The sequence below is a fragment of the Hyaena hyaena genome, unplaced genomic scaffold, assembly GCF_003009895.1.
Source record: "Hyaena hyaena isolate Hyena2069 unplaced genomic scaffold, ASM300989v1 scaffold_845, whole genome shotgun sequence".
Classification (NCBI taxonomy): domain Eukaryota; kingdom Metazoa; phylum Chordata; class Mammalia; order Carnivora; family Hyaenidae; genus Hyaena; species Hyaena hyaena.
This window is the reverse complement of record NW_024081477.1, coordinates 191,445-263,533: the sequence shown is the minus strand read 5'-3', so window position 1 is coordinate 263,533 and position 72,089 is coordinate 191,445. Positions and strand designations below refer to the sequence as shown.

Genomic DNA, 72,089 nt, shown 5'->3' with positions numbered 1-72,089 from the left:
GGAACTGACTGCAGGCAGAATCCGTTTCAGCAATCTGCCGCTGCCTTGCTCAAGCTGGTGGGCCGCGGGTTTCCTTCCTCGTCTCCTCTCCCTCCCTCCTCCATCACCACCACCGAGGGGCCATCTTTACATTCCCCACCAACTTGCACCGCCTTTGGGACAGACCCCAACTTTGCCCTCTTGCTCTGCTTTGCTAAAGTCGGCAAGCCAAAAAGGAGGACTTTTCTATCCAGGTATAGGAACAGAATTACCCTTTCTTTCTGCTAGGTGTTGAGGATATGACGCTGATAAAGACTTGTCTTGAAGTCAAATGGGTATGCAGTGACTTAAATAATCACAAAAACTAAACACATAATTATGAAAAGGGACCAGTGCCATAAACAGTGGGGGGCGGGGGGAGGGAGCGCCTGGGTGGCTCGGTTAAGTGTCGGATTTTTTATTTTAGGTCAGATCATGATTTCACGTATGTGAGATCAAGCCCGGCGTGGGGCTCCAGGCTGAGTGTGGAGCCTGCTTTAGATTCTCTCTCTGTCTCCCTCTGTTCCTTTTTCTGTTGGCACAATCCCTTGTGCATGCTCTCACGCTAGCTCTCTTGCAGACGCGCTCTCTCTAGAAAAAAGAAAAGGTATGCAGTACTTATAATCACATATAAAATGTAAACAGGACGTTCTGTGTGGTTACTGGCATTATCTTATAATGAGATATTGGACAAAAAGTTTGATCCAGGTTTGTGCCGGTGTGGTAGGCAAAATTCTGGAGCTGGCTTTCCAAGACTTCTATTCCTGGTTGTCCAGAGAAGTACTAAGATAGTAATAGTATTGCTGTGAAGAGATTTTAAATATCTAATTAAAGTCTCAAGTCCATTGATCTGAATATATAAATGATCTGAATGGTTCTAACATAGTCAGGTAAGCCCTTTAGATGCAGAGAGTTTTTTTCTGGCCAGCACCAGAAGAGTCTGACACACTGTTGTTGGCTTTGAAAATGGAAGGGGACATGTGAGAAAATGCAGTCAGTTTCTAGAAGGTGAAAGCAGCCTCAGGCTAAGACCCAGCAAACAGGGTCTTTGGTCTTATAACCACTAGGAGCTGAATCCTGCTGACCTTCTGAATGAGCTTGAAAGTGGATTCTTCCAAAAAGCCTCCAGATAAAAGCCCAGCCAGATGACTCCTTGATTTTCGCTTTATTAGACCCTCAGCAGAGAGCTCAGTTAAACCAAACTGGACTTCGAATCTATGGAAGCTGTGAGATAATAAATATGTTTTGTTTTAAACCACTAAATTTGTGATAATTTGTTATTTGACAATAGAAAAGTAATACAGCAGTGATTGGAGAGGAAGTGAATCATGAGTAGCTAATTTAAAGAATTAATATGTTGGGATATCTTTAGGAATTGATTTACAGCAACAGCCCTCAATAAGATCCCCAACAAAAGGTCTTGAAGTCTCTGCTTCATTCTTGGAAAATCACTACAAACCAAAGCTCATTGATTTTAAGATGACACAACTACAGATTTCTTCCTTAGAGTGAGTTGACACCTACCTCCCTGTAGTTTTCAGCCCCGGATCTTTGATCTAAGCTGGAGGATACTGAAAGATATAATGCTCAAAGAAGTTATGGAGCTGACGTGACCTACTTCTAGCAAAAAAATAAGTTTAATTCTATCTGGAAACTATGGCAGCAGTGATTGTGAAACTGGCATTGGCTAAACTACTTTATGCAAGTTACTTTCCATAAAAAAGCTATTTGGTCCTCACAACATTATTATGTCCATTTTACACATCAGGAAAGCAGCTGTAACCCTGAGAAGGGTTAAGTAAGCTACCCAACATCAAACTCCTTTTAAGTGGTAGAAAGAGAATGTAGTGTTCTTTGAATTGCCTTTTGCTATACTTGTCCTTCTAGAAAAGGTTAGAGTTTCCTGGTTGAGTAGTCTTCAGGGAACTAGATAAAGTGGTCCGTTTAATCATTGATCAGAACTCTTACATACAAGGATCAATGCTTAAAAGGGTTTTGTTATGTTATTAGTATTTTCATCCTGTCAAAATTTTTATTGTTATCCTAGGATGTTATGTATATTTCAGTAAAGGTTAGGTCATGTTATTGAGGTCCGCTGAATGGAACATTCCCCAGTCATAGGAAGTCAGCAGTTCCAAAACAGAGAGACATCTGGGAGCCATTTACTAAATTGATTTTTTTCAAGTGAAGAATATAATAATGCTTTCAATTTTCTACATAGTGCTAATCCCCTAATTACTCTCTAAATTGCTCAGGCATCAGTAGTGAGAACCTGACTGAACCTTTTGATAGCTGGGGGCCATACTTTTGGCAGGTGTACTATTCTCCTTCATAATTATTATTGTTTTCTTTTTTTCACACTGTTTAAATAGTGTATGCCACTCACCATGGAGAGCACACCTTGTTGTTTTATCAGTTCCATCTTACGTAGGTATTGTTGGCATATTCATTCATGTTTTCTGTGTTTTAATTCCTTAGTTAGAATAATTTTGCCATTTTTAACCAACCTGAAGAATTGTTATTTACCCAGGGATTGTGCATTTTGAAAAACTAACATTAATTCCTCATATGGAGGGATTTTGGTGATCTTCTCAGTGGAGCAGATATAAAATGCATGCTTATTTGCTTTGAAATATGTTCAGAAAATGTATGCATGTGATATGTTAATTTATTTAGTTATGGTGAAGCTAAAAGGAAAGGAAGCATTGGCTTTGTTGAGATTATAGGATCCTTTTCATTCTTCTTTACAAATAAAGCTTATGTGTATTTGGAACTTCTAGTTATGGTTACGTCTATAATAAAGGGCAGAATCATGCACTTAATATTTACTGTACATTGGAATGAAACTTATTGCATATTTAAACATATATTTCTTTGTAAATGTTTCTCTTCTCTCTTTCTCTAGCCAAGAGATAGAAAACAATTTTTATTTTGTATGTACCTTTAATCTGTTGATTAATAGTGACTCCCTGAATGCAGATCTGAGAATCTGAATGCAAATTAAGTCTCAGAACAAGGCCCTGTTCCAAGGTAAAGAATATCATAGTTCATTATCAGGAGTTACACAGAAACAGAACAAAGTATTGGTATACATGGTGTGTAACTTTGACCTCATCTTTTTCCTCTCACTTTCTGGAGGAGAAAGTTGGGTGTGGATATTGTGGAAAGTCCCAGCTCATCTCATGTTCCAAGAGTCCTAGGTGGAGCTAGAGGGGTCCCTGCCACATTAAAATCTTAACAAAAGCAGCCAATATACTGAGTGCTTTACATGTACTGATGATACTGAGTCGTATGCCCTCAGGCACTCCACTAAACTGAAATCATTCAATTTCTCAGTAAAATCTTTAAAATCTTATCATTTGAAAATGTAAAAAAATAGGTCACTTTGGCTTAAAATGTACTTTTGGTGTGGGCAACACGTATACTGCTACCTTATTTCAAAACAATACCAAATGTTTCACAAAACATTCGGTGCAGTATGGCTACAGGGATCAAATCCACACATAGCTTTCTTCTGCTTATTAAGATCACCGTTACACTATTGTTGAGCTTGAAGGATTAACTTCACCCTACATCCACAACTGTGGTATCTTTCTCATGATAAGAGATATCAATTTGCTTTGGTTTATACTATATGGTTTTATGATCATCATCAAATACTGCTTACTAAGGGCCTCTTGTTCTTGACAACTTTATAAAGTCATCAAGGGAAATAGACAGGGTTCTTATCTTTTTGAACCCATGGATGTTTTGGTTTATTTAATTTTCACTTGAAATTCTATAAAATTACATTTAAAAACTTCAAAAATGTATTAAAATGTAATGAAATTTTTCTTTCTTAATTTAAGAACTCTATACAAAAAAAGTAGCAGCTGTGTGTTCCACTGGACGGGGGTTTACAGTTCACAATACCTGTTATTACTTAGCATTTTAACTATTCCTCAGATTTCTACCCAAAGATGCTATTAAAGTTTTGCCACAGTCCAGGGAAGAGTGATAAGAATAGGTTCTCCACCTGTTTCAGTAATCCTGATGCTGTATCTAACCTGTGCTATCATTCTTGTTAGCTAAAAAAGGCCAAGAGCAAGGTCCGCCTTTAACGTCTTTCAACTCCATCTTCTATTGACTTATGCAGACAGTTATACCTCCCAAGAATAAGACTATCCAGTTTCCAAATGGTAAAGAGAGAATTCATGCTTATTTTCTTCTTTCTCTATCCTATTAGTGAAGGCATGGCGAAGGCTCTAGGCTTTGGAACATTCTTAAAGCTATGCATGTCAGACTTTATTGGATTATGGGTTTAGATACCCATTCCTGAAAAGTTAAGTGTGAGCAGCCCCTCCCACCACTACTACCACCACTGGTGATAATAATATCAATACTGATTTATTGAGTAGCTAGTGTGCCAAGGATTTTACAATAATCACCTCATCCTGTCACCCAAGAAATAGGAGATAGATAATAATATTTTCTCTGTGTAATTTTTAGTTGAAGAAATTGAATGATAGAGGCATAAAATAACTGACTCAGAATCAAATAGCTAGTGATGTTGAAGCCAATATTCAGACATAGTTTTTTTTTAATATTTTTATTTATTTCTAGGAGAGAGAGAGACAGCGTGAGCAAGGGAGGGTCAGAGAGAGAGGGAGTCACAGACTGAAACAGGCTCCAGGCTCTGAGCTGGCAGTCAGCACAGAGGCCGACATGGGGCTCGAACCCACGAACCGCGAGATCATGACCTAAGCGAAAGTCGGACGTTCAACCGACTAAGCCACCCAGGCGCCCCTCTGACATAGTTTTATTCAAAAATTCAAACTCTAAACTACTATCCTGTATTCTGTCTTCACCTCCATACTTTATTCCTCTGCTTCCAACAGAATGTTTAGGCAGAAGTGCTTAAATATCTGGCACAAGGACTAGTAACAAAATTGGACAGAGCAAAGGAAGTCTAGAAGTAGACAAGAGAGGTTGGATATCCAGAAAATGTCAAGGCTGCTGGCAAGGAAATCAGTCTGGGATAGAATGGGAAGTGACTGCAAGTTTTTGATGCAGCCATTTACATATGGGACTTTATTTTATTTAATGTTTTATTTATTACTAAGAGAGAGAGAGAGAGCATGAGCAGGGGAGGGTCAGAGAGAGGGAGACACAGAATCTGAAGCAGGCTCCAGGCTTTGAGCTGTCAGCAGAGCCTGACGTGGGGCTTGAACCCACGAACCGTGAGATCATGACCTGAGCCAAAGTCGGACGCTTAACTGACTGAGCCACCCAGGCACCCGTGTGGGACTTTAGATACAAGAGAGCATGGACAAGAGCATATAGCATAAGCATCAAATGGACAGGAGATGATTGTGTTACTAAAGTATAAGTTGATCTTGGCCACCAGGGTTTTTTTTGTTTTTTTTTTTAAGGGATTATTTAGAGAAGTAAAGCTGGAGGGGGTAAAGTCTGTGTAGGCAGGAGCCTACATGGAAAACACAAAGACTTATGAAAAATTCAGTTGAGATCAGAATTTGTTTATAGACCATTGAAAGGAATGTGGAGTCAGCCATAAAATGAGGGAGCTGTAAGGGGAAAGTCAAGAGCTTTGCTTGATCTGTAGTAGATCTTTTCCTCCATGGCTAGCTGATGAGAAAATGTTTAGAAAAAATTACCCACAATTGATGGCCATATTTTCAGGATGCAAAATAGACCTGATTCTGCTCATGAAGCTCTTTGCCCAGACTCTTCTTTGTCTAATCAACATACTACCCTCTCAAGAGGAGTTTCTTAATCAGGCTTCTTCATTATCTGTTGTTTTGCACGATTCTTAGATTGCTTTTGATTTTCACAATGCTTTCTAGACAAGCAAACTTAAAACTAGCCAAGTATATACATGCAATAATATAAAACACCTTTAAATGTATGTTAAAATGTTTCCTTCAGTGTCATATTTGGTAACATTTGAATAATATATTTGAGATATAGTAGTTTGTATTAACAATGGTAACATTTTACCTATAGTACATATTTTACATGTAATATTTTATGTATACCATCCACCATTATAGTGGTGGATATATTTATATATGTACCATATATTTAGCATTATATAAAATATATCTGACTCATTATCTGTGTTAGAAAAAGGGCAAAGACCTAATTTCCAATAGGTTTCTTAACATACTTTTAACTATTTTTAAGGAAAATGAAACGATTTTGAAATCCATTCTCTTCCCTCTCTAATACATTTATCTATGTAGTGTTTAATTGCTTTTTATGTGGATTTATAAAATATTGAGAAATATATAAACACTTAGTATCTGACTAGTTTATGATCATACAGTCAAGATAAATACATCTTTGAAGTCTCTGAGGGAAGGTTCCTGTTAATATAATTGTCAATATCGTAGCATAACGTTGAAAAGAAAATGCAGTGCTGTGGTGAGAGAGAGGGAGAAACAGTATTATGTACTTTTTCTGAAATGCAATCGATTAATATAAGCAGTTTACTCAAGTATTATTCTTATTTAAAAAACAAGTTTGTAACAGACATTCTTGTTCATTTAAAAATTAAATTCAAAAGAAGAAGGAAATGAGCAATAAAAATGTCGCAAGGGAAAGAAAATGGAAAAGTCATTTATTAGGAAGATAATAATGCTTAAAACTTTTATGGTGAATTACACCTGGGAATTTCAAAGCTCTTCATTAAATGTTAGCTCAAAGGACTTGACACATGTTTCATTTAGTCCTTTTCTTCTGGGACAATTATAGAGAGGCATAAAATGCAATAGAAATCACCACTACAGGGGGCAAAAGCACTATGGGTATATTATATGCCAGGCCATGTTCCCAAATGCAGGATTTGATTGTGGGATGTGTACACCAGGTTGGCTCTCCCCTGAGTTTAGCCGGGCAGTGATGATCCCCCCACTAGATACGGGGTTGAAGATGGGAAAAAATTCCATGATGAAGAAAAAATAATCATAGCTAAGCATTTAAAGATGATAGATGGATGAATCTGTAGAGCATCACTTCGTACTGTACATCAATTAAATATGAATAAGCAAGGTGATTTAGAGTGGGTCTCTGAATTCTTTCTCTGAACACAGGTACAAAAGAGGAGCTGAGGGAGGAGTACTTCTTCTAGAGATCATTAACTCCCGCTTCAGAGGCTGGAAGAAAAGATGTAGATTTGGACTCCAAAGAGAATTAAAAAGTACATCCAATTTCCAGCTCCTCTTGGGGTCATTTTCGGTGATGAAAAACTGTGGAGTTTTATAATGTTAATAAGCGTTAAGTTTAAATGTTCACTAAACTTAAGAAAAATCAGGGTTCTACAGAGTAGAGCTTAGACCAGTGTAATTGGAGTACCTACTACAGTTCATTTAGGAAGGAACCTTACTAATGAAGAAACCGCAAGGCTAACAAACAAATACCACACGCTAACCAAAATAATTTAGGAAAAGGTGCAGGATGCCCAACTGATAATATTTCTGGGACACTTCTTCTAAGAAACTTAAACCTTCAATGCTTCAACTCAATTCTTAGTCAAGACAATCAACCATAAAAGAGAAGGAAATTCTGCTGTTTGTAACAATGTGGATAGACTGTGAGTGGGGGAATTTTGCTAAGTGGCCTAAGACAGAGAATGGCAAATACTGTATGATCTCACGTATCTGTGGAATCTGAAAACAAAACAAAACTAATCACAGAAATAGCAGACAGGTTGGTTAGCAGAGGTTGGGGTTGGAAAAATGACAGAAGCTGGTCAAAAGGTATAAACTTCAGGGCTTCTGGCTGGCTCAGTCATTAAGCATCTGAGTTCGACTCAAGTCATGATGTCTCGGTTCCTGTCACTGACAGCACGGTTTCTACGCAGAGGCGGCTTCGAATTGTCTGTCCCCTCTGTTTCTCTCTCCCTCCCCTGCTGGCATGCTCTGTCTTTCGTTATCAAAGACAAATAAATATTTAAAAAGAAAAGAATGTTTTATGTCAATTATACCTCAATGGAATTGGGGGTGGGGGGGAGAACATTTTGAAACCTTGAAATTGACTGACTTTAAATCATCTCCACTTAACCCCTCCCTTAAGTCACTGCATCATCCATTCCCTTTATGCATTTGTATGTGTGGCATCTCCTCTGAACTTAGGAGAGGAGCAGGGATGCCTGGGTGGCTCAGTTGGTTAAGCGTCCAACTTCAGCTCAGGTCATGATCTCACACCTTGTGAGTTCCAGCCCCATGTGGGGCTCTGTGCTGACAGCTCAGAGCCTGGAGCCTGGTTTGGATTCTGTGTCTCCTTCTCTCTCTCTGCCCCTCCCCTGCTTGCTGTCTCTCTGTCTCTCTCTCACTCAAAAACAAATAAATGTTAAAAAAAATTTTTTAGAAGAGGGACAGTTCTTCATCATTTATAATTATATGCAATCATTTTTTTCTTTTAATCATTTGGCAGAATGTAATCATTTTATGCTTTAATAGCTGTAACATTGTTTAAAGGCAGGAAAGTTTATTGCAATCACTCAGTTTTCTATTTCTACCCTTGTTCCTCTACAGTCCATTCTCAGTCCATCAGCCAGAGGTACTTTCCTAAAGGCTGTATCATATCCCTCTGCTCAGAACCCATCAGCAGAGTATCATTTCACTCAGTATCAAAGCCTAGGTCTGCAAGGGGTCTTTCAGAGTTCTATAAATCACTATTTGATTGGGATCCCAGGTACCTTTATAAGCTCCTCCTTTTCTGTTCTTTTCTCCCATTTGCTGCAGCCACGCTGACTTTCTTATTGTTGCTTGAATGTTTAGGTATGTAGTGCCTTGGGTCCTTTGCTCCAGCTCCTGTTTTCTGGGAAGTTCTTTCCCCAGATATTTGTTTGACTAACTCCTTCTCTCCTTTTCGTCTTGGCTTAAGCATTTTATTCCCAAAGAAGCTTACAGTGACCACCCTGTTTAATATTTGCAATCTATATTCCAGCACTCCTAATCCTCTTCCTCTGCTCTACTCTTTCTTTTTTCCCATGGTACTTATCATCTTCTAACAGATAATTTACTTAGTATTATGTTTTCTTTGTATTTTCTGCCTCTCCAGTAGAATGTAAGGTCCTCAAAGGCAAATCCTTGTCTCTTTTGTTCACGGATACATCCTAAGCTCCTGGAGCAGTTCCAGGAACATAGATATGTACTAATCCACGCTTGATAAATACTCACTGAGTGAGTAAGCGATGAGAGAGGAAATGCTGGAATTACTTTGTCACAGTTTAGCTTCTACTTTATCCTTTAATTGCAAAAGTTACCCCCCCTCCCCACCACCACCAGGAATGACCTCTCTAAGTGGCTTTAGGAATGATCATCAGATGGTCTCAGTCTTCTAGGTTTCCATTTTGCATGCCAGCAAGCATTGATAGGACACATTCCATGTAAGTGGCTGAAGGAGTTTGGATTTGTGAGCGATACCGATGTTACAGAATTCATTGTTTCTGATACCTTTGAGATTATGTGATAATCCTGCCATCTTGTCTACTTGTTGGCATTCATATTTATTTTATTTGTGTTTTCTTACACTTATGTTTTTGTTTAAAACAAAAATAATAAGATAAGGAAAGCTATCAGGTAGCAAAGGCATAATTAATTAATTTCAAAGGTCCACAAAACATGGTTCAGATGGTGAGATACCTAAAGACTATGCTGCTTATGTAATTGTAATTAGGCTATAATTGTGCTTAATTTTTCTGTCAATCTATAAAGCAAAAAGAAGCATGTACCTGAGACTCCCCACTCGCGATTGCTACTGGACACCAACTTGAAACCATTGATATTATGTGATCAAGCATAGATTTTATCATATCACATCATAGTTAGGTCACACACACATATTCATCTATATACCTTTATCTCTAATCTACATATAGTCAATCTTCATTATTAACAAATTTCATATTTGTGAATTCATCTATGTGCTAGGGTTTATTTTAATCCCCAAATCAATACTTACTGGGCTTTCATGATTATTTACAGATATGCACAAATGGGTGAAAAACTTGTGTCACCCAACATGTACATCCCCAGCTGAGGGAGAATAACGCATTACTATGCTCTCTTGTTTTAGTTCTCATCCTATGAACAAATGTGCCTCTCAGAATATATTTAGTGCCCATTTTTCACATTTCTGTGATTTTTCTTGATTATTTTACTATTTAAAATGTCCCTCAAGTTTAGGGCTGAAGTGATATCTAATATCACTAAGCACAGGAATGCTGTGCTGCGCTTTACAGAGAAAATGTAGGTTTTAGATAAGCTGTGTTTGGGTGTGAGTTACAATGCCATTGCTATGATTCAAAGTTGTTTTAAATGGTTTTATTTATTGTTGAGAAAGAGAGAGCAAGTGAGCGAGCACAAGCAGGGAAGGGCAGAGAGAGAGGGAGACAGGCTCTGAGCTGTCAGCACAGAACCCAATGCAGGGCTCCAACCCACAAACCATGAAATCATGAGATGAGCCAAAATCAGACATATAACCAGCCGAGCCACCCAGCTGCCCCTCAACTTTTAATGAATAAATAATATTTATTAAATGATGTTTAATAATAAGGTGTGTTTGTGGTAACTTGAGAAAACAGAATTATGACAAAAATCAACTGTATGTATATGTATATATCTTTTAACAGCAATTGAGCCTCACTGTTTATTTCTAGGACCAAGCACAGTGCCTGATGCATAGCAGTTACTAGATAAATATTTCAGAATTAAATGAACAAAGACAAATAGGACTAGAAGACATTTTAGTTGCAAGTGAGCAGCATTGCCCTGGTTGATTTAAGCAGAAGTCATGTTTATTGGAAGATTACTTGACAGCTCAGAGGAGACCTAGTAAGGACTTGAAATGAGGCATGGATGTGGTGCCTGGGTGGCTCAGTCAGTTAAGTGTCTGGCTTTGGGTCTGGTCATGATCTCATGATTCATGAGTTCAAGCCCTGAGTCAGGCTCTATGCTGACAACTCAGAAGCTTTTGTGTCTTCCTCTCTCTCTGTCCCTCCCCACTTGCGCACTTTCTCTCTCTCAAAATAAATAAACATTTTTTAAAAAGTTTCTTTTTAAAAAAGAAATAAGGCATGGAAAACTAGCAGGAGAAAATGGAGGAGAGACAGACCAAAGTCGACCAAAATAGTGCCCCAGAAGCAGTCCACCTAGGATACTGTGTTACAACCACCTTTGAATATGGAACTCCACAAGTGTACCCCTTCTGTCACCAGAATTTAATGCTATCACTTACATCTTCCCTGTCCCCCAGAAGCGAGATTTGGCACAATTTCTCCTGCTTTCTTTATTTCGAGATTTAAATTACCAGTTGAGGGGTGCCTGGGTGGCTCAGTCAGTTAAGTGTCCAACTTTTGGCAACGTCATGATAATCTCGCCAGTCTGGAATTCAATCCCTGCGTCAGGCTCTATGCTAACAGCTCAGAGCCTGGAGTCTATTTCAAATTCTGTCTCCCTCTTTTTCTGCCTCTCCCCCACTCATGCTCTGTCTCTCTCTCTCTCAAAACTAAACATTAAAAAAATTATCTGTTGAATATGATTGAGTGCTGAGCCTGCATACATGCCCATACCCCAGCTGGCCATTTTCATTTCAATAGTAGGAACTAGGGTGCCTTCCCCTAGAATTCATTCAGGCATTCCAGAAACATTAGGAAGGTATGGAGTGTTTCACATGCTGTTCAGTGAAAAGAATAATCAATATGTAACACAGAATATTTTTATATAAATGCAGCTGTATTAGTTGTTTGTTGTTGATTTTTGTTGATTGTTGGTTTTTGTTTACCTAATAATACTAAATTACAAACGTCAGCACGTAGAGGCTTACTTAATAAGCACACACTTCTCACAGCTCTGTGAATCAACTGAGACTGCAGGACTTGAGCAGGATGGGCTGGGGATTGAGTTCAGATCTGTTCTGTGAATCCCATTCTGGTGCCAGTCACTACCTGGGGCAACATCTTCTCAGAATTGATGGCCGAAGCACAAAAGGCCTGTGTGAACACCACACCTGCACATAAGGCCTCAGCAACATGCAGCACCAACACTAGTAGCAGGCAGGATGTACTCGTTGTCTACTCTCATGGAGGTGCTAGAAATCCACAGGGCAAAGGTCTTGAATGTTTAATTCTATTTTAGGGAGAAAATTAATTGCAAAGGCTAAGCCAGTCTACCACTGTAGTAGGAGAAGTGTTAGGATTTAGTCTAAAACAGTTGGAACATTGTTATTGTTAATATTATTGATATTATTTTTGGTTTCTAACATTGTTATATTAACATCTATTTTCCCAAGTGGCTTCCTTTTCCGTCCTAATTATAACATGTTTTTAATGACTCTCCTCTTTTCCAGTTTCCCTCCTTGCTAAAAGTCAAATCCAATATTAAGGACAAGGAGACTGTGTACTTTGTAATTCGTAATGGCCTAATTCTGAATGCTTTTTCTAAAGGGTAAGGGAGGTAGAAAAAGAACTTAGCCATCCAGCCTCCAAGTAAGAGTTTTAAACAGGGCTGCACGTTAGAATCATCTGGGAGAGATTTTTTTTTAATGCTAATAGTAGAAGGCTACCCCATACCAATTCTATCAGACTCTCTGAGGTGAGGTTCATGTATTTTAACAGGAATCTTCAAGGATTTGTATGTACATTAAAGTTTGAGAAGTACTGCTTTAAAGTCAAATGGCATGAGGCTGGTTGGACCACTTCTGTGGGCCACACATCGTGTTTCTTAGAATTTCTAAGCTATTTTGTCATTCACAAAACTAGAATAATCATAACACATAACTCACATACTTGTTCAGTGATTATCAAATGCAATGATGATCGTAAATCACGTGGGATCTCCCACATAAGAGCTCAGTTAATGATATGTCTTCCTAGTACTATTATCTCAATTTTGACGTTGTCTATGACCTTGGCAATTTGAGTTTCCCCCCAGGGGAATTTTCTCATGTAAAATGATGAGTGAGTAACTCTCTGATTTTCCTTTCAACTGTAACATTCAGAGATTTTTTTTTGTTGTCACCTCAAAATTATTATTTCATCATTACAGAAATAGGTTATCTCTTTGCACACTCTCTGTTAAGAATTTAAAATAATAAGGAAGTATATGGCATCTCTTTCATTTGAGGTATCTTTTGTGATTGTTTTGGTTTGTTTTGGAATATGTGTATATAGATTTGCATTGTTTAAATGTGGTTTAACAGAATGTCAAAGAGAAAGGAGCCGTTTCTATATTCTGGGTGTATCAGTATGGGCTCTCTAGAGAAACAGACTCAATAGCATGTCAGCAAGCAAGGAGAGCCAGTTGTATAAGTTCCAGTTCTTGTACAAGTCCGAAGGCTGGAAATGATCAGTGTCCCAGCTTCATGGTCATAAGGCAGAGAGAAAGAATTCTCCCTTACCCTACCTTTTTGTTTATTCAGGCCTTGAACAGATTGGATAGTGACCACCCACAATGTGGAGGACAATCTGCTTACTCAGCCTACTGATTCAAAGGTTAATCTCATCCATAAACATCCTCCACAGACACACCCAGAATAATAGTAAACCATATATCTGGGCCCCCTACAAACAGTCAAGATGATACACGAAACTAGCCATCACGCTATGTGATGTCAATAAATCAACTTCTTTAAGTTTCTCACTCTTCAAAAACCCGTAAAGTAACATTTGCTAAATTCAAGACCTATATGTTTCATAATGTTGCAGGTTTTTTTTCACAAATTATTCATTTCTGAACCAGTTACTTTTTGAAAATTTTTGTTTAAGAAGGTACGTGTTAGGTAACCTATTTTTATGCCGTACTATGATTTCCATTTTAGGTTTGACATTCTCCATTACATCAACATGGAACAGAATTACATTAATTAGTATTACATTTTTTACATAGTCATTACTTCAGTATTTATTACTATGCTTCCCATGTTAGGAATACGTTAAGAACGCCATGTTCGGAATATTTAAATATGCACATTACTTATAAAATACAATTTTCCTAATGGCAGGGACTTTATCTTTCTTATCCCCTAAGCTTGTACCAAAGGCTCTCATGACTAGTAGGCATTTATTTATTATTCCTTAAATGAATGAGTGCTCTTTTTGTTTTTTCCAAAAACTCTGACTAAAAGGCCATCTTAATTCTCCCTTCCAAGTACTAACCAGACCTGACCCTGCTTAGCTTCTGAGATCAGACGACATCAAACATGTTCAGGGTGGCATGGCTGTAGACAAGGCCATCTTAATTCTCATTTCATCAGTAAGAGAATTGTATCAATTTCCTATTACTACAGTAATGCTGTATAACACAATATCTCCGTGGTATAAAGTATGTATTTATTATTCATGTGCTTGCACATCATCTGGGATAGTTGATCTAGGCTAGATGGGGTAGGGACAGCTCTACTCGTCACATGGTGGTCATGAAACTCAGGATCAAAGGGAAGCAGCTGCCAGGATAAAATTTTCTCTTGGTGATGACAGAATGCAAGACAGTAATCAGAAACACAAGGCCTCTTCCCACCTAAGTTTAGAAGAGGCACATTGACCACCCCACCCACATTTCTTTGGCAAGAGAACAACTTCAAGCTCAAAGTCAAGGGCAGGAGTGATACTTTCCATCCACAATTAGGCCCTGACAATGGTGTGGCTACAGGGAATACACGGGGCGGGGACTTGGAGCCAGTAATTCAGCCTCCCTAAGAAACCAAGACTAAGTGAAATCATTTGATTTGTCCATGGTCACAGAGTTAGTAGGCCCTGGAGTCAAGATTTGACTCTAAATTGCTGACTACAGTGTTTTAAAACACTTCATTCACTATGTTGTGATCCAGAAGTCATAGTGAGTCCATTCTTGGAACTTGCTAAATATAATATACACACACTCACTCCCTTTCTCTGTCTCTGTTTGTCTCTGTCTCTCTTTTTTGCATTGAGTTTAGTACAAAAAAATAACTAAATTAGAATACAATACATTTATCACCTTGTTGAGGATGGGGATCCTACAGCTGCAAAGGATTTAATTAAAAGTTGATGATTTAATAGGCAGCTTCCATCTATTGTTTACTCTGGAGGGTGAGATTCAATTTAAAATTGGGCTCCAAATTTCATTTTGGAACAGCATCCTTGTCTTCGGCAGGCAGAAGGTCCCGAAGGAAGCAGACACGTCCCTGAATAGGGAACACTGAATCAGACAGCCAAGAGCAGCTCAGAAGTTAAAACACAAAGATTTTTGCGCAGTTTAGTTCTATGAAGAGCTAGGTATTCAGTTGTAGATTTATAGTTGCACGTTTTTCAAACGTTTGTCCCATGACAGTTGTCCTCTCTTCCTTTTCTCGATAGATAGATAGATAGATACATAGATACATAGATACATAGATACATAGATACATAGATGATAGATAGATACACAGTATATATATATTTCTTGTGTGTACACACACACACTGTGTGTATGTATACATATATATATTTCTTCAATAGGACAAAGTTTATATTCATAATATAAAATGACTTCATGTCTGCTTAATACAATAAATCACTGGTTAATATTGCAAAGCCAAAATCCTTTGTAATTTTTTTTGTCAACTACAGGTTGAGAATGAGAAGGAAAGGCTGGACCATTATTTAGGGTGAAAATCTCAAAATAGCATGTTAGGACCTTGAGTTGATGTGGGAAATGTTCTTGCTTTAGAAGATGCTATGATTATTTCATTTAGTGTTACCTATACTTTATGGCCAATGCCCTCTGATTGTCTACGTGACATTGGTGCACATTCATGGAATTGTTATTTCAGCTGACTGAAACTAGAGACCGTTAACACCTCCTGTTAGATGCTTCTGGGCCCCCTTTCTCATCATGAATGTCCTTAAATTATAGAGGGTTTGAGTTTGGGGATAGAAATTTATCAACATAAACTTCTCAAAAAGCAAAAACCACATTAAATATACAAAATTTATATGTTTTATTTGTAGATATGTGTTTATATACACAGCTGCATTTGGAGGTATATGCCTAGAGTACTGACTGTCACCATTTAAAATGAGGACTCTATTGTCCCTGCAATTTAGTTTCAACATGTATTAAAATCAATAGGAAAAATGTTGATTTTCTACAAACATGAAACATCTTTGTTTTATTGCCAGAGAAACGTAATATTGTATTAGATGCAAAAGATAAAGACCATCAGTGTCTTTTGAAAACAAGCCAACCGAGGGCGCCTAGGTGTTTCAGTCGATTAGGCGTCCAACCTCTGCTGAGGTCATGCTCTCACAGTTTGTGAGTTTGAGCCCTGTGTTGGGCTCTGTGCTGATAGCTCAGAGCTTGGAACCTGCTTCAGATTCTATGTCTCCCTCCCTCTCTCTCTCTGCCCCTCTCTTGCTTGCACTCTGCCTCTGTCTCTTTCTTAAGTAAGTAATAAGTAAATAACTTAATTAATTAAATAAGCCAACTAGTTTTTCATGCCAGGTTATGTTCATTTCTGAAAGCTATGCAACCACTCATGATGACCATGATTTGCCCCTGCTGACCAACATCTACCATAATGAAAACTGCTCTTGGGGCCTGATCATTGTTGGCAAAGCTCAAAATCATGTTTTAGTCTTTCTATTAAGGTTTCAAGTCTCCAAATTTCCGTGATTAGAATGAGCACTTTGAAATCTCTCTAAATAAAATATCTCCAAGTGCATAAAATCATAGAATCAGAAAGAACTCTGTGATGTTGTCATTACTGAACTGGGTTTAAATGGACCGGACACTGCTCTTAAGCTTCTGTGATTGCTTCAGGTGTTGGAGTCTAGAATTTGAGTTTGACATGCAAGCATCAAGGCCTCCTATTGTGACCATATTTCAAAATAACTGAAGGAACCTTTCACAGCAGCCAATTTTGCTTTCTCTTAAAAAAATGAAAAAGGCTTTTACTTTCTCGAATAGAATATTAATCAAACCAATTGCTATAAAAATGTCCAGCAAGAGCATATAATTAGCAGTGTAGAGGGGTAACTGGGTGGCTCAGTTGGTTAAGCATTTGACTTCAGCTCAGGTCATGATCTCACCGTTCGTGAGTTTGAGCCCTGCGTAAGGCTGTGCTGAGAGCTGGGGACCTGGAGCCTGCCTCAAATTCTATGTCTCCCTCTCTTTTTGCCTTTCCCCTGCTCACACACACTCTCTCTCTTGAAAATAAACAACAAAATTTAAAAAAATAGGAATGCAGAATGATCAGTTAGGTTAAATAATCCTGGATTCAAAACTTGATCCTGACATTTATAAGCTGTGGACCCTTGGGCATTGTCAGTGCTTAGTTCTTCTATTGAATACATTGTGAATTTGGGAAATTCACATTTATTGCACACTTTCTGTGCAGAGTAAATCGTAGGCATTTTTAAAATAATTCCATGCAATAATCTTGTAAGGCAGGCATCACTACTTTTCTCACTGTTTCTAAGAAGGACCTAGCTTACAGAAGTTATGTAAGCTAGGCTATAGCAGAGCAGTAAAACATGACAGTGCCTACTATAATAATGGCTTCCTGGTAGCCCAATATATAGTATTTTTGGAGATTAACTCTATTGTTCCACTCCTTAAAATTCTTTCTAATCACCTCATATTAATGTCATTTAGTTTGGTCTTGTAAAACCATTAATTCTTCCATAGTTAACTCATTTGGGCTTGCAGTCCTTACTATTCCAGCTACTTTCAGTTCTAAAGTATCAGATACTTTAGAAAAATTGCAACACTAGCCATCCTGCATATTCTATTATCTCAAAATATTTATTGATCCTCTAGGTATGCTATGTAAGGAAAAGTGGAGCAAAAATTTAATGAGCTCTTTGCTTTCATAGAAATTAATTCTAGCAGGGAAAATAAAAAATCAGGAAAAATAAGTGATGAGTAAAGTAAGACCAAGTGATAGTAAAGGGGAGAGGGCTACTATAGATACTTGGTCAAGGAATACCTCTCTCAGGTGGTGTATTAATTTGCTAGAGTTGCATAACAAAGCACAAATTAATGGTAAAATTCACAAATGGCAATTTGTTGTCTCACAGTTCTGCAGGCTAGCAGTCCAACATCAAGGTGTCAGAGGGTTGGTTTCTTTTCAGGAATGTAAGGGAGAATCTTTGCCATTGCTCTCACCTAGCTTCCAGTCACCTCAGGCTTGTAGATAGCATTATTCCTTTATCTTAATATTGTCTTCCCTCTCTGCTTATCCCTGGTTCATATTTCCCCTTTTTAGTAAAGATGCAATCATATTATATTAGGACTCACCCTAATGACCTCATCTTAATTTGGTCATCCATCCACAAAGACTTCATTTTCAAATAAGGTCACATTCACAGTACTGGAGGTTAGTACTTTGGGGGACACAATCTGACCCCATAATAGGGGGTGAGATTTAAAGTATATGCTAAAGGATAAATACCTGAACAGTAAGTGGGGGACACGGAAAGTAGAGGAGGCATAAAAAGGGAGTTAGAAATATTCACCAAAAATATGTACTGAAATGTTCCCAGAACATTAATAATAACCAAAACTAGCAATTTTCCACATGGCCATCAACAGTAGAATGAATAGACTGGTTTAGTCATACAGTGGAATATTAAACAGCAGGAATTGGCAAACTACAGAGCATGGACCAGGTATAGCCCACTGCCTGCTTTTATAAATAAAGTTTTATTGGAACAGAGCTACTACATCTATTCATTTACGCATTCAGTATGGTTATTTTGATTCCACAATGGCAGAGTTAAGTAGTTGTGAAAGAGACCACATGGCCCCCAAAGCTGAAAATACTTGTGATCTGTCTCTTAAAAATATGTGTCTATGTATGTATGTGTATACATACATGTATGTCTATGTCTATATGTATGCACATACACATATACTTATATACATGTATATACACGCTGGCTCCTGCTTTACAGCAATGAAAATTGGCCATTTACAAATATACAGCATAATATGAATGAACCCCGCAGGCATAATCTAGTGCAAAAAAAGCCAAACACAGAAGACTACATAATATATGATCCCTCTTATATAAAATAAAATAAGTAAAGTAATTGCTATTGGTAAGTCACAATAGTGATTATCTTGTGGAGGCAGTGAAAAGGAGGCAGGGGGACTTCTAGAATGCCGATAGTAAATTCTATTTCTTTATTCAGGTGCTGGTTACAAGGGTGGACTCAGTTTCAGTTTGTGAAAATTCATGGAAATTGACAGCTTTACTCAGCTTTTTGTCTATATATTTAGCAAAACATATTGAAAAATGAATCCATGTTAAAATAAAGATTGCAAACTTTGCATATTCCTGGAACTAAAAAGAGTCAGGCTGCTAAGGTTATTTGAAACATTAGGCATATTAAATTGAAACACTAATTTGTGATTGCTTTATTCTACCCAAGGCTGAATTAAAGGATTTTCTGCATTGATCAATGTGCTGTATCCTGTGCTGTCCAATTCAGTAGCCAGTAGCCATGTGTGTCTATTAAACAACTGAAATGTCATTAAAGTGACTGAGCAAATGAAGTTTTTACCTTATTTTAATTAGTCAATTCTTTTAATTAGTTTAATTTTACTTAGTTTATATTTAATTGGTTTAATTTCACTGTGGGTGGACAGTGGCTACAGTGCCGAAGGGCATAGCTGTGTCTACTATATGACACAACTCTGTCACCAATATTTTTCCTCTCCACGCTGATCTACCCCTACATCCTTACTCAGGTTCATGCTGTATAGCATCTAGAAAAGTAAAAACCTCAGTTTCCCTCTTAGTCCAAATACGTGTTCATCTAATATTTGAAGCCTAAAATTGCTTTTCTTATTTTGACAAGTTTTATTTTGGGAGGGTGTTAACTGAATGGCTGGTAAAGAGTGTAGATTTAATAGTTCTGCAGGTTTATTAGCTAACGCACTTGACTTTGAGATTGTCTTGCCTATTATGACTTTATGAAGCTTTTTAATAGGATATTGTTTTAATGTTGTGTGCCTGAAAAGATATAGGAAATAGAAAAAAAAATTACTTTCCCAATCATTTGTGCCCCCAATCGCTGTAGTGTTAATTTGAGGCATCTTTTCTCTGGCACTAAGAAAATAATCGACTGTGTATATTGAAAATAAAGTCATGGTGTTCAGAAAGGCAAAATCAATTGAAAATTCTAAGCTTTAAGTGGGTAATATACCTCAAATCCACCTTTCAGGGACATATTTTAAGTAATTTAATGACATTTTTAGATGTTTCATATTTTTAAAACACAGTAATCATAAAAATAGTTCATTCAAACATCATTTCTTATATAGACACAAACACATTTATAAAACCAAAGAAACATAACTGTTCAAATTTGGAAGAGCTATATTAATCAGGTTATTGTGAGAGTTTACTGTTTTTGCCAGAGTCTAGCTCTGGCCAGGTCCAGGGGTCCCTGAAGGATGGACGGTGTCGGCGAGAGAGAGAGTGAGAGAGCCCCGAGATCCTTTCTGATCACCAGGCAGGCATCTCTGTCCTGTCAGTTTTGGTGTCTTTATTTATAGGTCAGATGTTAACATGGCATCAGAAAATGGAATTTTTACAATGGATAGTTCTCTGTGATAAGATGTTTTTGGAAAATGTACAGTAACAGGTTTTACAGAAGTATTCTTGCAGAACTGCCCCAATTATAGTGAGGTTGAGTAATTAAGAAAATAACAGGGTGTTCACATTTTAATAACACTAATATTAAATCATAGGTTTGTGGATACTCTTATCCATCCTCATCACAGCTGCCAGTGTAAGGGAAGGTGTTTGTGGAATGTAGGCCTTAGGGAAGGGGCTGCTATACACCACCAGTTAGCAAAGGTATGTGTAGTAACTTATGTTCTGCTCTTATCTGTTCTTTCTCTCCAAGTTAGGCTGTCTCTGGACAAGACGTGATTTTCCAGTTATATGCTTTATGGCATCAGAGGGCCAGTCATACCTTTAAAGAGATTAGCTCATTTCCAATATGTAGAATAGCCTCCTCTAGTGTATTTACCTTTGTGTCTGGTTTTATGATTTCTTGAATAGCTAGAGCATGAGAGACATTTTTGGTTAGCTGATTTACACGTTGAGCTGTATGAATCTCTTGTACTAACACAACCGTAGAAACAGAATTGTACATATAAAGTCAATCTTTTATGAGTAAGGGTCATTAGCCTGTTCATAGTTCATAGCTCAAGGGAAAGTATGGAGGGAAACAGGACCTGCTGGAGACACGATGTCTGTTCCCATAATCGAAAGAAGAAGTTTCCACAATAAGTTCCTTCACAATGTGCAGTCATCATACAGGGCCAGAATAAGGAAACAAGTCGTTCCCGATACAGATCAACAAGGTACCTTGGGAGTTGGCACTCAAGCAGAAATAATTGAGTGAGGGGTGGATATCGGTCGTCATCTGATTGGCAAGAGCCTTGCAAACTTACCTTAACCTCACCAGGAGTTTTGTCGACTAGTGGGCTCAGAATGGCTCCCAGTGTATTTTGAAGTTGTCAGTGTACATATATGACTGATTTTGTAGTTTTTAATCAATATTTAAACTTTAGAATAATCTAATAAATTATCATTTGCCTGGAGTCCAAACAAACAATACTCCGGTGAAATCTCCTTTCAAATATTGTCTTTTATTTGTCAAATTTAAAACAAAAAGGACAAAAAAAGCAGCAATCACTGTGAATATGTTGAAATAATTAACTCAGAAATATTATGGTCCTTGATAAACTTCTAAAATGTACAGTGACATATAGCAATCAGTTTGATAATTTTTTCTGCTACTTTGCATTATTTAAATACCCTATAAGGAAAAAAGATTAAAATGCTGCTCTGTGAAGCTTCAGTTAAAGATGTATTTCTGTTGTGCCTAAGTTTTTAAAAATCAGCCATTTCTTTTTATGATGCTCGTTGCAGCTATGAACTATATGTTTTGTTGTAATTAATTATTATCTCTTCAGCATCATGTTCCAAAAGGAAATGTGGTGGGCAGTGTGCATCCATTCACTTGGAAATCACATGTGGCTATGGTTTTATGTGCATGGTGAATACTCTTTGTATTCCCACCATTGTGGGAGAAAATGATGAATGGTCTGTCTCTAGAAATTGTGATAATGCTTGTAGTCTGTAGATGGAGAAGGGATTCGCTGATGAATGGAAGCATTTTCTACTATCAGCTTCTAATTCTCTGGCTGGATCTTCAAGCACACATAGGTAGACGAGACTAGATGCAATTGGACTCCATTATATAATCCATTAGTGATGAGAAATAAGTTAGTGGTATACTTCATTTTTTCTTATTTGGCCATTCTGTTCTTATGAACTGTTCAGATTATGGTGGCAAATTTCTTGGAGCAAACATGTCAAATATGTATCAGAGTCCAGGGATGGTAAGAGTGTGGATACATTGGTAAGCCAGTTACAACATTGATTTTTTTAAACATAAATTCCTATATTTTCCTAGTGCCCTTAAAGAACACACATGGTAATTCTATATAATGTGGTGATGGGCATTTACTCCCTATAATTAGAAACATCAAAATAAGATGACAATAGTCACACCTTTGTTATATAAGCCAATATTTTTTCTTGTTTTAGCAATCTGATTCAAGCATTTGGATATTTGTTAAGACCTACAGCCCAAATAAGTCAGTGAATTAAAACTTTGGGAAGATTCACTCCGGATGAAATCATTAAGGATGGGGAATTGAAATGTTCCATAAGGTAACATATTGAGAATATGTCATCTCCTACAGAGAGCCATGTCTACTATCATGTTTTCTGTATAAACTAGTCAAAAGCAGGAATGTTTGCTAGAACTTTGAATATTGAAAGTGGATTTTATCTGATATGTGTGTAGATTGTTATTTGTTACTTATTTTTGGGGGGTATCTCTATTTTTCCTCAAGAAGCTAAGTATGATCACACAGTATTTGTCCTTTTTTATAAAGTACCTGAGAAGTGCTGGGATCAGAGCAGCAATCAATAAAATTTCATAGTTAGTAATATTTCCATGGAGAGAAACATAAGTAGCATATTAGCATAAAAATGTCTCCAGTCTTCATCTGTGAGAAGCCATTGAAGATAGCTTGACCCAGTGGAGAAACCTATGGCAAATCTGAAGTATTTGCACTGTACAAAAAAGCCTTAGTCCCCTCCTGCCGAATGAAGTTGTGAATTATTTACATAACCATCATATAACAACTTACTGACTTCAAGACTGTAAAGTACCCTATTAATGTTTTAAGCATTTCCCTTTATTTCACACAAGTAAATTATTTAGGCAATGTTAAAATGTTTTATGCTTTGACTAATGAGTAGAGAAACTGTGTATCATATCTTATTTTAATTGGCTGTTTACCTTATCCTGTGAAAATCATACATTTATTATTTCAGACATAATTAACTATGCCCATACTCCCTGATAGATCTGTATGCCATTTTCACACACAATTTAGTCATGAAGACACATAGCTGTGCAGATAATTGTTACTTAGAAAATGTCACTCTCTCTCCAACAAGGAGCTACATTTCCACCTAGAGGCAAATCCAAATTTTTACCATCTCTTTTCTCCATGTCTTTCTCTTGGCACTATCTAAACAAGCCCTGTTATTGGTTTCTTCACACCTTACACTCTGCATCAGCAGATCCCGCCACTATAAAATAGACCAGGATGATAAATTTATAGAAGTAAATAAGTCCCTCCCTAGTCAGGCTTTGTCCTTCACAGTGGTATGAACTCTGCTGGAATGGAGTGGCTCCAAAGCAATATCCCCATGGAACATCCTCATAATGTATTAGCCTAATCCATAGTATCACCCAGAGGAATGTTCTTTGATAAGCTGGACCTTGATTGCTTCAGAAGTGAATGATTTCTCAGAGTTATAGTAGGAGAATACACAATGAATTATGAAATAGGCAGAACTGGAGTATTTCTTTTTTCTGCAATGCTCATAAAGAAAAGATCTCTAGATCTCTAGATCTTTAGATTTCTAAAGAAAAGGATTCTGAAATCTTCTGAAGATACCTAGTAAAAGTCAGAGGTTTCTTTCCTAGGCATCCTCAGACTAGTTTCCCAAAATCAGAAGTGAATTAAAATAAGTAGATTTATGTATTTTTTTTCCTTCTTCAATGAAAAAAAACCTTGTCTTTCCATAAAATGCATAAAACTCCATTAAGGTATTGTAGTTAAATTTCAAATGCCCAAAGTAAGTAACATAAATGTAAGAAGGCTGGGTATAAAATAATAGAGAATGCTGGCATTTATAGTAAACTGGAGAAAACAAGTCTCATTTAAAAGTTTTCCAAGTTTAAATCTCTTTAAAAGACAATTGTGTTCCTTGGTATTTGTCCAAATGAGTAGGAGAATTATTTCTAAACAAAACCTGCTTTCAGATATTTTTAGCAGTTTTATTTATAATTGTCTGAATTTAGAAGCAACCAAGATTCTAGGACATTCTAGAAAAGGCAAAGCTATGTAGACAGTGGAACAAAAAAATCAGTGATTGGCATGGATTAGGAGAGAGGGAAGGATGAAGAGGCAGAGCACAAAGGATTTTTGTGGGACAAGAAAACTATTTTGTATATTACTGTTGCGGTAGACACATATCATTATACATTTGTTAAAACTCATAGAATGTACCCAAGGGCAAGCCCTAAGATAAACTGTGGACCTTGGACAGTTGTGATGTGTCAATGTAGCTTTGTCGTTTGGGAAAAATGTACCACTGTAGTAAAGGATGTTTGTAGTGGGGAAGGTAGGCATGTTGGGGGTGGGGGTTGGGGAAGATATGGGAACTCCTTCTAATTTCTGATCACTTTTTCTGTAACCTAAAAATTCTTAAAACATAAAGTCTATTTAAGAGTTAAAAAAAAAAAAAGAAAGAAGAAAAAACACTAGCCACCAAAGAGAATCTACAAGTTCTCCGGCTCTTAACTATTAGCTAGAGTCTAAAGGAAGAATGCTTTCTGCTTTACCTTAAAGTAGAAGAATCTTTTTCTTACTTCTTCTAGTTAATATGTATAAAATTAAGAAATATTTTTATATAATTTTAAAAATAATTAATAGGTAAAGTTACCATTCAGAAGTATAACCAAGTTGCTTTGAAAACTACACTCATATATCTTTTCAAAATGAGGTTACCATAGATCAACATATGTTTACATATACCCATTTATAACTCTTTATTTTATTTTATTTATTTTTAACTCTTTACTGTGTATTCTTAGGTCCCTTCCATCTCTATTTTATTCGTTTTTCTCTTTTTAATTGATTAGTTTTATCTGAAGATCATCTTTTTCTACTGCTTACAGTCATGTTGTATTTGATCATTTCATCCCCAAAAACCTAGCTCTTAGATTTAACAGTAGTATTTTTTATTTAAAAACTTGTGCTTTTTTACTTTCTCTTTATTGTTTTGTTCTTTATTTTAATTTTCTTATTAAGTTGAATTCTTTAGTTTTCATTCCATTAAGAATGAAAACATTGAAATCCAAAAGTAGTTCTCTGAACATAATTTTGGCTGCTGACCCTATAATTTGATAATTATTGCTCTCAATATTACTATTTTTAGTGGGTTATATTAAATTTGGAACTATTTTTGTATCCTATATCATTTGCAAAAAGTTTATAACTTGGTAACTTTTGAGCAAATGTTCATTCAATGAAGAAATTTCCAATTTAGTCATTTTTTAAGTCATATATAGACTTCCCAGACATAGATGCAGTCTGAAATAAAAACAAATGAATAAATTTGATGCCAGTGGGGAAGAGGATTTTTTTATTTGCTTTAGTAAACTACAAAAAAAAAAAAAAGCTTTAAAGCAGATAAATGGTTTAATATCCATTAATTCCCCATACTTATTAAATTATATACTATGTAATATGTTTTAACAAAGTATTTGCCATATAACAAGAATATAAATCAGGGCATCTGTGTGGCTCAATCAGTTAAATGTCTGACTTTGGCTCAGGGCATGATCTAATGGTACTTGAGTTCAAGCCCCACGTTGGGCTCTGTGTTGACAGCTCAGAGCCTAAAGCCTGCTTTGGATTCTGTGTCTCACTCTCTTTCTCTGCCTCTCTCCTGCTCACAGTCAGTCTCTGCCTCAAAAATAAACATTAAAAAAATTTTTAACAAGAATATAAATCAACAGGAGCCCGTTTTCATTACTGCCCAAATAAAACTAGCTTCCTCTAAATACCTTCTGTTTTACCTTGCAGGAAATTCTATTTTTAATAATAAATATAAAATATGGGTTTTAAATGTTTCTGAGCCATACAATAGACGATCTGGGATTGCTAAGTTTTGTAGGTGAATATTAGGCAAATTGTTGAGAGCTTAACTAGTGAGTACCTCAGCAGCAAAAACAAGCAAAGAAAGAGACCAAGTAGGGGCAATGGGTTGCGGAGAAAAGCTCACAGAAATTCATAAGCAAAGAGCTGGTCTTTAGTGGTCTTTCTTTTAGATGCATTCCCAGATCTTATCACATTTTATGGACCCTGAAATTCTAATGTGAGGACATCTGTTTAACAGTCAATGAATCAAACACATGATTCCCAGAGGGCTCTAAAAGCTCAAAGTTTGCCTTGCGATTTGTGTTAAATGATTTTAAGTAGATTTGTTATCTAAATGTAAGCACCTGTAAGAAGGCATAATGACTACTTGTATTTTGGGGGGGATGTTTCTGCTCTCAGGACCCCATGACCAGATTCACCTCAGATCCAACTGGACACTTTGGGACATTGGTAAAAACAAAGCAGAACAGTTTTTTTAAATAATAACTTCCAAGGGCTTTCTTTTAAGCATTGGTCAGTATACTTTTTCTGTAAAGAGCTAGATATAAAATATTGTCAGTTTTGCAGATCATATGGTTTCTAACACAACTACCCAGCTCTGCCTCCTAGCATGAAAGCAGCTACAGGCAATATGTAAACAAATAATGATAGCTATTTTCCAATAAAACTTTTATTAAGAAAAAAGCAGGCAACAGGCTGGGCATGACCCATTGTTCCTCCAATTTTAAAACTGAAGAAATTCAATCATGTTAAAGTATACTTTTTAAGATGTTTCAAGCAATTTATAAACCCCATTAATGTTTATTTGGTCATTTCTGCTACCAGTTATTTCCACAAAAATTTGCACAAATATGTCTGTCTTAGCACATTTCACATGTTTTTAAGTGGCAACTGTGTGTGTCTTTGCAATCTATAACTATACTGGAAGCTCTGGACTATTTTTAACCTCCCTTACTGTCAATTTTCTTAACTTCTTTAACCCTATAAACAAAGATCATACCCCCTTCCCACAATAAATGAATTTTAGTGCAAGCACTTAACTCAGAGTGCCTGGGTTCAAATACAAGCTCCATTACTTACATGCTGTGAATTTAGACAAGATGTTTATTTCTCTATGCTTCAATTTTCTTGAATAAAACCTGGTAATAATGAAAATATGTGTCATAGTGTTGTCATAGGCTTGACTTTGATAATAACTAAATTTCTTAGAACAGTGCCAGGGCACATAGTAATATTAGCTATTACTCTTCTTACTAATTAAAACACTTAGTTTGTATAGTACAGGACAACTATAATTTTCTTCCCTCAGTTAAAAAAATCATAGAAAGATGGGCAGCGGGGTTGTTTAGTCATTTAAGCTTATGATCCTTGATTTCAGCTAAGGTCATGATCTCATGAAGAAGCCCCACATTGGACTCTGTGCTGAAAAGGCAGAGCCTGCTTGGATTCTCTCCCCCTCTTCCTCTCCCCCTCCCTCACTGGTTCTTGCTCTCTTTTCCCCAAAATAATTATTTTATAAAATCATAAAAAATAAAAGACATCAGTTAATTCATTGAACAAACATGTGTTTTCTTGCTTTCACTTTTTTTCCTGTAATAGGAAGTCATTAGGCATTTTGAAGAGAGCAGTGCCATGATTTCCCTTGGCAGGATCTGGATGTGGCCTGCTGCATGGACAAGACACTGTGGCACAGCAAGCCTAAAGGCAGAGACCTATTGAGAGGCTGTTACCATCAACTTGGGAATAGGCTGATTGTGGCTTAAACCACATTTTTTAGTGCTAGTAGGACTTGCTCATATTACAGATATATATTGAAGACAGTACTAACAAGTTTTGCCAGTGTCCTGGATAGAAAGTATAAGAAAACACAGTGATTGACAGGCACTCTAGTTTCTGATGGAAGGAGCTGGCAAAATAGAATTGACATAAATTGAAAGGGGTAAACTAAGTGAGGAAAAGATTTGGGGTGAAGAGGACACAGGAAGTAAGAGTTAGATTTGAGGTATACTTATGAGTCTGGTGGTTTTATGTATCTACCTGACTAGGCTAGAGTCGCCAGTTAGTCAATCACAAAACCTAGGTATTGTTGTGGAAATTATTTTGTACATATGATTAGAGTCCATAATCAGTTGACTTCAAGGAAAGGAGATTATCCTACATAGTCCGGGTGGGCCTCATATAGTGAGTTGAAAGGTAAAACTGAGGCTTCCATGAAGAAGAAATTGCTTCTGTAGATAATAACTTGAGACCTTGGCTGAGAGTTCCAGCCTGGCATTCCTGACAGCCTGCCCTACTGATTTCTCATTTGGTTCATCAGGACCCACTGTCTGCCAAGCCAGATAACTGTTTTTTTTTTTATTATTTCTAGGAGAGAGAGAGAGACAGCGTGAGCAGGGGAGGGTCAGAGAGAGAGGGAGACACAGACTCTGAAACAGGCTCCAGGCTCTGAGCTGGCAGTCAGCACAGAGCCCGACGCGGGGCTCGAACCCACGAACCGTGAGATCATGACCTGGGCGAAAGTCGGACGCTTAACCGACTAAGCCACCCGGGCGCCCCCAGATAACTGTTAACAGTGTACCTCCTCCAGGTTCTGCTTCTCCAATAGAACCTTGGCTCATTTTGATTCAATGAGTACTTAGATATACCAGTCTGAAGTTAGAGAAAGGACCTTGGTTAGAGACAGAATTTGAGACTCATGAGCATATAGATATTAATCATAGCCTTATGAATGAATGCAGTTTCCTGTGCAGTGAGTAGAGATAGCAATGGAACTGTGAGGAATGTGGAGAGATAGAACTAAAGAAGAAGATTAAAGGAGTCTGAAGATTAGCCAGAGACATGGTTAAATGCATCCATAGGAAGTCAAGTCCTAGAAGCCAAATGAAAAAGTTGTTCAAGAGTAAGGACTAAGAAACAAATGTGTAGCATGAACATGGAGAAGCAAAAGAAAGCAGAAAAGTAGGTGACTGTGAAGCAAAAGGCTTAGTCTCTGAGATCAGATGCTTAAAAGAGAAGGATAGTTAAAACCTAAAAAGAACGAAAAGAAAGATCCCAGTGCACTCAAGGAAAGAGAAGTGCCTCAACATCCTTCCTGCTAAGTCTTCCAATATAGCACACAGCTAGGCCCCCCTTACCTCATCCTGCTTGACACTAAATTTATCAACTTTTCCATTAAAGCCTAAATTGACTTAGTACAGTCAATGATGAACGTCTGTATCCCTTGTATAACTGACTATGTAATGGCTAAAATTGAGAAATTGGGGCAGAAATATCACGTGGCTATAAAAATTGCCTAGGATTCAAGATTTGAACAATTACCCTGCACACTCAAGGGAACTTAGGCAGATGACTGCTTAGGCAGATGACTCAGCACAAGTGCTATATTGTGGCAGCAATATATATATTGTTGACCAGGATCTTGAAGGATCTGGAGTATCCCTGGAGTTTCCATCTTGTAGATTTCTAATCACACATACAACATTGATAGGATGCCAGGTGATTATGGAGCCCCTCTTTTTTAAGTTTATTTATTTATTTTAGAGAGAGAGGGTGAGAGTGACAGAGAAAGGTAGAGAGAGAGAAAGAGTGACAGAGAGCACAAAAGCAGGGGAGGGTAGAGAGAGAATCCCAAGCAGGCTCTGTGCTCTGAGAGCAGAACCCAACATGGGGCTCAATCTCACGAGCCATACGATCATGACCTGAGCCAAAATCAAGAGTCATACATGTAACCGACTAAGCCACCCAGATGCCCCTCCTCAGTTCTAACTCTTAAAAGACAGAGTTCCTTTGCCTTTACCAACATTCTCTGTTGCCAGTTTATATAGCAATATGCTATAGCATGAATTATTCCACTTACCCATTTGCTCTGTTATAAGCTGAGTATGGTTAAATACACTCACTTTTCAATGTTGTTTTGAAGTTGATATTTTGTATCATTTAAAATTTTGTTGCATCTTTTGGGGCACCTGAGTGGCTCAGTCAGTTAAGCGGCTGACTTCGGTTCAGGTCATGATCTCACAGTTTGTGGGTTTGAGCCCCGTGTCGGGATCTGTGTTGACAGCTTGGAGCCTGGAGCCTGCTTCAGATTCTGTGTCTCCCACTCACACTCTATCTCTCTGCCTCAAAAAATAAATAAACACTAAAAAAATAAATAAAAAAGTAAATTTTGTTATATCATTTTATAAATCAGATGATTGCTCAAATAAATAAATAAATGAATAGGACTGATAACCTGAAGAATAAAGAAAAGAATAAGTGGTAAAGTGAGACATTTATGGGTTAGATCAGATCAAAATTATGGATTTCTTTTCTACATAGGGCATCGTGGACAAAATTAAGGGTCTGGAAGAATATATTTTTAATATCTAAAATCAAGCAAGGTATTACTGTGTGGAATACATGCCTTCAAATCAACACTACCAACAGAAGATGCTAAACTTGATAAAAGAAAAAAGAATAAAGGGGTACCTGGGTGGTTCAGTTGGTGAAGCATCTGACTTCGGTTTAGGTCATATCTCACCGTTCCTGAGTTTGAGCCCCACATTGGGCTCTGTCCTGATACTCAGAGTCTGGAGCCTGCTTGAGATTCTGTATCTCCCTCTCTCTGCCCCACCCCTACTTTCACTCTGTCTTTCAAAAATAAACATTAAAAAAAATTAAAAACAAAAAAAGAAATAAAAATTTAATTTGGTAAAAAAGAAAGTGGTTATGAGGAGTGATTCCATGTTTTTGGTAATTAGAAAAAATTGTTATTAAAACTATCATGTGATATAATTTTATACCATCACATTGACAACAATGAGAAAGTGAGAGAATTTCAGCTGCTGGTGATGGGTGAAATATGGAACCATTTGGGACTCTGCTGGTGAGATGTAAACTGACACAGACTTTCTGGAGAGCAGTCCATCAGATTTAGTGAAATTAAGTGTGCATTAGTCTAATATCACTGCTGGTTTTACTCCCCACCACACAACCTGACAGCCTGGAGGAAAACTCATGCATCGAACCATATGGTGGCAAATGGAGAGTGTTCTTTTTAGTATTGCTTTACACAAGCAGAGAATTGAAAGCAGCCTACATATCCCACAAAGGTGATAAATAAAGTAAATACCGTGAGTTCTTTAGTGGAATATAATGCAATAGAAATAGTGAATGAGAGTTGTACACAGCTAAATGAATACATTAAAAAAACAAAGGTTAATGGAGAAAAAAATATTAAAATGCTAGGTCATTGTTCTCCATGTGAATTATATCTGCATAAAATAAACTATATTCTACTATACTATGTTTTTTTAAAGGAAACTTCTAGGTCTCAGGTCATGTATTAAATACTTTATAGTGCCTGCTTATGTGTGGATGAAGAGGATGGATGAAGAGACAATAATTGTTCAAAATATTAGGAAGAAACCAATATTGCAGAGATGATGGTTATGTTTTCTCATGAATTTCAGAGTACCTGAAGTTAAAAAAAGTTAAAAAAATTTAATGAGCATACCCCCATAATCGCCATTCCAAAGCTTCAGTCACTATTGTTTCTTTGATTACTCAATGTTCCTTTGTTGAAAATTGCAAGCAAATTGAATCTTCAATTCTTCACCCTTGTTGGTAAAAGATTTGTCTGTTCAGCTAAGTAAGAAAAACAGGCTTCTTCAGTAACCTCCATGCTGATCTCTGTTTACTCTTGATCATTAAACAGTGTTTTACTCTTTCTAATTAAGGTTTTCCCTAATGGAGTCGCCTTAGTGTAGGTCAGCTGAAGTTCCTTTAACACGATGAATTAGGAATAAGCAAATAAATCTTTATGTTTTTCTTTTTAAGTTGCTATTGTTCATAATCTCACATCTTCAAATGGCAAGCTTATGTATCTGTTTTCTTGCTAAATAATTTATAATCCCACATATTCTACACAATTAATAAGTGAACAGGAAACATTCTAGAGTGATCCTGTGCAGTCTCATAAAAAAAAATAGTGCCAATTGTAGTTCTTTTTCCAATGTACAGTACCTAGGCACATTATGGTAAGATTGGCATAGCAGGAAATATAGTTTTTCAAAATATTGACCAAATCAAAGAACTGTCATGTAACATTCTTTTCCTACTGACCTATAAAGGTGTTGTTGTTTTTTTTTCCTAAATCCATTTGATTTGTGTTGTCTAAAGTGCTGTTTCCTTCCTCTGGCCTTCTCTCTTAACTTTGTGACTGTCAAGGGGGGATTTACTTTGAATGTCTCTACAACTTGATTGATTAATACGATGATATAAGTTAGGTCAGAAACTGCCACACAGTCTGATGTATTGATTGCACTATCAGTTGCTATACTAAAATAACATTATGTGGAAAGACCTAGGTCGATTTTTCTTTTAATCTGAACCCATAGTACTGTGAAAGCAATGAAGGAGGGGGAATCTCCCTTGAACTAGCAAGCATTATGTACTATGCAACAATAGGAATGATACAGCTAAGGAAAATTTTTAATTTGATCAAGAAATACAGCCATCTGTAGGAAATTTCACAAGGCAGGGCCTGGGTAGGAAATGTCTTCAGGCTCACATGAAAATGAGGTCATTGTCTGATGAGCCTTCAAACAATTAGGATGTTAAAAACTAAAAATCTACTTTAGGAATATGATTTCGGCTCCCTGATTATCCTAAGGTACGGGAGAGGTGACAATTTGTCTAGAAGAGGAAGAATGGAATTTTTATTTGAGGAGGAAGGGAGCTATCAAGGTGTCCACACTGACCTACCAATGTTAGTAAGGAAATTAAGCCTTTGTTTTCTGCTAGGGGTAGCCTTCATTTTTGAGATCAAATGTTAATGCCACCCTGATTTAAAAATTTGATGGAAACCTTTTGTAAGATGCAAGAAACAACATTCCTTCAAAGTCAGGAACATCTTTAACTAGAAATTATAGTGTCTGTATCTAACAGTCTTTCTCCTCAATGTTGACTGGAAGCAGAGAAACAAACTAATCACTTTAAAAAAAAATGATTCCCTCTACTACTTATTTCCTAAAGGAAAAGATATGGTTTGAACTCTACTCATTTCACAATGATTTAAAACTAAGAATTGGAAAGATGGCTCAGCTCCACACCATTCAGTTTTTGCTTTCACAGATGAACACTTAGAGGCAAGTAAATATATCTAGAGTAGTTTTTTTTTTTTTTTCAAATTTAGTATAGAGATGGAGTCCTGTGGTATAAAAGAAGTATAAGACAGAAGCCAGTGTACGTAAAACAGAAAACTGTAGAAGTTCTATGAATAAAGCAGCAAGAGATAGAGTCTGTGAGCTGCTCTGTTCATCTACTCTCATCCCTAACCCAACCTCTTCCCCTCCTCCCCCTAGCAAATGAAACCTCAAGGCTTTTCTTTACATAATACAGTTTTGCAAACCACTGGTCTACATTGTGTCATAAAATACTCATTCCTGTTTTCTCAAATGTGATGCATGTTTTCCTAACTTAAATCTTAAGTGATAGGAAATCAAGATTCTAATATTCTAGAGAACATCAAAGACATTTATGATATTTTATTCTGCTAATCACCCTACAATTATTTTGAATAAATCGTGCTTTATACAAATAATGACATGTTTTTTCTAGTAAGGTTTTCCCCCCATGACACAGCTACCTATTTTGTCTATAAATCATATTCAAGCCAGCCCCTTGCACACTGTAGTTCTTGTCACAAAAGGTATCCTAATGCTTCCTTCAGACCTGAACTTACAGAGGAGGCAGCCCCTCAGCCCTGTAGCACTTGGCTAATTTTCTCTCATTCCCTAAAGACTATTATCTGTGTAGATATTATATTTTAAATATCTAAATACATCTAACTATAGAATAGAATCTATAGAATATAGATAGATGTATAGAACATAGATTTTATACACACACATTAATTTCTGAAGCTTTCATGGCTATTTTAAGTTTGAATTCTATGACTACAACTTCTGACTTAGCAAAAAAATTATAATCTTTTATGGATATAAGAATTAAAAACTGATATTAGGAGAGGAGGTTGTAATGATGACAAAATTAGTAGCTTAAAACAATAAAAATATCTTGCCTCAGTGTTCAGGAGACTAGAAGTCTGAAGCCCAAGTGTTAGCAGGACCATGCATGCTTCCTCAGTGACTTCTTATGGAGGTTTTGCTTTTTGTCTCTTCCAGCTACCAGTCACTGACCTGGCATTCAGCCTCCCTCCAGTCTCTGCCTCTATGATCACTTTGTTTCTACATCTTAGGTCTGTGTCGTCTTCTCTTATGTCCGTCTCAAATCTCCCTATATATTTCTCTTATAAGGATACTGGTCATTGGATTTAGGGTCTACCCAGATAAATCCACATGATCTCCTCATGTCAAGATTTTCCATTTAATTTTATCTATAAAGACCCTGTATTCAAGTAAGGATGTAACACTTTTTATTATTAATTAATTTTTAATTAAAAATTTTTTAATTAATTAAAAAATTATTAACTAATTTTTCACATGTTCAGCCTAATTGGATGGTTCTTCCACTTCCCCCACCCTCCTCGCAAGTACATACCCAGTTTGAGGCCCCTGTCATCAGTAGTATTAACATTTTATATTTTCCATTGATGCAGTTAACAAAATAATAATGAAATATTTTTGTGATTATTTGATTAATCTATGGATCATAATATTTCAGGGCAAAGACTCTGTCCCTTACCTTGTCATTGTGTTCCCAGTATTTAGCAGATTATATGTCACATACCGTGAATTCAACAACCCATTTCAGGATTTAATCAATAGACAGAATAAATGGGTAAACTGAGAACAGGTGAACAGACGATTGATTGGCTGGAAGAAATAAGTTGTAAACAGAGACAAAGACTAGGGAACAGAGATACAGGAAGATTGTCCTTTGACTAATGGCTTGAGTTGTGGTAAGTGGACAAGTCAAGAGATTGAGAAGGCCATAGCAGATTATGTAGCTGAGAAAAATCTTACTAAATTTCTTTATTCAGAGGTGAGTTTAGAGATCACATTTCTATGATTTGTTCTCCTATTGTTTGTCCTAGACATAATAAAAACAGTTTCTCATCCTCCTTTATTTCTTTTTTTTTTTTTTAATATTTTTTATTTATTTCCAGGAGGGAGAGAGAGAGACAGCATGAGCAGGGGAGGGTCAGAGAGAGAGGGAGACACAGACTCTGAAATTGGCTCCAGGCTCTGAGCTGGCAGTCAGCACAGAGCCCAACACAGGGCTCGAACCCACGAACCGTGAGATCATGACCTAAGCGAAAGTCGGACGCTCAACTGACTAAGCCACCCAGGCGCCCCATCATCCTCCTTTATTTCTGAAACACAGTGATCTCCTCATCTCTGATATTACCTGGGAACAAAAGGAACTGCAGCTACATGAGGAGGGACTGCAGGTACCCCTCGAATGGAGTGAAATGTGCCACTGTCAGGTATGTTCAAGTCTTGTGTCTGTCCCCAGTATGATCAACACTGTCCTACTGAAGTCATTAAACTTTACAAAGCTTTGCAATTTTTATCATGCTTGGTTGTGAAGAACCATGAATAGAATGAATAGTCTCATTTTTTCTGCTGAGGATTCTAAAGCTTGGAGATTTAGTAGGTGGAGTATATTAAGTCTGGGACTTAAATTTACATACATGGCTCTCAATCTATGTGCTCTTCATACATGTCTCACTCACTATGTTTCCCTGTATCTTCTTTCATGATGTAATTGGCTGAACTACAAAAAATTACTGTTTTTATGGGTCAAAGGGGCCAAATTTGAGCAGTTCACCCAATAAAAACTAGACCTATAGCAGGTTGAATATACCTCTCATATTCATAGATAATAATTTGAAAAATTCCACATTATTTTTATTTTAGTAAGAAGAATAACAAAGAAAAATAAAAAATATGATGATGGGGAAATGAGATGTATTTTATCACAGTTAAGACTAATTATATGAGCAGTTAGGCTAGACACCTCTCCAAAACTTGTGCCTATCCATTGCTCTTTTAAAACTAATCTGGACCTATGCTACTTGATATTTGAAACATAAATATGTTACTTACCACTTGGTATATATAGGGTATTTGTGAAATGATGCTCAATGCTGACTATTGGAAGAATCTCAAGTTAAATGCACAGAAAATATGTCAAATAACATAAACAATTCAAGAATTAAAAACACCCAGAAAAGAGTATGCTTTGGAGAAGTTTAATATGCAAAACTCTTATCTTTGAATTCAGTAATGTGAATATTTGTATCTGTGTGTGTATTGTCCCAGATTTCATTATGAAAATCCTTCAGTCTGCTGATCCTCAGCGATATGAGATGACATTCTTGGGTTAGTAATTCAGGATAGTTTTATAGACTCTGAGTAAAAGCAGAGTCCTCCAAAATACAAAAGTAAATACAGGAGTCAATAAAATGACAATGTTAGGCAGCAATACAATCGATAAAGTGAATTCAAATGAAATGAAAACCAATCTAATTATTTCACAGGGCTTTATATTAACCTATTTTTATATATTTACCACGGTGCTGAAACTAATTATATGATTAGAAGCAACATGTATATTTACTGTTATATTACCTAAATGTATATAGCCCTGTTGAATCTAAATACAAAGAATGATTTTCCCTCCTCCAATTAATATTTTGAGATACAAAACACGCCTTTGTTTTTTCTGATTGACAGCCTCAATTTTGGACATACATTCTAACTAATGGAATGAAAATTGCACTACATGAATCAATTACAGTTGTTCAATTGTCTATTTTGTAGAGTGAGAACAGTTTAAATTTTATATGATTTCATTGTGTATGTGTCATGGTATCTTAACTGACAACACTACCATTTGGTAAATTTGGTTTTAATGAGGAGCTTATCTGAATGCACACAGCCCTATCCAATTGCTCATTTCCTATCTATTGTTATTGATGGAAGAAACAGATCTTTATTAATATTCACATCTTCATACTTGCATTTGACACAAGAGCTTACTTGTGAATTGAATAGAGTCTTCAAACAATGCCATATAGGTGATATCTGTGTGGTTCTAAACAAATGAATTACAGCTGTATCCCTAATATGATCTCTCCCCATTCCTAAAAATAATTTAAAAAGAAAAAAAAAAAAACACCTAAAGTCATTGTGTTGATTCAGTGGCCAATAACATGCCTTAAATATTCTACTTCAGCCTTTTCCAAGTTCATGGACACTGGCATATTTTACATAGCAGTTTTAAGGAAACTAAAGAGAATTGACAGCCTTTACTTCTTCCATATGTCTAGTTGCTCAAACCAACTGATATGAAGTGGACAAGCCCAGAGATAAATGCTACACAAATACTACCAGCCAGTTTTCAGCTAATGGAATCACAATTTAAAGCAGGCTTAGTCTTGACCTCAAGAGTCTCAAAATGCTATACTGATGAAAGTTTTCCTACAATCAGAGAAGCAAGACTTGAATGTTTTCACCACTATGATTTTCATTTGCAGTTTTTTCTTTTGCATTTTGAAATTTCTATTTTATGGCTAATAAAGTATAGCTCTAATTATCCATAATGAAATAGTTCCCTTATAGAAAATGATGGAATTTTTCTCAGTGATAATATTATGGAAAACTTTTTATCAATGCTCTAGATTTCTAAATTTACCACTGTGAGTGTGTGTTTATTTAGTAAAACTGGAGAAACAAAAAGTTATCTGTCAGCTAGAGAATGGAAATATTAAAATAAAATAGAGAAAGAACGAGGGAGGGAATAAGGAGAAAACAAGAAGAGTAAAGAAAAAAATATTGAGAAATTTGTTGAAGGATTGTTGATTTTTCATCTGTTTATTAGTGTTGTCCTGCCACTAATGGTGTGGATTTCAGTCACTTCACCTGTTAAGAACAGTTTCCTCATATCTAAAATGATGAAGCCAGATAGGATGGTCTCCAGGATCCTTGGAGCTCTAACATTAAGTTCATGTATTGATTCAACTTTCTGCTATTTTGTTAAAGTTGACTCTTCTAATTTCTTGCATCATTCTAGTGACTATTTAGAGGCATCAGCAACAGAAATTCTACAGTATCTTTATCTAAGTGCTACAATTGATGTTAGGAATTGATATTTACGTAGCATTTCAGACCTAGGTAGAACCAAATGTAGTTCCATTAATAATAGCTGACTCAGGATGGCACAGATAAAAATTGGCTGACATACACTTTCAATCCAAAATTCCTGTCACCCAGTGCTACTTCTATAGTATGTTGCCCTTCTTTCATAACAATGAAGCAAGAACTACCAAAATATTATTTCTACTTACAAATATTGTTTGTCATACTTGAAGTTAATTAGAAAAATATTATTTTTCTTGTACAGCGCAAAAGGTTGAGCTACATTACCACTTTAAAAAATGAAATATAGGAGTGCCTGGGTGGCTCAGTCAGTTAAGCATCTGACTTTGGCTCAGGTCATAATCTCACAGTTTGTGATTTCAAGCCCCGTGTTGGGCTCGTGCTGATAACTCAGATGAAGCCAGGACCTGCTTCATATTCTGTGTCTCCCTCTCTCTTACAATCCCCCACTTACAATCTCTCTCTCTCTCTCTCTCTCCCCCACAAATAAATAAACATTAAAAAATTTAAAAAAAGAAATACAGTATTTGGGGACCTACTGATTTATAGTTCATTTTCTAGCATATAATCACAAAATCTCTTCTAGAATTATTTGGAAATCAATTCCTGTATATGTGCAATTTGCTGATGTACATAGGGAATTTCATTTTTCTTTATTCACAATAAGTATTTGCCATGTTCTACATAAGCTGTATTATTGAATTTGATATAAATGATAATTAGAAAACTCCACAGGCCACATTTGGTTTTCATAGTCAGTACCTAAAATAAATAACAGAATAGATCATAACTAGAAAAAATATTGTTTTGTATATAGGAAACATTATTTTGAAAATTAGTATTCAACACTAAAATGCTCATATGGAACTATAAACCATGATGGACCAGCAGTCAGGAAAATATATATAGATCACAATAATTTTAAAATGTCAATGGGCACACACATTTTGATATATCACAGAATCCTCAGTGCATAACAAAGCATCAGAACAATGTCTTTTCCTCAGGATCCCTATCCCTTCCAGCAGTCATGTAGCATGAATTTATATGAAGAAACAGAACACCTTTGAGAATTAACCATTGTAGAAATGACTTTCAGAAGTTTCTCTCATTAAATTTAATTTGTGTGTTACGTGACTTGAGCTGGAACTTTAAATTTGACTGAAACACCTAGAAATTTAGACATAGTTTTTGAATGCTGGTTTTTTCAAGTTAGTCTCTTCTGCTTTTCTAAAGCATGACAGAAGATGAAATTCTAATGGTCAGGAGGTGGTTAAAATTCTTTTAAAAAATGTATTCCCTTAGTCATTTTTAATTTGCTTCTCAGTGTAAATCAACGTTCTAATGTAAACTAAAAGATAACTTTATTTTATATTGACTATTTTATTTATTTTGCAATCAAAACTCATGTTATGCAAAATGAATTATTAATTTAGCAGTTACATTCATTTATTCATTCATCCATTTATTTACTAAGTCATTTAACATATGCTTTTAAGTATCACCTCTTGTGCCAGATATTATCAGAGCAATAGGAAGAGAAGAGTGAACAAAACAGTCAATTCCTTATTCTCAGGAAATTTACAATCTAGTGGAAAAAAATGAAAATAAACAACAGTATCATGAGGTGATAAATTTTGTCAATAAAAATGAAACAGGACTAGAGTAGAGAGTGATTGAGTGAGAATGCCATTTTTCATAGGGAGGCAAAAGAAGGCTTTTCCAATATGAGAGCATTTGAAAAGATGAGGGGACAAGTTATAACAAACCCATGAATATAATCTGTGAAATGCTACTAATCAGCATAACTTATTATCTCTGTGAAACTCAAGAATTAGCAAAGAATTATTCTTGTGCAGATCAAGTGAATGGATAGATTGGTGGTTCTAAGATTTTATACATTGAAAAGTGAAATTGGGATGCCTGGGTGGCTCAGTGGGTTAAGCTTCTGACTCTTGATTGCAGCTCAGGTCATGATCTCAGGGTCATGAGATCGAGCCCCGTGTCACGCTCCGTGTTGGGCTTTGTGTTGGCCTCTGCACTGAGCATGGAGCCTGTTTAAGATTCTGTCCTTCTGTCTGTCTTTCTCTGCCCCTCTGCCCCTCCTGCACTTGTGTGCACACACACTATCTCAAAAAAATGAAATTGAACACTTAAATATATTTCACTTCCTTGATTATTTCAGATTTTCACAATATCCAGTTAACTCAAGGTATAATAAAAAAATAAAAGGCATATAATTTTGTATCAAAATCAGGGAAGCAACTTTGTTACTGGAATGAATGAATGAATGAATGAATGAGTGAGTGAATGACTAGAGTTGAAGAGGTAGAAGGGCCCATCAGAGATCATCTAGACATCATGAAACTCTTCAGTAACACTGGTTATGAAATTTTTTAAACATATTCAGTAACCACACATTTATATCATAGAGTAGCCTGCTCATTTTTTAAACAGCTCTGCTAATTAGAAGATGGTCCTTATATTAACCTGGAAAAAAGTGGGGTGAATGTCTGACCTTTGGGTTCATAGAAATGTAATTCCGGTGACCTGGGCTAAGTACTTGTCCTTAGGCTGCTGAGATTCCTAAATCTAACTTCTGTCATTAGTATTCAGGGTCTCCTTGGGGAGCAGTATGGGTAATTTGAGAAAAAGGCTATTTGCCAAGTTAAGCTGAAGCTCTAATTTGCCTCTGGTTTATATTCCATTTCCACCTCAATAGGTCAATCCCAACTGTCCTCATTATGTGTCAAATAGCTTTTGATGCCGATGACATCAGGGCTAAAATGTTGATAGTTCAACCTAGATCATGACAGTACACTTAAAAAGGACATTTTTTACCTTGTTTTTTTCTAACCTTCTTGATCCCAGTCCTGAAAGGTCTAGTGTCATTTTGCTCATTCATAAACATAATGTCTCTTTCATTCACCTTACAGTAACCCCACAGGTGCTTTGCAATAATGAGCCCTGGTATAGATTTTTAAATTAATGTTGTTAGGCTTCATTTTACTTCATCAACAAGTGGGGAGTTTGTATATATATGATAAAATCTTCTAGAACACTAATGCTTTGTCCCCTAAATTATGATTATAAATGTAAACAATTTTTATAGATACCTTTTAAAATGTAGCTCATAAATAATTCCCTTCCTCCTTAATCCATCATGATTTCTTTGTAATGTAATGGCTGGGGACACTTATGGAACTACTCTACGTGTGGACTCCTGTACTGTTTAATCTAGTTCTCCGGTCTTTTTCAATTTTGGAGTGCCTGGAAAGAGAGTGAGTTCCCCATCTCTGGAGGTATTTTACTGTACTTGGAAAAATCACAGTAAAAGAAACACAAGCTTGAGATTGAAGATTGAACCCAGTGACATTAAATATCATTCATCACCTTAAGATGATAATATATTCTAATGTCAATATGCCATAATGTTTTATTGGGGTGGGTAGCAAATAAGAGTTGCCAGATTTACATGGGCTATTTGACAACCCTCTAACCCCTGAAAGACCTATTTATGTTTGAGCCTCTTTTACTTCTGTGTTCCTAAATTTGTTGCATTCATTTGAGACTGCTAGAACCAAATCTGTCTGCAAATAAACAAGCTGAGGGGCTCTAAGAGCTCACTTTTCTATGCCAGCATGAATCTTCGTAATCATTATGTTTTTCATTCATGATGGACACATTTATTAGGAGTTATATTTATTGATTTCACTGGCAAATAATCATTCATGTTATTGATTTTGTGACTCATGTGTTCCAACCATTATCCTTGGGAAAATGAACAGCATTGATAGCTATCTGTCAAACCCAAAACATGGAGGTTTTGATCTGTAAAATAGCAGCTAACACATCTTAAAGTAATTACCAGTGTTAGCACACCTTCAGGTAGAAACTCTTAGAAACTAATCTGAAAGAAAAATGAGTAATTGGATCTTTTTGCATAAATACAAATTGTACTATGTCTTGCCATCTCCATGAAGTGTGGCAATTTACAGCTTTGTTTTCAAGAAAGATCACAGAAAGCAATGAGCAAGACATTGTTTCCAAAAAATGGTAAGTAAGCATTGTTCCCACTTTGATTTTCCATGGTAATGAGTAACATAACTTTTAATCATGGATTTTCTAGCCAGTCATATTGACAGGCATATCCTCTTTGTGTTCAGTTCTGCAAAACAGAATATAGGCTGTTCCATATGCTAACAAGGGATCTTGTTCTGAACAAGATCAAAATACAAAAAGAGAGAGATAGCCAAATTCTGGAATAAGTGTGATACATTTGTGGTGTAAATCTCTTTGATTCGAGAGCTATAAAGCAGAGAGCAAGATTGTGTGGGAAAGCAGAAGTGATGGTCTATGTAGTTACATGCTTTAGAATATGTTAAGAGGTATGTAGGAACATTCATCTGGTCAGTAATCCCAGTCACCTCTGCCCTCCTTGAAATTATAATTCTTTTTGCTAAGTAATTTAGGTTTTCAATAATGTCTCTCTATAAATAATGGGATAATACAACCCAGAAGTCAGTTTATCCCTAGTGAACCACTGGGAAACTGTTACTGACACCATATTCCATTATCAATGTTTTATATGAAGCTGAGGTCTGCAGATAGGCTCCATCTATCTGCAAAAAAGAAAAATAAAATGAGGTCCATTTAAAAGTGACCAAATAGGGGCGCCTGGGTGGCTTAATCAGTTAAGCGTCCGACTTTCGCTTAGGTCATGATCTCGCGGTTTGTGGGTTTGAGCCCCGCGTCGGGCTCTGTGCTGACTGCCAGCTCAGAGCCTGGAGCCTGTTTCAGAGTCTGTGTCTCCCTCTCTCTCTGACCCTCCCCTGCTCACACTGTCTCTCTCTCTCTCTCCTAGAAATAAATAAAAATATTTAAAAAAAATAATAAAAGTGACCAAATAAAACATGCTACAATTAAAGAGAAGAGATTTCTGTTCTGCATCAAATTGAAAAGCGTAAACGGAAGTTATGGGGAGCAATTTACCAGGGATTGCACTTTGTTTGGGGCCTGAGACATGACTTTGATAGTGAATGTTAAAAAGAACAAGGAAGATGGGGAGTGTGACTGGGTTGAAAGCCAAGTTGACTGGGTGACACTCTCCATTTTCAAGCAAATTGTTTAGTGATGATGTGACAGAAAAAAAAAATGGGGAGAGTTGTAAAACAAAACTTTCCAGTGATATTTTCCTCTTTTCATGAGTCTTAGATTGCTTTTTCTTCTTAACTGTATCATTATCCCTATCTATTGATCTAGTCATTTAAGTGTAAAATCTGTTATAAAAAAGAAGCTTCTCTTGGCTTTCAGTTATGGAAGTCTTTGTGTATGTACAATCCTTCTAAGAATAAAAATGTAGGGAGAGGAAATAGGAGAGTAGATTCAAAAATGAATAGAAGTAATCCATTGTGATGTTACTGATTATATTAACTTCTTCTAAACTTTTCTCAGAACTACCATATTTTGCTTGGGAGAAAGAATTCATTGAAAACACTAGTAGGTATTACCAGTAGACACATAGTTAAAAGTCGGGGGAAAAAAAACACAGTATAACTGTTAGTTACAGTACTTTGGAGTCACCTGCCCTAAGCTGAATACTGAATATGGTTGCATACTTGTGTGGTTGGAGGCAAGTTATCAAAATTCTCTGGTGTTTCAACTTCCTTATTTGTAAAATGGTGATGAGTATCATGTTTTGCAGAAACCAAATGAGATATGTAAAGCACTTCATGAAATGCTGTGTTTCTTAAATTCTTGATCAATGTGAGCTGCCGGTAGTAGTAGTAGTAGTGGCAGTACTACCTGCTAGTAATAACAACAATTGAAAGAGGAGGAGGAAAAAGTAGGGGTGTTTCCTTGCAAGGGATCTAATAGGAAAGGGAATAATCCAGCTAAATATACATAGGGAGGTGACAAATATGTGGTTGGGGTAAATGCTGCCAAGTGCCCTGATTCATGGAAAGGAAAGCCACATAAAAGACTGTCATGGAGCAGCCAGTACTCCAGGCAAAGTAGAGCCATGAGTACATTCCACCAAAGGCCAGTCAACTCACTAGGTACCAGAAGCCTGCTCCTTTGCCACCACTCTGTTGTAAATGGTAGGACAAGGAGTATAATTTTCATGACAGATTGGACCACAAGCCACATAATATATGAAAATTGAAGATGCTCATTTAATAGTGGTTACCTGTCATCCAACAAAATAAATAAAAATGCTAGACTCTCTATAATCCACTGTTTTCAAATATTACTCTCTTTTCAACCGACAGTAAACAAAGGAACTGACTTTGCAGACTCCACAGTCTTTCATATTTTTCTCTATTTTTTCCTTTAACAAATGTATGTACCACTTTTGACGACCTCTGCCATATTAAGTGTACTGTGTTTTTTTTTTTTTTACTTCTCCAGTGAACCAAAAATCTACTCATCAGCAAAATATACTTAGCTTTAGCTTCATCTCTGTCTTATGACAGTGAATATAGAAAGTGGTGCTGTTAACTGGGTTAGATGCTTCCACACTAAGTCAAAACTTATCTTCTTCCCCTTTAAAGAAATAGATATGACATCCATCACTTGGAGAAAAGGGCTTGGTAAAGCAGAAAGGTGAGATAAAGCCACACTTGCTTAGTTACTTATTCAGGATACATGTGGGGCTAGAGTCAAATAGACAAGCACCTTTCTCATTTTTATTGTTGCATAAGAGAAAGATGCAAAATTTAAGGTAGTAGAAGAAAAATAAAAGAGAGAGGAGACTGGGGACATTTTAACCTGTCACTGAAAAATAAGTACTCTATCTTGAGAGTGATGCATTTAACCTCATTTAAAAGGTTGAAGACGGATATGAGTTTTGGGGAGATATGCTGAGTGACTACTTTTATCTCCAGGGCACATTGCATTTCAACAGTAATTGCTTCATTTGAATTACCAAGAAAGAATAACAGCTGAATCCATGTATCAAAAATCACTCTGATTTTCTTACTGTACTTTCTGTTAAACAAAGCTCAGCTTCATATAACCAAACTCTCTATACCACATGTAGATCCTTTTTTAGACCACTTCTCCCAAAAGACAATATCCACTCTCTGAACATCCAATTTGAGGGAAGTCATTATTTTCTATTTTGCCTAGCTCATGCTTTTAGTGTGCTCTTCTTATTAGTTTCATGCGGCTGCTTTAAGAAATTACCAGAAACTTAGTGGCTTAAAATAAAAATAAAGTTACTTCCATAGTTTTGGAAGTCAGAGTCTGCACTTGATACCACTGGGTTAATATCAAGGTGTTGGCTGGGCTTCAGTCCTTTTGGGAAGTTCTAGAGTAAAATCTATTTCTTTACTTTTATAGCCTCTAGAAGCCACTTGCATTGCTTAGCTCATAACCTCCTTCCAGCTCAGCAAAAGCTGGTCAAGTTATTTCATGTCACATAATTCTCACACTGATTCTTCTAACCCTCTTTCCCATACTCAACAGTTATTATCATTACATTCAACCCCTCTAGAAAGTCCAGGATAATCGTCCCATCTTAAGGTCAACTGATTAGCAACCTTAATTTCATCTGCAATATAAATTCCTATCCATGCAACAAAGCATATTCCCAGGTGACAGGGATTGATCATGGATATGTAGCCATTATTCTACTTAAGACACTTCCAGATGCTAAGTTTTATGTTCCTCCCAGTTAAATGTCATCCAGTACTGCTTATTGTATCCCCTGAAACCACACAGAATAAATCTAACTCATCTCTTACAAGACACCCTTTGGAATGTGTGAAGATAGCAATCATGCCTCACCCAATTCTGTAAGATTATAATTATTTTAATCACTTCATGATGTTGTTTTATATCTGCTTGCTGTCCAGAAAAGTAATAACAGAAATAAGTAACATTTACTGAGCAGTGTGCTAGGTTTTGTGTATACATTGACTCATTTACATGTATTTTCTCATTTAATTACAACAACCTGATAAATTAGGTTCCCTTTTAGTCTACATTTTACAAATTTGATTCCTCTCAGGCCGAGAGGGTTTATATCAATTACCTCAAGTTGCAAATAGAGCAAAAATTGGAAGTACAGCTTGAGTCAAGTCAGTCTGAGAATAGTAGAACCTGTTCATTTAGCCATATGTTATACTAAAGGACATATTCTATTTTGACAATGTTTCTCTAAAGTATGGTCCCCAAAATTAACTGTCATGTCTTTGATGTTTTCTCTCCAACATATGAAACTATTTTGTCCTGCTAATAGGTTGAAACAATTCATTGTTGACCAGCAGAAATACAGAAATGGATATTTCATCTGACCAAAAATATTTTGGCAAGGAGAAATAATGTTAGAATTTCCTGTGCTGCCAAGGTTGTTCACAGAATGGGCAAAGAGAAAAGGAAATACATCTAAAAACAAAGTCTACATTTACTTTGAGTATGTTAAAATAGAATTTTCTTTCTAACAACAATCTTATGCAAATTGTTTTTATTATATCTTTTTAAATGTGGAATTTGTTTAACATGTACCAGACGGTAGAACCGTATTGAAGAGTCAAATTTAATATAAATATTAGATTTTAAAATGTTAGTAATACAATTAATTATTGTCAAAACTCATTTGCACTTAAAAGCAATTCATCCTGACTAGCTCTGCTCAGTTTCTCAAGAAGAAAAATAAAGCACATATGTTCTATTCTTACCGCTGATATGTCTTGAGTATAGGTTCCTAGGCTGTCACGAACCTGGAAATTAGGAGGGAGGTTTGCCTTATGGTCTTCCTTTCGTTAGCAGAAAGAGAATTGTGGGAATTTTTTTCTTTGAGGTATGCTGGGAAAATTAAATGGAGGCAGTAAGGGGGTGGTGCTAACAGTATGATTTAGATCTAGACATACAGAAATGAAAATGAAACAGAAAAAGATCTCTGATATAAAAGCTCCCAAAAAAGCAAAGACTTGAATTTAAGCTAGTAAAGACATAATTCAAGGAAAAGCAGCAAATGACCTCCTAACATTCATTTCAAGTCTTTGCCCCTAATGACACCTAAACACTCTGCTTTTCATTCATTCATACATTTAAATATCTATATTGAGTGCATACTATGCTCCAGTCAGTATGCTAGATATTGGAAATTTAAGGGATTTTCTTAAAACATCAGAAAATTCTACCCTTTTGAAGAGTATATTCAAATGAGTTGACAGAGAAAATAAAATACATATGTAAAATCTGTTTTATAATATATTGGGTGGTAGTAAATGTTAAGGAGGAAAGGGAAGCCAGGAAAAGGGGAAAGGGACTGTCAGGTTCAACCTAGAAAGGCTTTCCCAAGAAGATGGCATTTGAGCAAAGACCTGAAGGGAATGAGGGAGCAAGTCATGTGAATAAGTGGGCAGAAAGAACGGCAAGTACAGATGCCATTGTGTGGGTGGGTGCTGGAGGTCCTTATGGAAGATTCATGGTTTATATTCAAATTTGGAGAGTTTAGAGAGGAAAGAAAGAAAATAAGTGAAGAACAAGAAGTACATACATCCCAGTTGGAGGCTCAAGAATGAGCAGTACAGAAAGAAATGAAAAAGATACTACTTGATAAGGCTCAAGGGAAATGTACCGTGGGACACAGCTAGCCAGGCTCACTTTCAGTAAGGGAATCAAAAAGTAAACATTCTGAAAAGCATTAGAGATACAGGAGGTTTTGCTAAGGATTGATCTTAAGGTTTCAGAAGTGAGGAATGTGTGGAAGATCTGGTCAGAAAGTGGGATGTGCAAAGTAGCATTAAGATTAGAGGAAAAGAGATAAGAAAAAATGTGGGAGTGCAGGGTTTCTTCTTGTGAGTGACATACATGAGGAGAATGGCAGATAATCATGATTATCTCAGAGCAGAAAGTGAGGGGGAAGAAAAAAGGGTAAGGTGGGAAAATTGTCGAGATCTGCAAAGTCTGGAGCTCCTTGCTGACTGTGCTGCTGGAGGTGTGAAGTCTCATCACTGTCACTCGTGTGCTCTTGACACAGCCCTTTGTTAGAAATTGCTGATTTTCTGGATTAGGAAATAACTCATTATATTCATGCTTGCTCTTTTGGCCAAATAACTCATTATAGTCATGCTTGCTCTTTTAGAATTTGTAAATTATAATGGTTTGGCCATCAACAGTGAAGTGGCTTAGTTACACTTAACTTCCTCCTTCAAAAAAGTTGAATCCTTCATAAAGAGTCTTTAATGCATTTCATGGCTCACCATATCTAAGATAAACTGAAACTAGAATGGAGAATAGTGAACAGCAAGCAAACAAGTCTCAGGCAAAGGTAAGATTCAGCAAAGGTATATGGCAAATTAACTGTGCAAATTATCAGGAGAACGAAGCTTAGACAAGCATTAACACAAAGGTAAAACTGAGACTCCTGTGTAAGTTCAGGAGGTAATTAAGTTATTTGATTTTAGATTTTCATCAAGAAGCATGATCGGGGCACCTAGATGGCTAAGTGAGTTAAGCATCTGACTCAGTATCGGCTCAGGTCATGATCTCATGGTCCAGGAGATAGAAACCCCGGTAGGACTTTGCACTGACATTACGGAGCCTGCTTGGGATTCTCTCTCTCTCCTTGCCCCACCCCAACATAAATGTTAAAAAAAAGGCATGATCGGTATTGTCAGCATAACCACTAAAGAATAAACGTATAGCATATAATTTCTAAATAATTCCAGGGGGAGAGGTAAATGGAATATTGAAAAGAGCAAACTTTTGAAAATTTTATTTACTATTGAGAAAGAGGTGGGGAGGAGAACATAAGCCAGGGATGGGCAGAGAGTGAATCCCAAGCAGTCTCTGCGCTGTCCGTGCAGAGCCCAATGTGCAGCTCAGTATCATGAGCCATGAGATCATCACCAAAGTCAGGAGTCAGATGCTTAACTGACTGAGCCACCCAGGTGCCCCCAAATGCAAACAATTATTTAATATTTTTAAATGAATACCAAAATAGGTATATTAAACATGTCTTCATTTTCTGTATTTCTGACAACTATGGCCTTGCTGTCTCCGGAGGGACTGCTTCTCTCAGAATTAGCTAATTCCTAGAAATAGTAAATAATTCACCCATAAACATGCTTTTCACATGCAAACCAACCAATCTAGTGCCTATATCCCAACCGCTTTCATGAGTGGTTCTCACACTCTGGGCCACTATCATCTTCTCTAATAATCCCAGAGTCAGGTCCAGACAAATAGTGACAGCTTCTCTACATCAAAGCCTGATGCAATTATTCAGATTAGTCAAACCAAAACCTGCAGAAATCGAAGACTGAGAAAAAAAATATTTTTCAATGTTGATTTATGTATTTATTTTGAGAGAGAGAGAGCACAAATGGAGGAGGGAGAGGGAGAGAGGAAGAGAGAGAATCCCAGACTCCACACTGTCAGCGCAGACCCCAACACAGGGCTTGAAGTTAACAAAGCGTGAGATTATGACCTGAGCCAAAATCAAGTGATGAATTCTCAACTGACTGAACCATTCAGGTGCCCCTAAGAGATTGAGGAAAAAACTTAGGAGAACTCAGAGAAATTAGCTTACCAGTAGAGGAGCAGGAATAAAAATCAAATGTGACTACTCCTTAGAAACCATGCAAGAAAGAAGAGAATGAAGTGAAACATTTAAGGTGTTGGGGGCGGGGAGGAACCTACCAACCTAGAATTGTGTATCCAGTGAAATTAGCCTACAAAAGGAAAGAGAAATACACTGTCTCAGACAAGCAAAAATTGCAGGAATTTATTGCGAGTAGACCTCCCTTGCAAAAAAAAAAAAATGTTAAAAAAGTTTTTCAGAGAGAATGTAAATGATAAATCAAAAATTTAGATCTCTATAAAGAAAAGGAGATTACTAGAGAAGAAATAAGCCAGTATAAATGTTCTTGTTTTTCTTACTTTTTTCTTCTTTTATTTATGTATTTATTTGAATTTATTTATTTTTTTATTTTAACCACCTGGTGTTCATTATGACAAGTGTACTCCTTAATCCCCATCACCAATTTTACCCATCCCTCTAGCTTTCCCCTCTGAACAAACTATCAGTTTGTTCCCTGTAGTTGAGTCTGTTTCTTTGTATCTCTTTAAATGAATTATTGATAGATACGTATTTATTGACATTTTATTACTTGTTTTGTGGTATTTCTGAAGGTTTTCTTTAATCCTTTCTTGTCTTTCTCTCTTTCATGGTTTGGTATTTTCTTTAGTGGTATATTTGGATACCTTTCTCTTTATTCTTTGCATATTTATTAGTGGTTTTTGATTTGCGGTTTATGCAAACCTGTGGGAACATAGGTTCACTGATTGTAATAAATGTGCCAGTCTGTTGGGGAATGTTGACAGTAGGGCACACTGTGCACGTGTGGGGATATGACAACTCTCTGTACTTCCTACTCAACTTTTCTGTGAACCTAAACATTCTCTAAAGATAGTCTATTATTTTTTATTTAAAAAAGTTTATTTTTAGAGAGAGAGTACAGATGTGAGTAGGAGAGGGAAAGAGAGAACAATAGAGAGAGAATCCCATACAGGCTCTATGCCCAGTGCAGAGCCTAACATGGGGCTCAATTCCACCAACCATGAGTTCATGACTTGAGCCAAAAATCAAGAGTTGGGTACTCAACCAACTGAGCCATATAGGCACTCTGAAAAATAGTCTGGTTTTGTTTTTGTTTTTAATATTTTTATTTATTTCTAGGAGAGAGAGAGACAGCGTGAGCAGGGGAGGGTCAGAGAGAGAGGGAGACACAGACTCTGAAATAGGCTCCAGGCTCTGAGCTGGCAGTCAGCACAGAGCCCGACGCGGGGCTCGAACCCAGGAACCGCGAGATCATGACCTAAGCGAAAGTCGGATGCTTAACCGACTAAGCCACCCAGGCGCCCCTAGTCTGTTTTTTTTTTTTTAATCTTGTATAAAGTTTAATCGACTGCTACCAACTTTTTCATATATTTAGATATGTCAGGGTGTATTAGTTATAGTTTTTCAAATATCAAAAGTAGGAAAACCAAGAAGAAATTGAATGAAAGAGCCTAAAAGAATTAAGTTTTGGGTCTGAGCAAAAAACGTTTTAATAATATGATGACATTAACTTATATTAATCTGGTGTTTGTAGTTTATAAAGGTGACCTCATTTACCTTATTTAATTAATACTATCTGTGAGCTTCATGGGTAATCAATTTTTTAATTATTTCATAGTAAGAAAACTGAATTAGTTGCCCAAAGTTGCAAAAATAGTACGGAGTAGATTTTCTTAAATCTCTGATATGTCCATTACTCCTTTACGTGCAAGATAGTAGAAGAAAGACCTATTCTAAAAGTAAAAGACTGCAATCATTCCTGAGGTACTTTTGATACTGCAAAATATGATTTGTACAAGATAGTCTATGATTTAAAAAATCCTTCGCTTAAACTATTACTAGTGAGAATATACTTAAATCTATAATACATAATGCAAAATGATTATTTGAAATTTGTTGGTAGGAAAAGAATAATCATGTTATAAAATCAAGGTTGAATTTAATTCTGAAGTCATATGATGGGAGCAAAATGTTAGCACAAAGAGAATTTAACAATGAGCTAAGAACTGACAATTCACGGTCCGATTCCTTAATTTGCCATCTGGCATTCATTATATGCCTCAGTTTCTACTCTGTAAAATGATAAGGTTGAGACTTAAGTGATCTTAAGCACTAAAATTCTCTGATCCTGTGGTCACGTGGCACTATATTTTAAAGCACACATGCCTCCTGTAAAGTGAAATAAAGTGAATAAGCATACATAAATGGTACAATAACTAAATTTACTGAGAGCTAAAAGTCAAAGCATATTAGCCTTACATATGAAAAACTCGCCCAATGAATCAAACTTGCAGGATCTGTCAGTGTGTAGTTGTTTGACAGAGAACAAGAACTGTGAAATTGCTGATTTTATCCTAATGATTTCTTGCTCCATGTGTCACACACAGGAAAAAGGGGGGGGAGGTTCAGTAAGTTTCTCATTAATACATATCAGCTTGTAAAAGAAAAAAAAGAGTATCTTTTGACATTGCAATGAACTATAATAGTCTTAATGAATATTACTGCAAAAGCACCCATGCAAATTAGCATTCCCTCTTACACTTTAGCTTGAGAGAAATTAAATTTGGTCTAAATGAATTAAAACTGTGGACCTAAGGGACATCTGATCATTTCTGTGTCTCAATTACTTTACCTTCAGTCATATTTTCTTGAAAATGATTATTTACTTTGAAACTCTGCTCTTCTGACTGGATCTGTTGCTGTACTTTATTATGCAGTTCAAGAATTGTGGACTATGAATTCCAAGTGTGATGCTCACTATGAAACACTGTACTTTCATGGGGATAATTTCAGAATCAGATTTATCCTGCATGTAGATATCTAGACCATTACTAAAAAAAATGTTGCAATTACTTTAGATCTGATGAGTAGTGTTGTAGTTTTAGGGAAACTTAGGAGTCCATGGGAGTTGTCAAAAGATAATATACTATATTAGACAGTGTGTATTTAAGTACAGTAATCAGATCAGTTAAGATAAAAGCGAAATCATGTATCTCTTATGGATATGTTCTAAAATATCTGTTTTACAAGTGTTGTGAAATCATATGCACAGCAGAACACTTATCAAAACACGTGTCAGGGTTCATGATTATGGTGAACTTTTGGCAATATTGGACAGAGGTTGCCTATTAAATCAGTGGACACATGTAAAAGAAGATAATGTAAAACCAGTGTTTCTCAATCCTAGCAGTACTGACATTTTGGGCCAGGCATTTTGTTGTAAGGGGCTGACCTGTGCAATATAGGGCATTCAGCAGCTTCCCTGACCCCTATCAGTCACAGGACAGTAGCACCATCACACCAAAGTGTGGAAACCAAAAATGTCTCCAGATGTTGCCAAATGTCCCAAGGTGGACAGATTCTCTCCAGGTGAAACAAATATTCCAGAGAAATTAAGTAATCACTGTAGGAGGAAGTTTCTTGCATCTTATGTTTCATTTACCTGGCGAGGTATGGCTTTTCTGACACTGGTGGTGTCAATTATCAGTAATGACTAAGAAAGAGTGAATTAGAATGTACTGGTATATTTGTGCCTGTTGTTGCTTGTTCTAAGCCCTAACATTATAAATGAGAATGGTGGTTTTATTTATTTTGAATTTGCTTTTGTTTTGACACCACCTATAAAAAAGCATTGGGAAAGATTTAGAATTTCAAACCAGTAACTCACTTGCATGCCTAACTGATTGGTGCAATATATAAGATAGAGTGGTTCATTGCACACTTAAGGAAGCATAACCTACATTGGAGGGGGGCAGGTGGAAAACATGTCACATTGTTACTCTAAGGATAAATAGTATAAATCTTTCCTTACTAGGGTTCGCCAGGAGGAAGAATAAATGTGTAGACCAAAGGAAGAGATAGCTGTCGATTACTGAGTTTTATAAGCCCTTGGCAATGTATTAAACTCTTATACCTTCACAAAACGCTATTTCCCTCCACTTGACACTAAATGTTAGAAGGCAAACATCTTCATAGATACCCACCTATATAATAGGAAAAAAAGAACAAACAAAGAAAAGGAATAGCTTATTAATTTTGTGGATGGAGAGTTGTTTGTAGTAGGGTACCAGGGAATATACACTGTGTCTAGACTTGTTTCACATTTTAATAAAGTAGTTTGGCTTCTCACATAATAATTGATCCAAAAGACTATATGCAAAATGGAATATTCAAGTTTGCAGATGATACTTAGCTCATCTGAAGTAGTTACAAGCTGATGATGATAAGCTGTGTAAAGAAATCATAAGGATATCACAGAGAGCTCAGAAACAGGCTATGTGCCTCCATTACTACAGTTGACTATTATATTTAAGAGGAAATCTAAATAATTTTTGTGAAGTAATGTTAAATTGTTAGTTCCAACTCTAGAAAAGAGCTAGAAATAAATTATTTAAATTGAAATTATTAGACAAATGATTCTGAAAACAGACATTAAAATGATATTCTGATAGAATAAAATATAGATAATAATAGCAATACCAAAGCAATAATCAAAGGCAGTGTTCTCCTTACTTCCAAATAAATTATAATAAATCAAAACATTCAAGTGTATATTTGTTATAACTGCCCCTCAAAGAAGACATAATGATAGTTTCAGTGGTTTTGCATCTCACGATAAATATGATCAATAAATTTAAGAGTCACATATAAGAACAGGCTGCAAGTAAGAGTTATTTCCATCTGCACAAAGGATATAGTGCAGTTTATATAGTTTACATATCAACTCATGGAAAATGTGATTAAGGTAGACATGGACTTTTCAACAAAAAACAAAGCAAGAAGAGGAGTTAAGCTGGTGAAGTAGGGGGACCCTGGGCTTTCTTCATCCCACTAACACAGCTGTATTGAGGTCAGATCGCTTGGGAAACCCAGGAAGTTGATTGGTAGAGTGGCAGAAGGATCTCCGCAGTTGGAAGGAGACACCGTGAAAGTGCGAGGTGTGTGGAAGTGAATTGGGGTATCAAAAACTATCTGTACTACAGAGGAGAGAACACTTTCTGTGGAGAGTCAAAAGGGAGAAAGGGGTTAAAACAGTGTGGCGTTGATTTGCACAAGAGGAAAACCTATCTGGTCCATGGATTAGGGGGTGAGAAGTACTGGGTGTCTCAGGTTTTTTGTTTGTTTGTTTGTTTTACAAACAGCTTTTGGAGCTCAAACTCTGAGGCTCTGGAAGTGAGCTACTTTCTCTGAGGCTGAGCTATGGCACACACTCCTAGGGAGCAGGGAGCTGGCCCCAAGGTGCATAATGTGGAGTAGGGATCTCTGGGATACATTGGGACAGAACCTGCCTTTTCCTGGAGTGCTTTTGAAAGAGGGCATATTACCTCCCCAGGAACAAACGACCTTGCAGATACCAGCAAAAGACCTTTAATCAGGAGGGGACAGAGGTGCACCCACAGGGAATATAATCTTGCTGCTTTTAACAGTGCAACATGATAGATTCCCTGCACTGTGTAGGCATTTTTCAGGGACACAGGTCTTCAGACAGCCTGAAGAGGCTCCTCTGAGGAGAAAGGACTGGGTCCACACAGTGCCAGGTCCTTTAACACTTTGAGTTTTGAATCTCGCCCCTTGGCAAAGGAAAAAACTCAGGAGAGTTATGGCACAGGATGAGTTGACTGTCCTCACACAGTAGCAGGTGTCAGATCCTGGTCTGCAGACAAGAGATTGGGGTGGTGTCATCTTCCCCTAACCCCCACACCCTGGGACTTCAGAGAATAACACAGCAGCCCCCAGTGAAGTCAGGCCCAATTACACCAAGCCCTGTCTTCCTGTACCTAGCAAATGCTTATTTACTGGGGCAAGACCGACTCAGAGCACATACACCTAGTCCACTAAGAAATAGAAAGCTTCAAAATGACACCTGCATTTCTGGTGGAAATAGGACAGGCTTAATTTTTTCCTTTTAAAAATTTTTTCCATTTGGAACCAAGCTCATAGTCTTTTTTTTTTTTTAATGTTTTATTTATTTTTGAGAGAGAGAGAGAGAGAGATAGTATGAGCAGGGGAGGGTCAGAGAGAGAGGGAGACACAGAATCTGAAGCAGGCTCCTGGCTCTGAGCTGTCAGCACAGAGCCCGACGTGGGGCTCAAACCCATGGACTGTGAGATCATGACCTGAGCCTAAGTCGGACACTTAACCGACTGAGCCACCCAGGCGCCCCACCAAGCTCATAGTCTTGCTTGTGTGTGTGTTTTTTTTAATTTCCTTTTCTCTTGTTTTCAGATCAGTCTTTATTATTTTCTTTTTCTTTCCTTTTTCTTGTCTTCTTTTATTTTTTCTTTTTCTTTGGAATCAGCCGTATAGTTTTTTTATTCTCTGGCTTTTGTTGTTTATCTTGTTCTTGTTCCCTTCCTTTTCTCTCTTTTGGGGATTGGGGTTTTTTTTCCCCTTTATTCCAGGCTTACTTTAACAAACAAATCAAGGCACACATGGCTAAAGGTCCAAACACTTCCCACTGCAGGCAAGGAGGAGCTCTGCAGAGGACTGACCAGTGGGAAAGAGCAGCCAAAACACAACCACACAGTGCACACAGCATGCAGCAGAAACACTTCCTGGAGTTAGACAGTGTATGACCGCTTTTTAATATAGAAATACACTCAGGTGTAGGAGACAAAACAAGCTTTTAAAACACACAAAAGACAGAAACTTAGCCCGAAAGACAAGACTGAGGAATTCTCCCCACAAGAAATGCCAGGAAGACATCACAGTCAGGGACGTGCTCCAAACAGGTATAAGCAATATATCTGAACTAGAATTTGGATCAACAGTCATAAGATTACTAACTGGGCTTGAAAAAAGCATAGAAGACAGCAGAGAAAAGTTTGCTGCAGAAATCAAAGACCTAAAAATTAGGATGAAAATTTAAAAATGCTCTAGCTGAGATGCAGAACCTACTGGATACGATCACAATGAGAATTAAGGAAACAGAGGATAGAATAGGTGATATACAAGATAAAATTATGGAAAAGAGTGAATCTGAAAAGAAGAGGGAAAAGAAATATTAGATCACAAGGTGAGATTTTGAGAATTTAGTAATTCTATAAAACAAAACAATATCTGTATCATAGGAGTCCTGGAAAAAGAACAGAGAAAAAGGACAGAAGGCTTATTTGGACAAATTACAGAGTGAGAATTTCCCTAATTTGGGGAAGTAAGCAGGCATTCAAGTCCAAGAGGCACAGTGAACTTCCCCCCAAATCAAGAAAAACAGGTCAACACCACAATATATCATAGTGAAACTTGCAAAATACAAAGATAAAGAGAGAATTCTGAATGCATCTAGGGATGAAATGTCCTTAATTTATAATAGTAGACACGAAGTGACACAAGACCTGTTCTCTGAAACTTCACAGGCCAGAAGGGAGTGGCAGGAAGTATTCAATGTGCTGAATGCGAAAAATATGCAGCCAGGAATTCTTCATCAAGCAAAGCTGTCATTCAGAATAGAAGGAGAGATAAAGAGTTTCCCAGACAAGCAAAAACTAAAGGAGTTCATGGCCTATAAGAAATAGAGAGGGGATTATCTGAGTGGAAAGAAACAAAAACAAAAAGAGAACACCAAAGCAACAAGACTAGAAGGGACCAAAGAACATCACCAGAAACACCAACTCTGCAGGTAATACAATGACATTATATTCATATATTTCAGTAATCACTCTAAATGGAAATGGTCTAAATGTTCCAATCAAAAGACATAGGGTATCAGAATCAATCTAAACAAACAAACAAAAAACAGGGGCGCCTGGGTAGCTTAGTTGGTTAAGCAACCAACTTTGGCTCGGGTCATGATCTCACAGTTCGTGAGTTCAAGCCCAACACTGGGATCTGTGCGGATAGCTTGGAGCCTGGAACCTGCTTCAGACTCTATGTCTCCCTCTGTCTCTGCCCCTCTCCCATCCATGCTCTGTTTCTGTCTCTCTCTCAAAAATAAATAAACATTAAAAAAATTTTTTTGAAAAGCAAGATGCATCTATATGCTGCCTGTAAGAGACTCATTTTGAACTTAAAGATACCTGCAGATTGAAATTGAGGGGATGGAGAATATCTATCATGCTAATGGATGTCAAAGAAAGTTAGAGTAGTCATACTTACATCAGAATAACTATGTCTTTAAAGAAGGACTGTAACAAGAGAGGAAGTAGGGCTATATATCATAATTAATGGCTTTACCTATAAAGAAGATCTAACAATTGTAAATATTTATGACCCCAACTTGGAAAGCCAAATATATAAATTGATTAATAACAAACATAAAGAAATGCATTGATGATAATACTATAATAATAGGGGACTTTAATACCCCAATTAAAGCAGTGGTAAGATCATCTAAGCAGAAAATCAACAAGGAAACACTGGCTTTGAATGACACACTGGACTGGATGGACTTAAAAGATATATTCAGAACATTTCATCTTAAGGCAGCAGAATACATATCCTTCTCAAACGTATATGGAACAGTCTCCAGAATAGATGACATACTGTGTCACAAATCAACCCTAAATCGCACAAAAATATCAAGATCGTACCATGCGTATTTTGAGATCACAATGCTAGGAAACTTGAAATCAACCACAAGAAAAATTTGGAAAGCCCTCAAATATATGGAGGTTACAAAACATCCTACTAAAAAAATGAATGGGTTAACTAGGAAATTAAAGAAGAAAATTAAAATGAAAACATGACAGTCAGAACCCTTTGGGATGCAGCAAAGGTAGTCCTAAGAGGAACGTACATTGCAATTCAGGCCTTTTGCAAGAAGCAAGAAAGGTCCCAAGTACATAACCTAACCTTATACCTAAAGGAGCTAAAAAAAAAAAAGAAAAGAAAAGAAAAAGAAAAAGAAAAAAAAACCAGCAAGTAAAGCCCAAAACCAGCAGAAGAGGTGAAATAATAAATATTAGAGAAGAAATAAATGATATAGAAACAAACAAACCAAAAAAAACCCAGGAGAATAGATGAATGCAACTAAATGCTGGATTTTTGAAATAATAAATAAAATTGATAAACTACTAGTCAGACTTATCAAAAAGAAAAGAGAAAGGACCCAAATAGAGAAAATCACGAACGAAACAGGAGAGATGACAACCAACACCACACAAAGACAAATAATTATAAGAGAATATGCCAACAAACTGGGCAGTCTAGAAGAAGTGGACACATTTCTAGACACTCACACACAACCAAAACTGAAACAGGAAGAAATAGAATATTCAAACAGACCCATAACCAGCAAAGAAATTGAATCAGTAATCAAAAATCTCCCAACAAACAAGAGTCTTGGGCCACATGGCTTCCCGGTGAAATTCGATCAGACATTTAAAGAAGAGTTAACACCTATTCTCCTGAAACTGTTTCCACAAATGGAAACAGAAGGAAAGCATCCAAACTCATTTTATGAAGCCAGTATTACCTTGATTCAAAAACCAGACAAAGACCCCACTAAAAAGGAGAGCTACAGACCAATTTCCCTGATGAACATGGATGGAAGAATTGTCAACAAAATACTAGCAAATTGAATTCAACAGTACATTAAAAGAATTATTCACCATGATCAAGTGGGATTTATTCTTGGGCTGCAGGGCTGGTTCAATATTCACAAATCAATCAACATTATTCACTACATTAATCAAAGAAAGGATAGCAACCATATAATTCACTCAATGGATGTAGAAAAAAATTTTTGACAAAATACAGCATCCTTTCTTGTTAAAAATCTTCAAGAAAGAAGGGATAGAAGGAACATCCCTCATCATAAAGGCCATACATTAAAGATCCACAGCTAATAGCATCCTCAGTGGGGAAAAACTGAGAACTTCCCCCCTAAGATCAGGAACACAACAGGGATGTCCACTCCCACCACTGTTGTTAACAAACTACTGGAAGTCCTAGCCTCAGTAGTCAGACAACAATAAGAAATAAAAGGCATCCAAGTTGGCAAGGCAGTAGTTAAATATTCACTCTTCACAGGTGACATGATACTCTATGTGAAAACCTGAAGGACTCTACCCAAAAACTCTTAGAACTGATACATGAATTTAGCAGAGTTACAGGGTATAAAATCAATGTACAGAAATCTGTTGTATTTCCACACATCAATAATGAAGCAGCAGAGGGAGAAATCAAAGAATCGATCCCGGTTACAATTGTGACAAAAACCATAAAATACTTAGGAATAAACCTAACCAAAGAGTAAAGGATCTCTTTTTTGAAAATTATAGAAAGCTTATGAAAGAAACTGAAGAAGATATAAAGAAATGGAAAACCATTGCATGCTCATGGTTTGAAGAGCAAAATTGGTAAAATATCTATACTACCCAAAGCAATCTGCACATTCATTGCAATCCCTATCAAAATAACACCAGCATTCTTCAAAGAGCTACAATAAACAATTCAAAATATGTATCGAACCAGAAAAGACTCCAAATAGCCAAAGTAATGTTGAAAAAGAAAACCAAAACTGGAGGCATCACAATTCTGGACTTCAAGCTGAATTACAAAGTTGTAGTCATCAAGACAACATTGTACAGGCACAAAAACAGACACATAGATCAATGAAACAGAATAGAGAACCCAGAAATTCATACCACAAATATATGGCCACTTAATCTTCTACAAAGCAGGGAAGAGTATCCAATGCAAAAAAGAGTCTCTTCAGCAAATGGTGCTGGGAAAACTGGACAGCAACATGCAGAAGAATGAAACTGGACCAGTTTCTTACACTGTACATAAAAATAAACTAAAAATGGATTTAAGATCTATATGTGAGACAGGAAACCATCAAAATACACATCAACCTCTGACCTCGCCCACAGCAAATTCTTATCAGACATGTCTCCAGAGACAATGGAAACAGAAGCAAAAATGGGAGCGCCTGGGTGGCTTAGTCGGTTAAGCGTCCGACTTTCGCTTAGGTCATGATCTCACGGTTCGTGGGTTCGAGCCCCGCGTCGGGCTCTGTGCTGACTGCCAGCTCAGAGCCTGGAGCCTATTTCGGAGTCTGTATCTCCCTCTCTCTCTGACCCTCCCCTGCTCACGCTGTCTCTCTCTCTCCTAAAAATAAATTTTAAAAATATTTAAAAAAAGGAAATAGAAGCAAAAATGAACTATCAGAATCTCATCAAGATAAAAAGCTTCTGCACAGTGAATAAAACAATCAACACAACTAAAAGGCAACCAATTGAATGGGAGAAGATATTTGCAAATGATACATCAGATAAAGGGTTAGTATCCAAACTCTATAAAGAACTTATAGAACTCAGCAGTCAAAAAACAAATAATCCTTTGAACAAATGGGCAGAAGACATGAACAGACACTTCTCCAAAGAAGACATCAAGATGCCTAACACACACATGAAAACATGCTCACCATCACTCATCATCAGGGAAATCAGATCAAAACCACACTGAGATGCCATCTCACACCAGTTAGAGTGGCAAAAATGAACAAATCAGAAGTTTATAGATGCTGGCGAGGATGTGGAGACATGGGCACCCTCCTACACTATTGGTGGGAATATAAACTGGTACAGCTCCTCTGGAAAACAGTGTGGAGGTTCCTCAGAATAGAGGAACAATAGAACTCCCCTATGACCCAGCAATAGCACTGCTAGGAATTTACCCAAGGGATACAGGAGTGCTGATGCATAGGGGCACATGTACCCCAATGTTCATAGCAGTACTCTCAACATTAGCCAAATCATTGAAAGATCCTAAGTGTCCATCAACTGATGAATGGATCAAGAAGATGTGTTTTATCTATACAATGGAATACTACATGGCAATGAGAAAGAATGAAATCTGGCCATGTGTAGCAACATGGATGGAACTTGAGGGTGTTATGGTGAGCGAAATAAGTCAGGCAGAGAAGGACAGATACCAAATATTTTCACATAGGTGGATTAGGAGAAACTTAACGGAGGACCATGGGGGAGGAGAAGGGGAAAAATAGTTGGAGAGAGGGAGAGGGGCAAACCATGAGAGGCTCTTGAATGCTGAGAACAAACTGAATGCTGATAGGGGTCGGGGAGAGAGCAAGGGGAGTGATGGGCATGGAAGAGGGCACTTGGTGGGATGAGCACTGGGTGTTATATGGAAACCAACTTGACAATAAACTATTTAGGACAAATAAAATAAAAAGTAAATATTAAATCAAGTCCAATTAAATTAAATTGAAAAATAAACACAGCCAATATCATTAAAGCTTAGAAGAGAAAACAAGGAATAAAAACATCAGGTCTTCCATTATAACTAAGCTTTCATAGACCTGCAAAGTGCCCTAATAATGTATATTAAACCTTCATTTATTTTTTGTTTGTTTGTTTAACTGTCAATTTAAGTTAGTTATATTTGGACTCGCCATAATCATTTTGAATTTTATATCAAGGAGGACACAGAGCAAGCGAAATAATTATGTATGTATGTATGTATTTTTTTTCCTTTAATAGTTTATTGTCAAGTTGGTTTCCATGTAACACCCAGTGCTCATTCCAATAAGTGCCCTCCTCCATGCCCATCACCCTCTTCCCCTCTACCCAACTCATGTCAGTCCTCAGTTTGTTCTCAGCATTCAAGAGTCCCTCCCTCTCTCCAACTAGTTTTCCCCTTCTCCTCCCCCATGGTCCTCTGTTAAGTTCCTCCTAATCCACCTATACACGCAAAAATATGGCATCCTTCCTTCTCTGCCTGACTTATTTCACTCAGCATAACACCTTCAAGTTCCATCCATGTTGCTACACATGGCCAGATTTCATTCTTTCTCATTGCCATGTAGTATTCCATTGTGTAGATAAATCACATCTTCTTGATCCATTCATCAGTTGATGGACACTTAGGGTCTTTCTGTGATTTGGCTACTGTTGAGAGTGCTGCTGTGAACATTGGGGTCCATGTGCCCCTATGCATCAGCACTCCTGTATCCCTTGGGTAAATTCCTAGCAGAGTTATTGCTAGGTCCTAGGGGAGTTCTATTGTTAATTTTTTGAGGAACCTCCACACTGTTTTCCAGAGGAGCTGTACCAGTTTACATTCCCACCAATAGTGTAGGAGGGTGCCCATGTCTCCACATCCTCGCCAGCATCTATAGTCTCCTGGTTTGTTCATTTTTCCCACTCTGACTGGCATGAGGTGGTATCTCAGTGTGGTTTTGATTTGTATTTCTCTGGTAATGAGGGATGCTGAGCATCGTTTCATGTGTCTGTTGGCCATCTGGATGTCCTCTTTGGAGAAGTATCTGTTCATGTCATCTGCCCACTTCTTCACTGGATTATTTGTTTTTCAGGTATGGAGTTTGGTGAGTTCCTTACAGATTTTGGATACTAGCCCTTTATCTGATGTGTCAATTGCAACTATCTTTTCCCATTCTGTCAGTTGTCTATGAGTTTTGTTGATTGTTTCCTTTGCTGTGCAGAAGCTTTTTATCTTGATGAGGTCCCAATAGTTAATTTTGCTCTTGATTCCCTTGCTTTTGGGGTTGTATCAAGTAAGAAATGGCTGTATTTGAGGACAAGGAGGTTGTTTCCTGCTTTCTCCTCTGGGGTTTTGATGGTTTCCTGTCTCACATTCAGGTCCTTTACCTATTTTCAGTTTATTTTTGTATATGGTGTGAGAAGGTGATCTAGTTTCATTCTTCTGAATGTTGCTGTCCAGTTCACCCAGCACCATCTGTTAAAGACACTGTCTTTTTTCCATTGGGTGCTCTTTACGCTTTGTCAAAGATTAGTTGACCATACATTTGTGGGTCCAATTCTGAGTTCTCTCTTCTGTTCCGTTGGTCTATGTGTCAGTTTTTGTGTCAATACCATACTGTCTTGATGATGACAGCTTTGTCGTAGAGGCTAAATTCTGGGATGGTGATGCCTCCCGTTTTGGTTTTCTTCTTCAATATTACTTTGGCTATTCGGGGTCTTTTGTGGTACCATACAAACTGTAGGATAGTTTGTTCTAATTTTGAGAAGAATGCTGGTGCAATTTTGATTGGGATTGCATTGAATGTGTAGATTGCCTAGGGTGGTAATGACATTTTAACAATATTTATTCTTCCAACCCATGAGCATGGAATGTTTTTCCATTTCTTTGAGTCTTCTTCAATTTCCTTTATAAGTTTTTGTATAGTTTTCATCATACGGATCTCCTATATCTTTGTTTAGGTTTATTTCTAGGTATTTATGGATTTCCCTATAATTGTTAATGGGATCAGTTTCTTGATTTCTCTTTCTGTTGCTTCATTATTGGTGTATAAAAATGCAACTTATTTCTGTACGTTGATTTTGCACCCAGCAACTTTGCTAAACTCATGGATCAGTTCTAGTAGGCTTCTGGTGGAGTCTGTCAGGTTTTCTATGTAGAGTATCATGTCGCAAAAAGTGAAAGTTTGACTTCTTTGCCAACTCTGATGCCTTTTATTTCCTTTTGTTGTCTGATTGCTGATGCTAGGACTTCCAGCACTATGTTAAACAACAGTGGTGAGAGTGGACAGCCTTGTCGTGTTCCGGATATCAGCGGGGAAAGCTCTCAGTTTTTCCCCGTTGAAGATAATGTTAGCTGAGGGCTTCTTATAGTTTTTTTTTTTTTTTTTGATGTTTAAGCGAGTTTCTTCTATCCCGACTTTCTCGAGAGTCTTTATTAAGAAGGATGCTGTATTTTGTCAAAGGCTTTTTCTGCATCTATCAACAGGATCATATGGTTTTTATCTTTTCTTTTGTTAATGTGATGTATCACATGATTGACTTGCGAATATTGAACCAGCCCTGTAACCCAGGAATGAATTTCACTTGATCATGGTAGATAATTCTTTTTATGTGCTGTTGCATTTGATTTGCAAGTATCTTGTTGAGGATTTTTGCATACGTATTTATCAAGGATAGTGGCCTGTAGTTCTCTTTTTTTGATGGGTCTCTGTCTGACTAGGGAATCAAAGTGATGCCGGCTTTGTAGAATGAGTCTGGAAGTTTTCCTTCAATTTCTATTTTTTGGAATAGCTTGAGAAGAATGGGTATTAACTGTGTTTTAAATGTCTGGGAGAATTCCCTAGGGAAGCCATCTGGACCAGGGCTCTTATTTCGGGAGATTTTTGATAACTGATTCAATTTCTTCACTACTTAAGGGTCTGTTCAGATTTTCTATCTCTTCTCATGTGAATTTTGGTAGTGAGTGTGTGTTCAGGCATGTGTCCATTTCTTCTAAGTTGTCCAATTTGTTGGCATATAATTTTTCATAGTATTCCCTGATAATTGCTTGTATTTCTGAGGGCTTGGTTGAAAATAAGTCCATTTTCATTCATGATTTTGTCTATTTGAGTGCTCTCTCTTTTCTTTTTGAGAAGCCTGTCTAGAGGTTTGTCAATTTTGTTTATTTTTTCAAAGAACCAACTCTTGGTTTCATTGATCTGTTAAACTGTTTCTTTGGGACTGTATATTGTTTATTTCTGCCCTGATTTTTATTATTTCTCTTCTCCTACTGGGTTTAGGGTGCTCTTGTTGCTCTCCTTCTAGTTCCTTTAGGTGAGCTGTTAGATTTTGCATTTGCGCTTTTTCTAATTTCTTGAAATAGGCCTGGAGTGCAGTGTACTTTCCTCTTAGGACTGCCTTTGCCGCATCCCATAGAGTTTGGATTGTTGTATTTTCATGTGTTTCCATATATTTTTAAATTTCTTCTCTAATTGCCTGATTGGCCCATTCATTCTTTAGTAGGGTGTTCTTTAACCTCCATGTTTTTGGAGGTTTCCCAGACTTCTTCCTGTGGTTGATTTCAAGTTTCATAACATTGTGATCTGAAAGTGTGCGTGGTATGATCTCAATTCTTTTATATTTATTGAGGGCTGCTTTATGTTTCAGTATGTGATCTATCTTGGAAAATATGCCATGTACACTTGAGAAGAAAGTGAATTCCATGGCCTCAGGATGTAGAGTTCTAAATATATCTGTCAGATCCATCTGGTCCAATGCGTCATTCAAGTCCATTGTTTCTTTAGTAATTTTCTGTCTAGTTGATCTATCCATTGCTATAAATGGAGTATTAAAGTCCCCTCTATTAGCACATCCTTATCCATAGGATTGTTTCTGTTTTGATTGTATTATGTATTTGGGGTCTTCCGTATTCGGTGTGTAGACATTTATAATTGTTAGTTCTTCCTGATGGGTGGACCCTGTAATTATTATATAATGCCCTTCTTCATCCCTTGTTACTGCCTTTACTCTAAAATCCAGCTTGTCTGATATAAGTATAGCTACTCCAGCTTTCTTTTGACTTCCAGTAACATGATATATATTTCTCCATCCCCTTACTTTTAATCTGAAGATGTCCTGAGGTCTAAAATTAGTTTCTTGTAGACAGCAAATAGATTGATTTTATTATTTTTATCCATTCTACTACTCTATGTCTTTTGCTTGGACATTTAGTCCATTTACATTCAGTGTTATTATTGAAAAATATGGGTTTAGAGTCATTGTGTTCTTTGTAGGATTCAAGCATGAGATATTTATGAGAAGCTAATGAGGTAATAGACAGATAGGGATTATAAATTGTAGAAATTAATGCAAATAGGAGCTAACTTGTGATTGTATATGTGTCAGAACTTGATTGTGGTAAATTGTTCAGTAGCCATAAATTCTTCCTATCCCTACATCCACACCTTTTAAGAATTACCTCTAGTACTGACTTTATGCTTGGCCTTGTGACTTTCTGAGCAATGGGATAATATCAAATATAAGGGAAACAGAGATTTAGTAAGTACTTCTTATTGGGGCTTGCCTTCTCTTATTCTGATTAGAATCCTTCCACTTCTACAATGAAAGATAGAGCTAGACTGATGAAAGAAAATTTGTGATCTTAATATCTCCATCACACCAGCAAACAACCAACAATTTTAAGACATATGAGTGAAGGCATTCTAGATATTCTCAACCTAATGAGTGACCACAGACACTATAGCAGGGTCCAGTAGAGATTAGCCAAGTCACCCAATTGTGAATGACCCAGTTGATTCACACACCTCATGAGTTGAAAAATTATTTTAAACTCTTAAGTTTTGGCTGTTTTGTGGTAGAAGCTTATATCTTAACAGTTTGCTTCCTAAAAGTTAGATATATTTACAATAGAACCAGCCCTTTTGAATTTTACCTCATGAAAAGAGGTTGCACTTTCCAAGAGCAACTCCCACAGGAGCTTGGTGAGAAACACCTGAGAAGATAGACAGATGAGTGTCTTTCATATTGCAAGAAGTAGTTCATATGAAGAGATGTTATCGACTCAATTTTCCTGTTCCTCATCTCCAAATACAGCCAAATACCCTAGAAATAATTTTGCACACAGTAGTAAAAGGACTGAAAACATAGAAAGGAGTTTCCCTGGCAAAAAACCTCAACTATAGAAGAAAAAAAACCACAGATAACTTTCTGGATTTTTTTTTCATATATTATATATCTTAGAGTGGGCACCAGAGAGGGTTGTGATCTGAAACTGCTAACAGGGATAGAAAACACAAGGAAAGAAAGAAAAAAAAAGTCTCCTCTCTCTAGGCAAAGATTGGAAAAAGGGATGCCTACCTACTCTGCCTCAGATACACCAGCAGAGACTTAAGAGGACAACCCCTGGAACTAGATGGCTAAAGAATAGGCCAAGGAAAGCACTCTCTCTCTCATGAGTCCGGCATTTACCCAGTGGCCCACAGAAGCATCTTCCATTCTCAAGGTGCCTCCAGCAGAATTCACTGGGCATTCAAACACAGAAAAATGAAGTAAACCAGATTAATGTTGCAAGAAATCAGAAAACAGAATTCTCGTTGAGACTCAGTCCAGAAAAGTAAGCAATAACCTGCTCATTGAACCTTAACAGAGACTTCCTCCTAAAATAACATGTTTAAATAAGATTCAGGATTTATTAACATAGTATCAAGAATGTCCAAAATACAACCAAAAACCACTTGTTATACCAGGAACCAGGGAAAACATAGCTTGAATGAGAAAAGACTGGTGATGCCAATACTGAGATGATTCAGATCTTCAAATTATCTAACATAAACTTTAAAGCAGCAGCCATGTTTTCCAAAATTAAAAATTCCCAACACAAGTGAAGAAAAGAAAAAAACTATTAGCAATATTATTTGCTAATATCTATTCTAAAAATGATTTAAAAGAACAAAAAGAATTATAGAAATGAAAATACAACTGAAATTGAAAATTCACTGGATAGACACAGCAGTAGAGTTGAAAGAGGAATGAGTCAAGAACCTTGAGAAGAGAACAGTGAAATTTACACAATCTGAGCAATAGAGAGAAAATAAGTGAACTCCCACCCACCAAAAGAGAATGAACTGAGCCATAGGAAAATATGGTACAATAATAAAAGATCTAACACTTATATTATTAGAGTCCTAGAACAAAGCATTTGGGCCTGAAAAGGTATTTGAAAAAATATGGCTAAAATTTTTCCAAATCTGATGGAATACCTAAGCCTATAAATTGAAAACCCTGGCAAATCCAAACAGGTTAAACACAAAGGAATCCACCCAAGACACATCATAATTAAACTTCTGAAAAGTACAGACAGTGAAAAAAATGTTTAAGGCAACCAAAGGGGTATCAGACCAAAAGACAGCCAATTTTTCATCTGAAGACTAGAAGACTTGAGCATAACATTTTTCATGAGCAGAAAGAAGAGAATTGTCAGATGTGAATTCTATTTCTAGAAGAAAGTGTCTCTCAGGAATGTATGAAAAATGAAGACATTTTCAGATGAAGGGAAACTGAGAAAATTTGTCAGAAGCATAAATAACCATTAAAGAATGTCTAGACATGCCTGGGCAGTGCAGTTGGGTAAGAGGCTGATCCTTGGTTTTGTCTCAGCTCATGATCTCACAGTTATGAGTTCAAGTCCCACATTGGGCTCTGTGCTCACAGCATGGAGCGTGCCTCAGATCCTCTGTCCTGTCTCTCTGTCCCTCCCCCACTCACACTCACTCTTTTGCTCTCAAAAATAAATATTAAAACATTTTGTTAATAAAAAATAACAAAAAATAATGTCTAAAGAAAATTCTCCAGAAAAGAAAGAAAACAGAAAAGAAATGATAACAAAAGGTGTAGAACTTCAGAACTTCAGAAGAGAGGAAGAATAATGGAATGACAAAAATAGGAGTACATATAATAAACTACTATCCGGATGAGTCTCTTAAGTTATATGTGATGGTAGAAATAAAAATATAGTAACATTTGTTGTGTCATTCAGTACACTGAGGAAATGATTGAAACAATCACGTATCTATAATAAGATACATATTATAATATTGCATATAATATTGGGAGATAAAGGGGCCTAAAAGGAAGCACATTTTTAACACTCCACTTAAAGTGGTTAAATAAACATACCAATAGACCATATTTTAATATTCAGAGCAACCACTAAAAAAACTGCACAAAGTGATACACTGAAAACTGCTATAAATAAATCAATATAGAATCCTAAAAAATTGTTCAAATAACACTTGAAGAAATGAGAGACAGAGGAAAGAAAGGAGAAACAAAACAAATCTTAAAATGTCAGTAATTCAAGCATAATACAAATATAATCTAGAATGCATTGAATTATGTAACAGAGCTTGAATGTGGCCCATGGCTTTTGAAACTCATGGACCAGACATTTCAATTAGCTTCTATTGTGTTTAAATTTGGCTCTGAGATTTAATTTTTATGTGTGACAAATATACAATATTACTAATTTCAGAAGAACACTCCCTTATTTAGCCATGGGTGAGAGATTCTTGATGGAAAGCTTCATTAAGAAAACTTAATTTACTTCCAAATATATGGAAATGATTTGTGGCTCTCAGGTTTCAGGGTACTTAGAAATGTAAGACTGCATACTTCAGTGATTTTAGGTTTAATCTTGTGAAAAATCATAAGGACACACAAGAAACTACGATAAAGTGGCAAATAGAGATTGACAGTGAGATTTCATTTTTCACCCAATCAATTGGCATGCATTTAAACGGTTGATAACCAGTGTCTAGGAGAATTTGAGGATGAGTACTCTCTTTAACTACTAATGAGAAAGTCAATCTATACAATAATCCTGTAGGGGGATTTAGCACCATGTATTAAACATTCATACTTGGGGGTCCTGTGATCCAACATTGATACTGCTCCTCTGCTCTAGAATAACAAACGCCCACAGTGTTCACTAATGTACACTGTAGAATTTTTTATAAAAACAAACATTTTTTCTAAACAACCTAAGTGTTCATTAATAAGGTGATGGAAATAGGAGCTGCCAGCCCAGAAAAGTAATATTAGTCCCTAAGACCAACCCAGAAAAGTAATATTAGTGAACAGTAGATCTCTTCCTAAAGAATCTTTTTTGGAAGGAGGTAAGGCCACAAATAGGGTACTGAGTCAAAGTACAAAAGAACAGGCCAACTGAAGCTTAAGATTAAGTGAAAGTGATAAGTTGCCATAGAGATGGAATGGTTTAGAGCAAAGAGATCATGAGACACAGATGCACACCAGAGCTCTTTGGGGGTGCCTTACAGGTAGGTCATCTTCCATAGCACATTATGGGGCAGACTCCCAACAGACAAATTGTATAAATTAGGTGTAGTCACTAGTTCTTGTTTTTACAATTTACTTTCTCTGGAGATTATTAGGATTTTCATTCTAACCTAAATGTTCCGAAATTTAAGATATATACATATATATTTGGAACTAATTGATTTGGATTTGTTTACTTTGGCTTGTTTGCTTTGCTTTGCTTTGGTTTTGTAAATGCTCTTTAGCACTGTGTGTACCGTTTTATCTCTCAAATTATTATTTCCTTATATAATTTACTTTTTTATCTCTTTAAGTATTGTCTGTTCTCTCTTCATATTATTTTTCTGAAGGTCCATTTAGGTGATTTTTTCTGAAACTTCTGGACTTGTTGCCCACATGTCTTAAATTTTCTTTTGTGATCTATTTTTTTTTTCTATTTTCTGTTTACCAGCTTTCTCATTTACAGCTATGTGCACTTTATGCATTAGCCTATTTCAACAAATAGCATTAGCTATTTTATAGCTTTTGTTGGTCTTCCTATTCTTATTATTGAATAAAATGCAGTCTCCCTTTAAAAACATTATTTTTAATTTTTCAAAATCTTTTACTTTGTTTCCATGTGTGTAAGTTTGTCCCAGTGCCATGGCCTTCCTGCAAGTGTTGAGAAGAAACTGTGTATTCATCGTAGTAGTTGAGATTTCCTATTAGACTATATCATTTAGTCTTTGCCCAGCTCACCAGCTTCAGCCATGATCTTTCCTTCTGTCTCTTATCAGTGAGAATAGATAAGATACAGGACTATACACTGACTGAACAGCTAGCTATCTGTAGTGATCCTCATTTTCTCAGGCATCCATTGCCAGATAACAAGGTACTGCCCTGAGTCTTTGATGTAAACTCACTCATTGCTTCATCTTTGAAATGGAATATTGGATTTTCACTGCCTGTCCTAAGAGTCATTTGACAGAGGTCAAACTGTCAGGTTGCTCCAGTGACCTAGGACATTGTCCACGGGTTTCCTCCTACTTTTTCTTAGAACCACAACATTCCATCTGAAATCATGACATCCCTTGATCTTTCAGGCTGCAGTTTCCCTCTCCAATTTCTGTCAGTAGTTGCTCAAAATTCCCTTGTTCCATTTATTTTTTGTGAGCATGACTTCTAGGAATGGGTGCTGTGGACTTGCCAGGTGTCATTAGTTTGCTCCTCTCCAATGAAAATCTATCATCTAATTTGTATTGATGTCTAGAGATCAAGAGCTGGGGCATCCGGGGTCTCAGCTTTTAACAGTGATGGGCATTTTAGGGACTTTGTTAAAAGCACTTAAAATAATGCATTTGTGTGTATTAAAATTTCAAATAAACATAACCTTTGACTCAGCAATTTAAAATCTGGGAATTAGACCAATATTGTTAATGATACTATTAAGATGCTTAGTTAAGGCCATTTATTACAGCATTTTTTGAAATAGCAAAATACTAAAAGCCATCTGGATGTCCTTCAGAATAGTTGACTACAAATGTTGGTCTATTTTACTATGGTATATTATTATGCAGCTCTTCAAACAAAATGAGGA

At 36.7% G+C, this 72,089-nt stretch overlaps 1 long non-coding RNA gene and 1 pseudogene across 1 annotated transcript; both read left to right on the top strand.

Moving 5' to 3' along the window:
* The first annotated feature begins 19,413 nt into the window (after window positions 1-19,413).
* Window positions 19,414-46,715, top strand: LOC120222169. The gene is made up of 4 exons (XR_005525979.1): window positions 19,414-19,473; window positions 22,612-22,737; window positions 35,640-35,742; window positions 46,665-46,715. It is a non-coding gene; the product is annotated as an uncharacterized LOC120222169 (long non-coding RNA).
* On the top strand, window positions 29,245-29,833 carry LOC120222168 (annotated as a pseudogene).
* Window positions 46,716-72,089: the final 25,374 nt, after the last annotated feature.